The 54,513-nt window shown below is 37.6% G+C and overlaps 3 pseudogenes; 1 reads left to right on the top strand and 2 right to left on the bottom strand.

Annotated features, from left to right (window-relative positions):
* Positions 1-21,327: 21,327 nt before the first annotated feature.
* LOC122351970 lies at positions 21,328-31,128 on the bottom strand (annotated as a pseudogene).
* An 845-nt stretch (positions 31,129-31,973) lies between these two features.
* On the top strand, positions 31,974-41,443 carry LOC122352017 (annotated as a pseudogene).
* Positions 41,444-44,414: 2,971 nt separating this feature from the next.
* Positions 44,415-49,631, bottom strand: LOC122351978 (annotated as a pseudogene).
* Positions 49,632-54,513: the final 4,882 nt, after the last annotated feature.

Here is a 54,513-nt window from a genome sequence, read left to right on the forward strand (position 1 = left end):
ACGCCTGTGCTCGCCTGCATTTGAGTTTTTGAGGCCAAAACACCTTTTAAATATGATCATGAAGTTGTTATTGATTTTAGAACAGTGTATTTGGTGTAAATGATATGGAGAGAATATAATGCTTTCTTACTTTTGAAGCTACTTTTCAAGAAGTTATGCATAAAATAAAAAAAAAAAAATCCGATTAATTGGTATTTTATATAAGTATTCCAAATGTTCTTATAAATAGCTATGATTAAAAATAAATACATATAGCAATTATAATAATATTATAGAATATGGCATTTGTATAGTAGCTGCCTATCATAATAGTTAATATGAACTAACATTTAATCTTTAGGGTATATGTTAATTTCTAACATTTATAATATAGACTGTTAAAATTAAAAGCTGTATCTGTAATGTTTTTGAGGCAAGACTCCAGACAAAACTCCTGTTTTTCTTTATTGTATTTGCATGAAATTGCAGATTGATTGTGGGATATTAGATTTTTTATGAAGTTTCTGTTCAGACTAATAAACTCTTCCTGAAATTTCTTTTGGTTGACTTTAATTTGCTATCTGTAGGTTTCTTCACATTTGTTTTTAATCTATAAAGTAAGAGTAGAGTGGGATTTGTTCTGCATCATTCACCTAATTTTTTATACATTTATTCCTAAAATGCATTTATTTTTCTTGGCTGTTGACAGTATTTTGGGGTTTCATGGATTAAAAAAATTCTATCAAAGTTTGGAATTGTAAATATTTAATCTCAAATTAATCAACTAGTTATAATAACCATTTTTTAAAAACTATATTTCTGAAATAATAATAAAAAGATAATTAAAATCTGTAATGAAATATACTGTTAATTGTTAATGAATTAGCCCATACAACTAATGTGACTTTTTGAAAAGTCTTAATCATTTTTCCGCTAAATTGTTATATTTATTTAATGTACAGTGCTAAGAAATTAATTTTTATGTTTCTAAAAATGTTATTTCTAGCGCTTTCATCGGGCGTTTAATCCAATGCACTCGCCGCTTTGTAATTACTTAGCTAAATTAATAGCTACTCGAGTGAATTGTTTCAAAGTGGATTTTTTCTTTTCTCGTACTGTCTATAAAGGAGGCATCTAGTCCTGAAGGGTTTGATGTGAAATGTTAGAGCATATACAGCAGCATTGTGAGGATTTACTTCTCCGTGAAGATTTTCAATCTTCAGTGTCTACCCTCACATTTGCCAAGATATTGCTTAATGCCTTGAACAATGTGCCCATAGAACAATGCCCTAAGACCACAATATAGCCATTTTTCTCTTTCTCCGTGAGGAAGCCAGCTACCGGTTTCCATGAATTTCAAATTCAATGAAGGGAGGAAACTAATGCCAGTACGCTGGTCGGTGGGTGCCATTTGGAAAATCCTCGATTTGAATGAATCTTACATGAAATAAATGTTAGCGGTCAGACAGGTCATGATGCTTGTGTTGTGGATTTAATGAGGAAGCGCTGAAATGTACACTGGAGATTACAAAGTACAGAGAATTTTATTTCTGGTTGCTACCGTATTCTTCCCATTGTGTTTTCAGTGTCTCTAACTATCAGTAAAGTATACCAATAGTTGCAAGATTAACCAACAAAGATTACGCTTCGATGCGTTGTTGTGAAAGAAGTACACGTGGCGGAAAACATGCACAGCTCGTTAAAACAGTTGCACGCTTTAAAACCGCTTTTTTCTCTCTCTCGTATTTAAGCGCTTTGAGCGTTTCACGCAACTGGCCAGCAAGGGAATAACAAGAAGTTTCAAGAGCACCTTACGCTCACGCGCAGAAGCAACACAAGCCGCTTTCTCAGCCTAGAAATGTTTTCAAACACAAGGTCAGATGTTATTTTGTATATAATAGAAATATAATAGGTGTGGATTTAATGCATTTTTGAAAGTAACTTCATAACCATGATTGCATTTCATTTGATCAGTAAAAACGTGAATACATTGTGAAACATTATTATTATTATTATTGGCGTTAAAAGCTAATAATATTACTATTTGAACATATGCATTTTGTCAAAAGTATCGTTAAAATGACAGATATCAGAAATATTTTTTCTTCATTCAAATAATCAGATTAATATATATTAAATTTGATGTAATTGATGCAAAAGCTACTTCTAGAATACTAATTCAATATTTAGTGTCAGAAATCATTGTAATATGCAGAAATCATTTGCCGTTATTTTAATAACGTTAAAAACTTTTGAGAAAAGTTTGAGGAGTGTGATTTATGATATAGGCTATTCGCAGAATATAATCTTATAACATTAAAATTTGCGCCATGTTTATACATCGTAATAATGGGTTTTTTTAGCTTTGGCCTTCGAATCCATTCAGAATAGAATGATAACTTTGTTTTGAGTTCGCTAGCATCCTGTTTGGTGGCGCTGAGATTAAAGTAATGAGTAGCTCTTTAGCCTCTTTAATGGAGGTGATGTTCCAGTCACTTCTAGTCTTGGAAAGCAATTTGTTCAGAGCTGGTTAGAGCAAATCCATCACACACACTTACGTTAAAGCATCCACTCACTTCTTTTGAAAGCAAAGCAATGTTCAATTATTCGTGATCTCCAATCAGCGCTATTTCAAAATAAATGCTTCTTTGAGTCTATTCATTCTCTCTTTTTTTTTTGGTGGTATATGACTTATCCTTCAAGTGGTCCTTGCAAATGGCGCACAATTAACTGTTTAGCTAGCTATTTCTGAATCGCTGGTTTCTGCTCTTTTGTCTGATTGCGCTTGAAAAAGGGTCCACGCATAACGCCAGATGTTGTTCACGCGACCTTGCCCTCTCGGTTCGTTGCTCCTTTCATTATTACTTCCTGAAATGAAGAAACACTCAGACATAACTGATAGCAGAACCGTAGATCGCGCTGCATCTTCTTTTGCTATTTTAACATCATGACCCTCTCAAATTTTTTTTTCGGAAAAGTTGTTGGATAAATATCTATTGTGAATAGAAATGACAGCAATATTTCGCATCAGCTGCACCAAAGTAAGCCATAAAACGCAGTTTTAACTTTGCTATCTGGTAATTCAATGCTACGTAATAGCATGGGTATAAAAATTAAAAATATAAAATTAGCTAATTCAATGTTTATCGTGGTAAAGTAGATAGAAGCGTTGTTGTCTGATTTCTATATAGTTTTTTTTCACTTTGTTTATTTTGACTTTTATTTGAAAGTATAAATAAGTATCACAATTCACAAAATGCAAGAAAGTTTATTTATTGTATTGCCGGTTTTGTATCTCTTATTATCATTGTGGATTCAGTTAATTAATAACTCCTGAACTAAATGTTTCGGAAAAAATGGTGCAAACTTTTATTTTGTCTTCTTGACAATTGGTTTTTATATAACGTTATGATTTTTGAAGAAAATGGAGTTTAATCACAAATGCAAGATTGACTTGAAGACACGAATCACACTTTTATGGGGCTTTGGCACTTTTTCGCAGTGTGACACCAAGGAATTGTCAAAGATTGGTTGGTACAAATAAAACATAATACAAAGCTGGTAATATCTAGTTATGGAGAAAATAAAGGGTACATGGTAATAATCATTCGACTTCATATGCATCATTATCCCAGTTCGGTCTAGTCAGTTCTTCCGCCTGATCAGAAGGAGCATCAATCCTGATATCCCAACTGCTCATAACTCTGTGTTTATAAAGCTTCTCATCCTCACGTTGATATTCATCCGTTTTGAGCCACGATTCATGTTTAAGCAGTATTATTTAATGTAATATATTTTGAAATCAAAATGGATTGCCATAGTAGCAGTCCTGCCTGGCTTTTTAGTTTGTAATATACTTCCAGTATTGATGTTGTACTTATTATACATTTCAAAGAGCACACTTGATATATTGAAAGCTTTACTATCATCACTCTCTGAACTTTATTAGACTGATTTTCCGTATAGTAGTCTAGCTACCGATATTTGTGTTTGCAGATTGGGCTGGATTTATTGGTGGTCGAATATATGGAATGACATCCAGATAATGAAGCTGCATGCGTATTTAAGTGCTGCTCGTTAAATATATGTATGTGTTGGGAACAGAGCGTGAGGTCTTTAGTCTATATAATATATTATGATCATTATGAAAGCCACAGAACGTTGTAAGACTGGTTTACTTGTGGCACTTGAGATGGGCTATTCTTGGGCTTATGGGATTTCTTAAATCAAAGCCCAAACTCTTGATCTTATGGTTGGGTCTACTTGCCTGGTGTTTCCATTACTTTTTTGGTCCTAGTCAAATATAATGCATAACCACAGGCATCTTGACAGGCCGTAAAGACACTGTGTTAAGTATAACAGCAGTGTGCTTCTCGAACTTCTTCCAGTTTCTGCTTTACCTGTCTCTCAGTTTATATTCCATTGAGACTCAAAACTGAGTCCAGTGGAAGCAATTTACACTCATTCATTAATGGGTTTTTTATTATGTATCATTATAAAGCCACAGTATCAAAGTTGCATAGATTGGAAGTTGATTAGGTATTGAGATGGCTTTCAGTATGATTTCTTAATCAAAGCTCAACTTGATTCATGGTTAGGTCTGTTACCTGAGTCGCATTGCTTTTTGTTCTCAGTTCAAATATTAATGTGCATTTTCAATAGTATTTGACAGTTATCAGGTAGTGTGCAGGTGCTTCTTTAATCTCTCTTCTAGAGCTTGCCTGTCTTCATATTTCGAGTTGAGATCAATCATTCAGTGGAGTATCGAGATATCACATGGCTTTGATTTCCAGACTTGTAATATCTTTTCTGTTTAGCTTCAATATATAAACTAGACAACATATATATATATATATAATTTTTTTTTTTTTTTTTGGGGAAGCAAAACAGGAAAGATTATTACAAGTGTACAGGTCAAAAAAACCCCATTAATGAATGGAGGTCATGCCATTCACTTCCACTGAATGAGGTTGAGTCTCAAGCTCAGGAATAAACTGAGAGACAGATAAACAGAAACTGGAAGAGAGTTAAAGGAAGCACACTATGTTATACTGCCTGATGTCTTTACGGCCTGTCAAGATGCCTATTGGTTATGCATTATGTTTGAACTGGGGACCAAAAAAGTAATGGAAACACCAGGCAAGCCAGACCCCAACCATGAATCAAGAGTTTGAGCTTTGATTTAAGAAATCCCATGCCTGAAGCCCAAGAACAGCCCATCTCCGATGCCACAAATCAAGCCAGTCTGTGTACAGCTTTGAATTACTGTGGCTTTGTAATGATGCATAATATATTATATAGACTGAACCTCACGCTATATTCCCATGCATACATATATTTATGAGAACGCACTTAAATACTGTGCAACTACATTATCCGGATGTCATTCCATATATAAATATGACAAAATCCCAGTAATCTGCAACACAAATGTCGGCGCTAGACTGCACAACGCCAGCGGAAAATCAGTCTAATAAAGTTCAGAGGTGATGATGATGGCTTTCAGCTCTCCGTGTGCTGCTGGAAATATAATAAGTACAACATCAATACTGGAGCGTATTACAAATAAAGCCGAGCGGGACTGCTACTATGTGGAAAATCAGTACAGTTTCAAAATATATTGGTAAATAATACTGCTTCAAAGGCCTTTGTGAATGCAGTGACTCAAGACGGATGAATATCAACGTGAGGATGAGAAGCTTTAACAAACACAGAGTTATGAGGCCGTTGAGATGTCAGGGATTGATGCTCCTTCTGATCAGGCGGAAGAACATTGGACCGAACTGGGATAATGATGCATGCTTTTACAGAAGTCGAATGGGATTATTTTAATGTGCCCTTTATTTTCTCTCATAACTGAATATTACCAGCTTTGTATTGTCATTTTTATTTATTACAACAATCTTTGACAATTCATGGTGTCACACTGCCGAAAAAATTGCAGAAGCCCCATAAAAGTGTGATTAATGTCTTCTGAAGTCAATCATTTATGATTAGGCCTACATTTTCAAAAAAAAATCATTGGTACCCTTAAAAACCAATTGTCAAGGAGGCAAAATAAAAGTTTGCACCATTTTTCAGAAACATTTGGTTCAGGGTTATTAGAATTAACTGAATCCACAGTGATAATAAGAGATACAAGGCAACCGAAATACAATAAAATACAAACTTATTTGCATTTTATTAATTGTAGTGCTTATTTCCTTTTCAAGTAAAAAGTCAAATAAACAAAAGTGAAAAAAAAAAAAAACTATATAGAAATCGACAACAAAAAAAAACTACTAATACTTTAAAATGAAACATTTAGATTAACTTCAATTTTATATTTTAATTTTATATTGTGTCTTATTACCTTGGCATTGAATTACAGATAACTAAAGTTGGCGCTTCATTTTATGACTTCTTTTTTTTTTTAATTGTAGCACAAATATGATATTTGCTGTCATTTCTATTCACCAATAGATATTTATCCAACAACTTTTGAAAAAAATTTGAAAGGGGTCCATGATGTTAAAATAGCAAAGAGATACACCAACTTTTGATCTACAGTTCTGCATTATCAGATTATGTCAGAGTGTTTCTTCATTTAGAGAGAAGTGACAATGAAAGAGGGCAACGAGCAAAGGAGAACGAGGTCGGCGTGGACAACATCTGACGTTGTAACGTAGATGCCTCCAATGCAATCAGACAAAGAGCAAAAGCTTTCAAACGATTCAGAAATATTCCTTGAAAACAGTTAATTGGCCCATGTTTACAGGACCACTTGAAAGGATAAGTGCCATACCCACCAACAAAAAAAGAGAGAATGAATAGACTCAAAGAGAAGCATTTATTTTGAAATAGCTAACAGTTGGGATACACGAATAATTGGTTTCATGCTTTAACTCAAAGAGCAGTGGATGCTTTTAGCAACAGTGTGTGCTTGATGGTTTGCTCTAAACAGCTCTGAACAATTGCTTTCCAGGAACTAGAAGTGACCTAGACATCACCTCCATTAAAGAGACTCGAGAGCTACTCATTACTTTAGAAAATATCGGCATCGTAAACAGGATGTATAGCATTCAAAACAAATTGTCATTCTATTATAAGATGGATTCAGAAGGCTTGAAGCTAAAAAAATACATTCTGGTCATGCATAAACATGACCGCAATTTGTGTTATGAAGATTATCAATACACGAACCCTTTATATCATAAATCCTTTTTTCCTAAACTTTTCCTCAAAGTTTTTAACATTGGTAAAAATAACCGACAAATGATTTCTGCATATTACAATGATTTCTGACACTAAATATTGAATTAATGATGCTTAGAAATCCAGCTTTTACATCAATTACATCAATTTTAATATATATTTAAAATACAAGTTATTTTGAATGAGAAAAAATATTTCACAGTATCATCATTTTAACGTGCTTTTGACAAATGCATATGTTCAAATAGTAATGTTATTTTAAAACGCTAATAATAATAATAGTAATAATGTTTCACAATATTACGTTTTTACTTTTGATCAAGTAAATGCAATCATGGTTAGCAGAGGAGATTACTTTCAAAAATGCATTAAATCACACCTATTATATTTCTATTATCATACAAATAACATGCAGCGCTATTGTTTACAGAAAACATTTCTGGGCACAGAAACGGCTTGTGTTGCTTCACGTGAACGTAAGATGCTCTTGAACTTCTTGTGCTTCTCCATATGACGGTTCGTGAACGCTCAAACGCTTCAAATACAGAGAGAGAGAAAAAAGAAACGGTTTCGCGTGCAACTGTTTTAACGAAACTGTGCATGTTTTCCGCCCGCATACGCTACTTTCCACAACAACGCATCGGAAACGTAATCTTTGTTGGTTAATCTTGCAGCTGTGGGTATGCTATGATGGTTGAGAGACACTGAGAAAACACAATGGGAAGAACACGGCGCTTAACCAGAAATAAAAATTCTCTCGTAGCACCGCCGTCTCCTCGTGGCATTTCAGCGCTTCCTCATTAAATCACAACACAGCGCCATATTAATGACCTGTCACGACCGCTAACATTTATTTCATGTGAATTCATTCAAATCGAGGATTTTTACAAATGGCACCCACCGACCAGCGACCACTGGCTCGCTTTTTCTCCCTTCATTGAATTTAAGTCAGCAGAGCCCCGGCGCTTTGGCTTCACGGAGAAAGAAGAAAATGGCTATATTTATGGTCTTCGGGAACGTTGTTCTCGCAGGCACATTGTTCAAGGCATTAAGCAATATCTTGGCAAATGTGAGGGTAGACACTGAAGATTAATCTTCACGGAGAGTAAATCCTCACAATGCTACTGTATATGTGCTCTAACATTTCACATCAAACCCTTCAGGACTGAATTATCTAAGCTATAGACAGTACACGAGAAAAGAAAAAATCCCTTTGAAACAATTCACTGAAATCGCTATTAAATTTACGCTAAATAATTACAAAAGAAACGGCCGGTGCGCATTGGATTAAACATGATGAAACGCTGAAAATAACATTTTTAGAAACATAAAAAATTAATTTCATAGCACTGTACATTACGTAAATATGTTTTAATTTAGCGGAAAAATAGTTAGACTTTTCAAAAAGTCCCTATTGGTTAGCCTTAGATAATTCATTAACAATTAACAGTATGTTCATTACAGATTTTAATTATCTTTTTTATTATTATTCAGGAAATATAGTTTTTAAAAAATGGATTCATTATACTTCTCTAGTTGATTAATTTAGAGATGCAAATATTTTACAGTACCAGAAACTTTGATAGAATTTTTTTTAATCACTAAAACCCCAAAATACTGTCAACAGCAAGAAAAATAAATGCATTTTAGGAATAAATGTATAAAATTAGGTGAATGATGCATGAACAAATCCCTCTATAAACACTTTTATAGGATTAAAAAACAAATGCGAAGAAACCTACAGATAGCAAGAGATAAAGTCAACCAAAAGAAGTCAGGAAGAGTTTAGTAGTCTGAACGAAACTTCATAAAAAAAATCTAATATCCCACAATCAATCTGCAATTTCATGCAAATACAATAAAGAAAAAACAGGGTTTTGTCTGTAAGGTCTTGCCTCAAAAAACATTAACAGATACAGCTTTTAATTTTAACAATCTATTATAAATGTTGAAATTAACATATACTAAGATTAAATGTTAGTTCATATTAACTATTGTATTGGAACTATTGCTACTATACAAATACTGTATTATATAATATTATAATTATATATGTGTTATTTTTTTTTAATCATAGCTATTTATAAGAACATTTGAATACTTATATAAAATACCAATTAATCGGATTTATTTTATGCATAACTGTGAAAAAGTAGCTTCAAAGAAACGCTATATTCTCTCCATATCATTTACCAAATACACTGTTCTAAAATCAGCAAACAACTTCATATATGATCATATTTCACCAAAAAAAGGTGTTTGGCCTCAAAACTCAAATGCAGACGAGCACAGAGCGTCAAAGAGAATGATTTACAGCGAATAACGGCTTGGGTTTTGGGACGTTTGTCATTTAAAGCCATCGAATGACTTCATAAGACTTAAAATATACCTCACAAGTCTTTAACAATGTGGATAAAAGTATACCAAAAAGAGCAGATTTCGTCTTAGTCTGCTATAACTGAGGAATTACGAGGCAGTACAAGACACAGATAGCACCATACGGTTTATCCTTCTGTCCTCTAATCATCCAAATGAGCCATGGAGAAAATGACAGAGAGTAGAAGGAAGGAGCTCAAGGCAGACAGTAACACTAGCAGGATGACAAATGACAGGATAAAGAGTAATGAGAATGCTCCGTCCAAGTTGTCTCAATACGGTGTTTAATCTCTCCTGCTCTTCGAGGAGGACACGTTTTCCTCGAACGGTGCTTGTACTAGCTCCTGCAGGAGCTAAAAAAATAAAAATATCACACCGAGTACTTACACAGCGCCTTCGGAGGATTCAATGGTGCATTTGGTGTTTGGAGGATCCAACATCTGCTCTGTTGTTCCCCATGAGCTCCTACGACGCGGAGCTGAAGAAACAGACAAACAAAGACATTTCTATCGAGAAGACAGCTCTTTCAGTTCAAACACAGCAAGTGGGAGGCTGCTGGGCTTTTCACACTGGAAACTGATAATGCTGCCTGAACCTAATAACCCTGGGCTATCTTGGCCCTGTTTACATCTGGTATTAAGATGCATTTCTGTCAAGGCTAAATGCTGAAAGGTTCTGAGCTTTTCTACTTTTCACCGCTTCCAGACGCATTCGATTGGATTGCTTTTGTCGATGCCCATGCGGTCGAACAGCTACTAACGACCTGCTCATCTCTGCCTACTGACCTCATTCATAAACAGTATGGGACGTGCTGTTGAAGAAATGTAAACTTTCCCATAAGGATATTGTAGCGCACCTGCCAAAAATCGATGAAAAAATGTGATGATTCAAGCAGACTGACATTTAAAATGAAGTGAGATGGGCTATAAGTTTATATGAATTATCTCTGAGGGGAACTGACTTTCTTTAGAAAGGTGTAGATGGTATTATCTTTCAACCTTACCTCTGTACAATTTATATTTTATAGTTTTTATCCACCTTATTATTCAACAGGTCAAATCGGTGTGTATATAATTAAAATAACACATTAAAATATCTGCATTTTATAATATCAAGCAGCAAACTGAGCAGATTTGTACAGCTAAAAATAATGTAGATGAGACCAGAATAGATCATTTAGCAATAGCTATGGCTGCTATTATGGAAAAGAGGTGGATAAACTCTGCGCTTTTTTGTTTACAGCAGCGCTAACCAAGAAAATGCTCTTCCATAAGCGCCACCTACTGCCAGAAAGTGAATTTGCGCTCTCATTCAGCCCATCTGCTTTTATGTAGGTTTATGTGGCAAAACTTCACAATGCTGAAGTCTGTTTAGTTTAGTAATGTTGAAAAAACATTGCTTTTAAGGTATTCTTTTTACGCAGTCTTTCAGAGATCGGAGAGACGCTGCCTCTCTAAGACATCCGTTTTATGCTAATTATGCTACAGACCTTAATTAACTTAATTATTTGCTAGATGTTAGCAGCTGAATCTTTTTAAAATTTCTTGCATTTTAAAACCGTTGTTAGCCTCTGTACAACTGTTTTGAGACCTGTAGCAAGGCATCAAATTTGAAATTTTTTAGTTTTAAGTTTATTTACATTTAAAAAAATGTCCCAACATTTCAGGAATTTGGGTGGTATAAAATGGGAACGTCTCCGATCCAATCAAGCCTTTGAGTGGTCATGATTTAGGCTTTCAACCTGCACTTTTACATAACTGTTTCAGTTTGAATATTTATGAGGTTAAATGCATAGATTTTTGCTCCACCATCTGATCTGGATACGAACTGAAAATAACAGAATGAGAAAGAAACAGACTAATATTAGCATAGATGCCATTCTTTTTACGATGTAACGAGTGCATTGTGTGTTTTGGGGAGTGTTCCCGTTTCGGGCTGATCTAATTAATGTAGATTAACAATCCTTTACGCAGTGGTCGGCAACAGGCCCGCCAGCAATAATATTTGGCCCAGGCCTGCAGATCATTTTGATAATGGTTGGTTCTAAAATGGTTGGTATACAAAATTTTCCATGTTCAGTTCAGTCTCACGACGCGACCGCGTTAGCAAAGCTTTTAAAGTAGCTATACTCCAGCGTGGATGAGTGCTGACGAACAAGCTCGCTCATCATGCGCAGTACCACTACTATTTTTGTTGTTCTACAGCGACTATTTTTGGCCAGGGACAAGAGGTTGCCGTCCGGTCCAATGTTTCCTGGGATGCCCTGAATAGGCTTAGTCAAGTCCTCTATTATTATTATTGGGGGGATTTGCAGATACTTGCCAGATTACGTGTCACTTCTCTGCTTTATTCATTTAAATCCTGGACAGCACCACACAAATGTGGCTTTTTGTTAATGACTGTCCTGCTGCAGGATTTATGGATGGATGGATGGATTTCTTAAACTATCCTTTGACTATGTTCTGGCCTGCCATCTAGCAGGGAAACGTTTTTTTGTACGATGCTAAACTTACTTGCCGACCCCTGCTTTAACGGATTTGAATAATAGAAGCTTATTAGTGTGTTGTGTGTAAGACAGGTTAAAGAGATGGGTCTTTAATCTAGATTTAACAGTGTTTCTGCCTCCCGAACAGTGTTAGGAGATTGTTCCAGAGTTTGGGTGCTAAATAGAAAAGGATCTGCCGCCTGCATTTGATTTTGATATTCCATGTATTATCAAACAACTAGTTTTGAGAATGCAGCAGACATGGAGGTCTATAATGTAATAAGAGCCTGCTCAAGTATTGAGGAGCTAAACCATTCAGGGCTTTACAAGTACTTAACAAGATCTTAAAATCTATCTGATGTTTGATAGGGAGCCAATGCAGTATTGACAGAACCGGGCTAATATGGATCCTGGTTCTACTAAGGACTCTAGCTGCTGCATTTTGGACTAGCTGAAGTTTGTTTATCAAGCGTGCAGAAAAAACACCCAATAAAGCATTAAAGTAATCTAACCTTAAGATCATAAACGCAAGTATTAACAATTCTGCAATTGATGTTGAGGGCAAATGTTGAATTTATTTTGTTTTTTTTGATGGAAAAACACAGTTTTACAGATGTTAGAAACATGGCTTTCGAAGGAAAGACTGCTATCAAACAGCACACCTAGCTTCCTAACTGATGAAGAAGAATTAACAGAGCAGCCCTCAAGTGTTAGACACTTCTAGGTTATTACATGATGATGAGGGTTACATTGCACAATAAAGCCAAGAATACTTTCATTTCTTCAGGGGAAGGAAGGTTAAGGAACACAAAAGGAATAAGGGTCTATTAGTGCACTTGATGAGCAGTTGTATAACTTTTTTGGATGCTAATGAGAAACGTTGGATTACATTAGAAAATAATGCAAAAGAGAAGCATTTGGTGTCTGTAATGACACTCTCAGTCTCTATAAATAGATGTAATTTCACACACACACACACACACACACATTTGCAGAGCGTTTCAATTAATCACTGAACAAACTGTGGGCCGCTTAAATTAAGAGCAGCGCTGTTAAGACACGAACAAGAACAGGGAGCGCATCGTTTATCAGCCAATGGCTGTATGAGAAAGCCGAGAGCTCATTAAAAAGTTTATTCATTTAGCGGACTATATTCACTCTTTGACTGTTGCGGCGAGCGCTGCGCTGGAGTGCTGCTTAACAGGGCATTTAATTATAGACGCGCCAGTGAGCTGTGAAATACTGTCACATCCGCAGGAGTCATGTCAGGGTCCACCGGCAGAGGTCTCTATCATCAGAGCGCACTCGACCGGCCGCCCCATCACTGTCACTGGTGCGCTACTGCACTTTATGCATCTCTAGGCCCCAATTACAATCTTGTCATCGCTTTTTCTCAGTAATTCTGGCCGCTCACCCTCTGTGTGTTTATTCCAAATTGGTAATTTTTCTACCAATTACGCTTCAACGCTAACTGGATATCTTAAAAAAAAACTCGAGAGTTTGGGCGGTTTGAGCTAAATCTTGAGTTGTCTATGGTAGTTACACACTGTTATCAATGAGTTTTAATAAAACAATGTGCAAGTTAAACAAAAAAAACGACTTTTTGGAGTATGTGATACTTTTAAGTGTGTTACTTGTCATTTCACTTTTTGTGATATTAACAAGCAATTTCTGAGTGAAAGTTTTTCTACAGCCAATTGTTTCAGCACACTTCAAAACGCATCTGTAAACTCTGGATTCATTTAGCATATTTCGTTATTATTTTTACATATTAGATTATGATGGACAATGATTTACTTGAATCAATACATATTTATCTTTAATAAATGAATATTGTATGTAATAAATAAATATATGACAAGTATTTGCAACAAATAAATAAAATATTAAATAAATATTCATATTTATACAGTTCACCTTCTTCTTGATGAAACAAGATTTTTAAAGTTATTGTCCATAAAATAAGAATTTTGCTATTTTAATTGCATTAACAACGGTTTAATTAATGTTTACATTCGTCTACACGATGATTTCATTTCTAAACCAAATACATAAAAGCACTTAAAGCATCTGTCATGATACAAAGCACATGAATATTTAATAATGTAAGCATTGAATAGTGTACTAGAAATGCATTACTTCACATTGCATAACCAATGTAGTTTTTTCTCAAACCCGTTATTAATTTCCCTAAATAAATGAACTACAGCACATCTGTTTACAAAAGATGTCGTTTTCTTTAGGAGTTTTAGGAATGAGTGACGAGGATCTCATAAATAATTAAAAACAGGAGACACGGAAAGTGTAAGTAGTACGCAGGGCGAAATGTAAAGTAATATTAATGAGGTGGCATGCAAATATGGCCATTTATCTCGGCTGGGGGAACTAATTGGGGTTTATCTGATGTCTGTAGAGCAGTCCATCTCCAGAGACAGCCGTTTAGATGATCTCAGCCTTTAACGAGCTTGCAGTAAATCCCATGAAACTTCCAGCCCATTAACCAGGAGACGCCAGTCATTGAGGAATAACATCACAGAATAACAGCGCTCCTCAACATGGACATAATCTGAAATCATTCAATATTACATCACCACCACTATGACTACAAGCTCACGTCATCCGTCCCATTTACAAATAAAGGAATCACAAAATGGATTGGTTCAATTACAAACACTAATTGCTTTTAGTCTGCACGGGGATCACCAGTAATGCATGTCTATGTACAAAACTCATTATGATTCCCTTGGGACGAAGTGAAGAACGGGGTGTGAAATTATGCATTCCGCACATATTCTTTGTTATTTTTTTGCCTGCCATAGTCTAGATTTTATCACGTAGTCAAACCCATCCGAGTGTTTGAATACCGGTACATAGTCATTTTTGCTGATGGGAAATTTTCTTTTTCTTCCAAGCGAACGGCCTGAAGAGCGTGAAGCTTATTAGATTTATATAAAAAAAAATGATTAACATAAAAATTCACCGTGTTAAATGCATAATTTGACTCACATATTGACTTTAAGAACATTAAAACGCAATAGCTTTTACTTTTTACTGCTTATGTATGTTTTATTCTACACAGTTCTCGGCTTAACGAGTAATGGTTGGATAACATCCAAGAAACTCTCCCTTCAGTCATGCATTGCATTCATGTTTCATCAAAATTTCCACTTTAAGTTATATCTATCAGTCTATTCTCCCGCAATTTCGCGTCGCAGGCTATTACAGATCATTTCGCCATTCAGCACACGGTCTCTTTACCTTCAGGACCCTGTGGTCACTTGATAAACGCAGGGATGTGAATACGCTGCATTCCATTTCACGCTGCCATAAGACATACGCTGCTGGTTTTATAATGACCGGCATTACATTAGGATGGTTTGCAGAAAGGCGTAAGGAATCCTGAACGCATCCTTTGAACATCTGTTATCATCAAAAGCACTTGTAAAAGCAGCAGTAATGTTAAGCACCTCACAAAATGCCTGGGCCCTGGAGATTTGAGAGTATTGAAAAAACTGAATGAATCACTGCGTTCTGCACAACTGATAATGGATGAGGACTTACGATAAGGCATGTCAACGATCACTATACAATCAGTTTATAGTTTGTAGAAGAATTGGTTTGTTCGCTGAAAATCTAAATGATCAATAAGTCATCTATGTGCTAGCATAGGCCTAAACGTTTAATATTTGGTGCATAGCAAATCTAAAAAAAGCAAAAAAACAAAACAAAAGACTTTCAGGAAAAAAGTGTACTGCAAAAAAATATATATATAAAATATAAAATATAAAATATAAATATATAAAAAAATTAATAAAAATAAAACAATAAAAAAAATATTTGTATTAAATAACTACTACTAAATAATGAATATTAAATACGCACGTATTAAATAAATACTCATAATGCATACATTCATATGAATAAATCTGTATTAGTAATCATATGACAAATTTGTATTAAAATCTGTATTAAGTATTCACATTACATAAATTCATAGGAAATGTATTTGTATTAATTAGATTTTCTTGTTGGATACATTTGCACTAATTAGATATTTATTTTGCATAGTCGTATTAAATAAATTAAAACGTATGTTAAATGCATATGAAATAAATGCAGATGAATATTTATATTACGCCGAATGAACGGTGTGATTGTCAAATATTTGCCTGCGCGTGCTGCTTTGTCTCATGTTAAGCGGTTGCACGATGAATAAACTTCAAAGCTCATCATCTGAAGGCGGAGATCACACATGACCAACACCAAAAGCTCAGGCCAAAACCGCTGCCGTTAAAACTCACCGGGTTCAACCTGCAACAGCAAATCTGACATCAGAGGCTCATGGCTGAACACCTCGGGGCTTCAGCTCCTCGCCTCCAGCCAGATTGGGATTAAAAATAGAAAGTGGCCAGAGAGGATGCCAGAGGGTCCAACAGGGGAGTCAAAAGCCTTTTTGCAGTTTGTTTTTAAAAGGCACAGCTAAATGGACCATGTGCTCCACAAAGATTCAGGGACGCTGTTGGCAAATAAGCTTTCAAAGCGAAGCACGCAACGGAGACGCTGCATTATTCACAAGCGCAGGTGACTGCAAACAAGACAGCGAAGAGAAGAGGAAGAAGCGTGTCGGCCGGGGCGAGGAGGATGAGGGGGAAACCAGGGAGAAAGATGCTGCGGGGAAGTTTTTTTAAACACTGTTCAACACAACAGCATTTAGCGGCCTGCCGGTATCCCCTGAACCTGTTACTGAAGACCACTCGAATACAGACAGGAAAATAATTCTGTAAAAGAAAATGAATGCTCTTTGCTAAAAAGACCGGCTTAGTTTTCCAAGCTGGTCCAAGGCTTATAGATAACAAAAATCGAGACTGGTGTCTCCTGCCTGCCAGATGTTTCTAATGAGAAAAGACTCTCACAATTAAAAATCGGATTATGCATAATTTAATGACATTTGTCATTAGGTTATTCTAAACTAGTTTAATTTTGGGAGAATTTTCAATCAAAGTTTTTTTTCCTATTTAACATATTAAATTAAATGAAAAATTATCCATAATAAATAAATAAAACACAAATATCAGCTAAATAAATAATAAATACACTAAATGAATAAATCCATATTTAATAAATATTCATAATAATAATTTAAATGCACATTTATCCATAAATGTTCATATTTTAAGTTAATTATTATTAAGAAAATATATTTTAAATAACTAAACAAAATAAGATAAAACAAAACCAGAAACACAGTTACTTGCAAAGCCCATGTGCAATAAAAATATTATTTTAATAAATTAAAATGTGATACATTTAATTATTAACTATCTATATTATTATCTATAATACATAAAATCAAAAATTATTTGTAATATTTTATTTAATAAATATTGTATGATATTTATTAAAATTGTATAATATTTTATTTTAAAAAATAATATTTCATCTATGCATTTATTTATTTACTTGCATGGCCATCCCAAAACATTTCAATGCTTGCATTAATAGTCAAATACTTGTGTGTATGTTTCTGAATGAGCAGTCTTAGCTGGGAACTTTTGTCAAAACCCAGACTGAGATTTTCATCTTTTTTCTAAATTCATCCCTGGACTTCCTGGCACCAGCCTTTCCACTCTGATTTCCCAACAGCAACAATATAACAGACAGCAGAACCAAACTGATTATTATTACCGCTGTTGTCTTTTGCGAAATTGCGATTCCCGCTGGTTTCTTCTCCAGCCTGTTATTGCACTGAGAGGAACAGACAAACGGTCGGTGATACATTGCAGGGGTGTGTTTGATCAATACTTCCTCCTCTTACCATTCACCGGGAGTTCTGTGCAGCATCTTTAATCTCATTCACATCCTCGATGAGGAACGACTGAAGAGCTGCGGCCATTCACCTCCGATGCAATGAGGGGCAGCGATGCACCACGGGCTTATCTGCCTCAAAAGTCCAATCAATTCCTCGCACTTGCCATTTGTGTGATTAACAAGGATCCCAAAAAACGGAAGAGCTTGGGTAGAAAAACCATGATATGATCATTCGGAAAAATTTACGGAAACAGAAATGAACTACCGATTACAGCGGGATGGGTGATGAAAACCTCAAAGCTCACACAGAAAGGCACAAAAGGGAAGCTATTCTGCTTATTTTAAGAGCTGATGCAGCTAATGTAAAATCAATCATGTTAGGTATTTTAATTGTTACTTAAAAAGAGTTTTGTGTTGCCAAGGGCGCACACAGACATTCGTATTGATTCGGCAAGCAAACACAATAAAAAGCCCTATTACTCCAACAAGATTAGTTTTGGCTACAAGATTATTCATGGATGGAGACGTTTATGAGGTTATCATTTCTGCTTAATGTTATGCTTTTTACTCAGGAGCGGGCCATTTTAAGTGAAACCATTGTGCTGCTGCAGTCTTTCCATGAGAACAGAGCGATAGCACCACCTTGTGCATCAACTGCATTCCCATTATACATCATTTGCAATGTAATATATAGACTTTTATAGAGAAACAAACTGCAAATACAAAAAAATGTATGTAAATAGCTTTTTTTTCCTGACTGGTTAAATGAATGAATGTGTGTGTGTGTGTGTGTGTGTGTGTGTGTGTGTACCTGGTATTTATCACGTTAATGTCTCCACAAGGATAGGAATACCAGTAAATTTTGACCTTGTGGGGACATTTTTTAGGTCCCCGTGAGAAAACAAGCTTATAAAACATACATAATTTATTTTTTGAAAACCTAAAAATGTCAGTAGGGTAGGTTTAGGTGTAGGATAGTTATACAGTCTGTACAGTATAAAACCATTGTGAGTCCCCATAAAACATGGAAACACAGCATGCAGTGTGTGTGTGTGTGTGTGTGTCTCTGTGTCTGTGTGTGTGTCTGTGTGTGTGTGTCTGTGTGTCTCTGTGTGTGTCTGTCTGTCTGTGTGTCTGTCTGTCTGTGTGTGTGTCTGTCTGTCTGTGTGTCTGTCTGTCTGTGTGTGTGTGTGTGTCTGTGTGTGTGTGTGTGTGTGTCTGTCTGTCTATGAGTGTGTCTGTGTGTGTGTGTCTGTCTGTCTATGAGTATGTCTGTGTGTGTGTGTCTGTGTGTGTGTGTGTGTGTGTGTGTGTGTGTGTGTGTGTGTGTGTGTGTGTGTGTGTGTGTGTGTGTCTGTCTATGAGTGTGTCTGTGTGTGTGTCTGTCTGTCTGTCTGTGTGTCTGTCTGTCTGTCTGTCTGTCTGTGTGTGTGTGTGTCTGTCTGTGTGTGTGTGTGTGTGTGTGTGTGTGTGTGTGTGTGTGTGTGTGTGTGTGTGTGTGTGTGTATGTGTGTACTCACAGGTGCTGTGATCTAGAAAACGCCCATAAACTATCCTGGGACTCCACACTACTGCTGGCACCTGTCAAAAAGAGATTAACTGTTAACATTAGAGATTTATATTGCAATTTCTTGCTCAACAGTCCCATAGGCTTATATGCTTTAGTTAAATTGCTAGTCAGATGCACATGCTATTACAAACAAATAACCATTTCATACAACATTTGATTGGACAAAATATATTTTTGTCCAATCAAAAAAAATGTAATAAAATTATACATATAAAAACATCTAGAATGGACATGGAGTTTTAAAAACAGTGAACAATAGGCTAAATATAGACAATACACTAATATTAGTATAGGTTTAATAGTGCTGTATATCGTGGCGTGTGTTTGTGTTTAATCCGAGTTAAACCGGAAAACCTACAAACTTACCAAGTAAAAATATCCAAACGTTTTTTTCGGAAACGCGACCGTTAAACGACTGTCTTGAGTGGAAGTTCGCTTAATTGACGACAATTTTTATATCATTTCCCGGTTTAAATATTATCACGATACCGTTATTCTTAGCATTCAAAATCGCCTCAGAAAGCACCTGCAGAGCGCGAGCCTCTCGATTCACCGCGCATGCGCGTTCTCCATTTCTAATTTACAAAAATATCAATAGAGTCCGGAGAAAACTGATTCCTTGTGTGTCATTAACGGCGTATAAGCAAGACACGAGGTTTACGATATCCTGCTGAGAGACTCACGGGACCATCTTCTGTACTTTTTTATAACCGGAGAAATACATTCAGCTTTTTATAGACACAACTTGACAAAAAAAAAAAAAATTACATGCACTTTACATGCATCAAAAGCTTAGGCTATTAAATATAAGAATTTATAAGGCGCCATAATTAATAAAATAGCCTATGGCGTTTAATATAATAGTTTTTTCGTTGTGTTTTGCGTGATTAGAAACGACAAGCACATCAGTGCAGTGAATAAGAGCTGTGATGCAGCAGGACTGCGCTTTAAAATGACAGTGATTAACTCTCTGCATTACAGTGACCTCTTTTATATTCATATTACAGGCACAATATGACATGCACCCTTTGTTGTTGCCTGGGTTCAATCGATCATGTTATCCTGCAGAAGAAAGATTAATACAGATCTTCTTCTAAAGCTCTGTGGCTTGGACTTTAAGGCCGTGATAATCACTTTATAGTGGCTGGTGCTGTTTCTGATTATGGTAAAGGTCAATAGAACACTTCATTTGTCCTTTGTAGAGGCCAATTATTCCATTCTCGGGGAGAAAATAAACCATGTGCAAAAGAAAATAGGCAGCGGACGTAAATGTATCGGTTCGATTCGTAAGGTGCAGCCAGGGCCGCCCTTATGGAGGTGCAGCGGTGGAGCTGGGGTCCCACGCCTGAGGGAGGCCCTCAAGGGCCAAGTGTGTGTATAAAACGCTTGTAAAATTGTGCAGCCAAAAATAGCAATGTTAGCATTTTAACAATCACACACACATATCTCACTTCTCATATTATGGAGATGTTTAATTTGAGCTGGAAAACTTATATTTCCATTAGACGTTAGCATTATTTTTATATAAATGCCACTATTTAAATCAATATAACCCTCCACATATGGCAAATACAATTAAATTGCAGGGGATTTTAAAAGTCAAAAAGTTTTTTGACATTGTCATCTGAATAGAAGCGATTGAAGAGTTTAAGAAAAAAAATAAAAATAAGGGAAGACAGAACTAAATAGAAGCACGAGGTGAACCATTAAGTTTCAATGAACACTAAAGAGCCTCTTTTCTATTTCCAACCCTGTCAGCGCAACCTTAAGTACAAAAACGTAATTTAATTCCACTTTATAACCTTTTTCTTTTTCTTCCCTACCAAAGCTCTGTGCAGTTGCTGAATGTGTACATCAATATGTTAAGATGAGCTGAAGATACTACCTTTATTTGGAGGAATCACACTGAGCAGCGTTTATAAAAAACAACATTTATTAGTCACGTTCCAATTGAATATTCAACTGAGGGTACGGAGACAATACTGAAGACTAATAATGAGGGAAAGATGGCAAATCAAATCGATACAAGCAAATGGAATGTGGTACAAAAACCCCAAAACAAAACAAAAAGTAGGCATAAATACAAAACATCCGACAGCACAGCCGTAGCACTTTATATAGCTAAAAGAGAGATCTAATTTACAACTCTACACCTTGTTAAAAGGTCAAGCTACTTGGAGGCGAGGTTCAGCGCTGCAAATCCATACAGTACATGAGTGGGACCCGTAACAACAAAACGCAAGAACTGCTGTACTGAAGGCCCTCGCCGAGTGAGCCGCGACGCCCATCACAACTTCAGCTTCTTCTTGCGGCGCGCCCATCCCGGGTCCCGCCCTGCTTATGCTTCTGGGCCTACGGGAAAGAGGAAGAAGTCATTAAATAAGCTTAACGTTTGGTTTCGCCAGCGGCGGCGGCGGTCGTGATGAAGACTCACCGAAGACGTGCGAGGGCCCCTCTTCTTCTTCTCTGCTTTCTCTCGCTCCTCCAGCTCCATGTTCTCCCGCTCGATGAGCGTGATCAGTGTGTTGCACCTCCTCTGAAGCTCCTGCGGTTACGGAACAGCGTCAAGACGTTCACGGGTGAGCACCGTATGGTTGCTCGTGACACGACACGTAAATCTCACCATGGCAGTGCGGGACTTGAGGAACCAGTCGAAGCGGAACTGGGGCGAGTTGCGTGATGCACTGGCGCAGCCTCGTCGAAACGCTCTCCTTGTCAAAGCCCAGTTTGTGCAGCATGCAGATGAGAAATCGATCCTCCTCCTCCGTGTAGTTCTTGCCTTTGTTGGTGCCGTGAGATCCTGAGCTGATGGAACGGTGCCTTATAACGCCAATCTGAAGAACAAAACATTACTCCAGTCAATTAGTCTAATTCTAGTATCATTTTAAAATATTGCTAAACTTTTCTGTATTTAAAAGGTGTGAGATATATATATATATATATATATATATATATATATATATAAAATTATTGCTATTGAAATGCTATGTAATGTCTATATAGCATTTATAAGTTATTTTTAGTTTGTTCAGTTGTTTTTGTAACTCAACAAAATTTCTACATTCATTTAAATTTTAATAAATAAAAATACTTATGGTTTTAGTTAACATTCCACCTCTGAACTATAAATCCCAATACCATAATAATAATAATAATAATAATAAATAAATAAATAAATGCTAAGCGCGATATAATTAGAATAATTTGATGCTTTAGAATATTTCAGTATGATTGTTATACTAAAATTTAATCAAAATATTAATACTATTTTTTACATTTAATTTTCACTTTGAATTGTTAAGTTTCAGTAATTTTGTTGGGTGCTTTCATTGTTATCAGTTATTATCTATAGGGTCTACAGCATCAATTTGTATTCATTAGTTTTAGTTTGTTCATATAGTACTTAATCTAAATGAAACTTTAACTACCTGAAATTAATTTAAAAGTTCACATTTTTAAACAAGTTTGTTTTAGTTGAGTATAAACATCCCTGCTCTTAACTATAAATCCTGTTAACACTATTTCAGTGGCCTTGTGATATATCTCACTGTAACAGTAAAGTATAAACCTCAAACACTTTACTGAGAACCCCATGACAGAAGTGCTGCTCACTTTAGAGTCCAATGCTTTCTTGATGCTGATCCTCCTCTGATTCGGGCCTCCTCTCTCGATCTGAGCCATGATCTTCTCAATGTCCTGCAGCTCATTGCATCTCTCCCAAAACACAGCTGCGCACACACACACACACACACACACACACCTCCATCACACCTCTCCTGCATACGGATGAAAAGCACGGTGCTGGACGGTGTTTTGACATACCAGAATACTCCATGACCTCCTCCGGGGTTTTGCCCTCTACCTCACGGGCGATGTTTTGGATGTCGCCTCTTCCCCACTTCTCATTGGCCTTGATGAACTGATTGAAGTCACGCTTGGTCCAGATAGTAAAGCCCTGAGTACAGAACACACGTCGACGTGAGCTGCTACGCAAACATCACCTCCTGCTTTCTAGAAGGCCAAACCATGTAAAAGCACAACTGAGGCTAGAATAAAGGAGTTTAATGTTATTAATACACTGAGATGCTACGTAAATATGACAAGATATGGAAGTGAACTCCAGATGATCTTCCTGCTGGGATTTACCTGTGAGAGCAGGTTCTCCTTCTCTTCCAGCTCTTCCTCATTTAGTGGTTCTGCTTCATCGATTTTGGCCTGCTCCTCTTTCTGCATTTGGGCCGAGTTGGGCAGATCAGGGTTTCTTGGCACCTATTAGTGCAGTGACGATGCAATAGAAAAGTTAGTAGGGATAATTGCTTCTTAAGAGTTTTTACAACGTTATTCACCACTTCATTGAACTGCATGTTAAAATATAATACCAAAAGTTAAAGTCGCCATAAAACTTAATTTGCAATCCTTTCTACTAACCTTTCAATTTTTTTTTTTTTGCAGTATATTGATACTTTAGAGCAAATATGTATTAAACTGATCAACGGTGACAGTAAAAACATGTCGCAAAAGATTTATTTCAAAAGATTTTGAATGTCCTGTTCAAAGAATCAGCATATTAGACCGATTTCTAAAAGGATCCTGCAACGCTGAAGAAATTATGCTGAAAATTCAGCTTTGCAAGACGGCTATAATACGTAAACCTTTTAAAAACACGAAAATATAAACGTTTCACTTGCATTCAATTCACAGTATTACTGTAGTTTTGATCAAATGAATGCAACCATGGTACGAAAGTGAGGAATAAAGAGTGGACCCAGACCTGAAGCTCAAAATATACACGCACCTTGTAGCCGATAGTCTTTCTGTAATACAGGATCTCTTTCTCCAGCAGCTCAAAGAGCCGAGGGGGGAAGAACTGGAAGTCTTGAACATTGGGTTGTTTGGGAGGACGGGGAGCCTGAGGGAACAGGAGAAAGTCCAATAAAACAGCTATTCAAATGCTGCTTCCGATCAAGAGTATGGGAGCTAATTATACCTTTGGTGCTTTGGGTTCGCTGACACGCAGGGCCTCTCTGAAGTAAGCATCCACAGCGTAGTTGGCCTTACGCTCTCTCTTGGGTGGCTCAATCCAGTTAGTGATGACCTGAGGAGGAGAGGAGTTCAGATCATTTTCAACCCAACACGATAATAACAAGCATTTGTTGTGATTTGTAATGCATTACCTTTTTCTTTTCTCTGTAATCTTCACCCTCAAAGTTGTACACGCTGTTCTCCGTGTCCATGGTGAAGTTCCTCAGCGAGCTTTCTCCAAGATTGGCCAGCTTCTCCTTCATCTCCATCGCCTAAAACAACCGTTAGAAATCTCCAAATTAACGGATATTCTTTTTACACCTCAGTTCAGCTTTGTGAGGTAATTTCCTAGATCAGGTCCTACCTTCTTCTCTCCTCTCTCCAAGATGGCATCAATGTCTTCGTCTGTAATCTCACTCTCCTTTGAAGCGAACACATGAGTGGCACCATGTCGAATGATGGACAACATCTCATCTTTGCCAAGTTTGCTCGTGTTTGGATCAACCAGCCTGCCTGTTGGGAAGCAAAAATATTAACTATACTGATAAAAAGTAAAAAAGAAAAAAGTATTAGTTAATATTAAATTAGCTTTTTTTTTTTTTTTTTTTTTTACAAATAATGAAAATAACTTACATTTTATGTAGAAATTATTTACAGTATTTACAGTTATAGTTTTTAGGAATATTTTAAAAATATTGTAAGATTTTATTACATACACATGTATACAAATAAATAAATATACACATACACACAAAATTATAAAAGGAATTTATAAAATATTTCAACTTTATAAAAATATTCTAGTTAATTCAAATTAATAGATACAGTGACTAAGCATTTTATACAATGTAATTATATTTGTGAAATAAAAACGTAATTTTTGTGTTTTTACAAATATTATTTTTTAAGTAGCTTGCATTTGTTTTACTTCCTACCTTGTTGAATAACAATAGAGTCCAAGCGGAGCTTCATTTCTGCCCGTTCCACAATCCTCTCCTCCACGGTATTTTCCGTGATGAAACGAAACACTCGCACCTGCTTCTTTTGACCAATTCTATGGGCACGATCCTGAACAAAGAAAATCCAATAAAAATAAATTAATGCTCCATTCCACAAAAGGTCTGATGCTGCTGTGGAGAGAATGACTTTTTAAATCAGAGTTCTGGCAGAGGGAGAAAAGCAATATGGTACGCATAAGCCAAAACATCAAAGCAACAACATATAATAGACTAAAAAATAATGATTGTGCATAGTGACCATAGCCTGCAGATCCACTTGAGGATTCCAGTCAGAGTCATAGATGATGACGACGTCAGCAGTGGCCAGATTAATACCGAGACCCCCTGCTCTGGTGCTCAGCATGAACAGAAACTTTGAGCTGTTGGGCTCGTTGAAGACGTTGATGGAGATCTGAGGAGATGAGAACAACATTATTAGTTTGTGCTTATTACCGAGCTGTTCATAATCATGATTGATATAGTCACACCTGTCGCTCCTCATGAGGAGTCTGTCCATCCAGACGGCAGTAACCATAGTTACGCCACATACAATAATCCTCCAGAATGTCCAGCATCCTGGTCATCTGACTGAAGATCAGCACACGGGAACCTGTAGGAAGAAAACAATGAGGCATGTTCAAAACAACTTTCCATATATGTATGTGTGTGTGTGTGTGTGTGTGTGTGTGTGTGTGTTACGTCGAGCAGTGAAGCGGTCACCTTGCTCTTTGAGCTTCGGCAGCAGCTTGTCCAGCACTACCATCTTTCCGCTGTTGACCACCAGGTGGAGGTCAGTGGTGTAGGGCGGGCCAGGCTCCGCTCCATCAAACAAGTAGGGGTGGTTGCAGCACTTTCTCAGCTGCATCAACACGTTCAGCAAACGCATTTTATCCATCTTACCAGCAGAGTTCAGGATGTCAATGTCCTTCATCAAAATCTTGGTATACCTAAAGGGAATTAAGAACAGATTATTTGTCTGTAGACACCGATACTTTGAGCCAAGCATTGAACAAAAAGCCTGGTAAGTCAACTTAGAAGCACATTCAGACATGCATCAGTATTAATAATATTTACCATTCTCTCTGCATCTTGCTGAGCCCAATATACATCTTGATTTCCTTTTTGGGGAGGAGAGACTTCTCTACATCAGCTTTGATACGTCTCAGCAGGAATGGACGGAGTACCTATACCATTAAGAGATTTGGCAGTCGTTTAATTTATTTTATAGCTAGATCAATCTTTATAAATCATGTTTTCATTATGTTATGTTTTTATTGTTAGTTAGCTGTATTTACTATTTTTATTATTCTCACTTTAAATATTTTACAAATATTCTGAATATTTAAAATAACATTATGTACATTCATTAAAAAAAAATTATAATAATTTTGCATTAATATTGCATTCAAATTAAGCCTGTTAAGGACCATATGCTTTCATTTTTAAATTTTTAAAATATACTGCACATTTCCTAAATATTAGTATTTCCTTTTGACCCAAGTGTCCATTGTAACAAACAAGCTTTCGTGACATTCACCCATTGATTTAAGATACAGAAATGTCTACATAGTCGTCAAAGGAAAACGCGCTCACAGTATGTAGACGTTCCACCAGTTTTGTGTCTCCCAGACAGTTATTGGTGTCAAACCAGGAATCAAAATCCTGCACAAAAGAAAAAGACGAAAGGCTTTCACAACAGGTTCGGCTGCCAAAAGGGAACTTCAAAAGCTTATTCACCCTTCACAACATGTGCTTATGCCAGACTTCTTGTGGCTGAATGCGAGAAAGAAGCAGCACCTCTGAGGAGTTGAAGACGTCAGGCAGCAGGAAGTTCAGCAGCGCCCAAAGCTCGTGAAGGTTGTTCTGTAGTGGGGTTCCAGTCAGCAGCAGTCGATTCGTGGTCTTGAACTCTCTCACGATCTCTGAAAGCTGAGAGAACAAACTTCACTTACAGACTAGAGGTCGAACGTGCTGCAGATGGTAAAACGGATGCAACTGCAAACCTTTGATTTCTCATTCTTGATACGGTGAGCCTCGTCAATGACCAGGTATCTCCAGTTGAACTTTTTGAAGACGGCCCTCTCGATAATAACCATCTCATAGGAAGTCACGCACACATCCCACTCGCCTGGCAGCAGGGTATCACGCACAAAAGCCATCTGCAACCACAATTGAGCCATTAGATGAGCAGATAGCTTAAACTATTTCTTAAAGCCCTAATTCCCAATTAGGAGATCCCTGCTTACTCTTTCGTCCCTGTCACCGATGAGGCAGACGGCTCGTAGAGAGGGAACCCAGCGCTTGAACTCATTCATCCAGTTATACAGGGTGGATTTGGGGACCAAAACCATGTGAGGTCCAGGAATGTTTCTATAATGCTTCATGTAGCCCAGCAGAGAGATGGTCTGTAGAGTCTTACCAAGACCCTGACGGGACAAGAGAAGACAAAAAGAGCCATTTATAATATGAGATATTTTAGAAGCAAAGAAAAAAGGACAACGGAAGTTTCCATAACGTCATTAACTACTGAAAGGACAATGAATAAGTGGGCGGAGTCATACCATTTCATCAGCAAGGATCCCGTTGATTCCGTTCTCATAGAGGGAAATGAGCCAGTTCAGTCCACGGACTTGGTAGTCCCTCAGTTTGCCAGTTTTAACATCTGTTAATAAACGTTCATTGCCCACAATGAGTTTCCTTAAAACGTCCAAGTGGCCTCAGACTGATTTTTTTTTATAAACACTGCTCTAAGCGTTTGTCAAAGAGACTTTAATGAACGCTTTGACTCACAGGAAGGTGAATCATCGAAGCGCAGTAAACGCTGGTGGCCTTGCTGCTTTCATTCAGCAGCTCCTCATCCTCCTCCTGCTCAGTCCGACGGTGGCGGTTACTAAAAGAAACAGTACAAAATCAGTAAGCAGGGGGGCCATTAACTAATAAACACATTACTAACACAAGGAGTTACAAATTAAATCGATAACAAGCATAACACTTAGGGCTGCGTGATGTATGGGGAATGAAATCTAATTGCAAAGACAATTAAATCAGTGATTTAAAACAGAATAACTCCAAGTTTAGCTCTCCTCGTGTATAATTTGGACACAAATTTGGAAATTTATATATAAATATGAGAGTGAGAGAGAGACAGAAAGAGAGACAGAGAGAATATTAGAAGTTAATAATTTCATGTTTTGGGTTTTATCATGGTTTTATTTTCTTAGCAGTATTTTTAGCCTTAACCTTATTAAAATAACCAAAGTGTAGTTTGACAGATTATTTGGAATGCACATATATTAAAATAAAATAAATAATAATAATTATTAAATAAATAATAATAATAATAATACTACATACATACATATACATATATATACATATATATATATATATATATATATATATATATATATATATATATATATATATATATATATAAAAAAAACAAAGCATAAGAAAAATATGCATTCAAATTTAAAAGACAGTCACTCAAATTTAAATGACAGAAACAAGCGTGTTCCCTCAACTAAATTTCCCTTTTTTTTTCTCCATGGAAAACTGACTTTTAATAACATTGGCACGTGTGATCTTTATGGAAAGAACAGATGGGAGAAATCCTTGTGAAACCAATTCTGCAGGAACGGCGTGGGCAAACTCACTCTCCAGCTGAGAGCAGGTTCTGCTTTTCGTCTTTTTTTATGCGAGGGCGGCCGGGCTTCATCTTTAGAGGTGAAGTTGGGGTCTTCTGGGCAGCTGGTTGGATGAAATGAGCAAACAATTCGGTTTGCTTCAGGAGGTACTCGAATCTGTTGGTCCGGTCTGTTTTCTGTAGAAACAAGGCAACAGACGTCAACAACACACATCTACTTCGACTACTAGCATTCTTGCATAGCTCTAATATACGTTTATACCCCAACTAACTTTTATTTTTGATATGGAAGGCTAAACGCATTACCACTTTTTCTTCATATCCACCCGGCTGGTCCTTTTCCTTGGCCAAGGGAGGTGACGACGACTGCGCCTCACTATCCATCGCTGTATCCGATGCTTCATCTTGACCATTTTCTCCAAGCATCATCCTTAAAAGACAGTGGTACATTTTCATATAATGCCACGTTTAAGGTACTTTCATGCCAAAAACAAACAGTAAATGAACAGACACTAGTTATATTGCACAAGATTGAAATTGAGAAATAACAATACATGCTTTTCTTATTTTTCGATTTCCCAACGAGACCGGTTTGGATGGGGCAAAATGATGGAAACTTGGCAATGAAGTAAAAGTAAATATCTGTCTCTAGTTATGCACCTACACTTTGAAAAATTAGCAGATTAAAACAAATATTTATTGCATGCCGACTTTAAAGGTTAGGGATTATTCCACTCGTTTAATTTGAGATTTTTTTGGATTTTACCTCAACGCTTTTAACCCGCTTTCAAAAGATAAACATTTTAAATGTGTGCATTTCATTTTAACGATACACAAACGACCTCAACATATCGACATGCGTTGGGTGACAGCAAACATATCGTGTTGTGAAAGCATAACTTGATCACTGCGTCGTTTTTTAAAGGTGGTCGCTACCGTTCGATAGGAACTAAACGTTCACACTAGCTCTTTTTAATAACGCTGTTGCTAAAGCAGCACATTGGTTAAAAGCACAAACAACAACGTAGCGTGGATTAAAAAAGCGCGTCTGATAAACGTCGTGTAGTGACTTGTGGCGTCGCTCAGATGGCGGGTAATTCCCCGTACAGGAACTTCACATGAAAACCCACAGAACGGAACTTTTATTTTGAATGAAGTCTACGATAAAAGAAGAAGAGTGTAACTGCAACTCATAAAGAAGTATCCACCTGTCCTTGTATAGCGAACGCGATTCGTTTAAAGCAACGTACCGCTCTTAAAGCAGAATAGTTGATTGTCGGTTTAAGTTTATTTATTTGACGACAGCAACACGTATAACCGTCCGTCTACAAATTCGCTCAATTACCGGAGTAGAAAGTGATCGGACGTTGTCATGGGTGTAAAAAAATGGACGCCGATCTGCTCGTGTATTCATCGGAGCCGGAACAATAACGTACATGCTAACAAAAACTTTCAGCTGCGCTCTCGAGAGCCGCGCGCGGACGGTTCGCCGGAGCCTCGTTTTCCAGCTCCGTCGGCCCGCGTTTTCGAAGTCCCGGATAAAGCGGGATGTAATCGGGAGCGGAAACGACGGGAAAGAAGCGCTCACCTCCGCCGGACCGGCCGAGTCGAGTTGGCTCGGCTCTTCCCGCTGCTGCTGCTGCTGCTCCACGCTGCTTTCTGTTTGGGACATGATGGGCTGGCTAATTCCGTTATTTCGCTACGGAGGCGAGTTGTTCCGTTCGAAACGGGCCCGAAAAGCCGAACAAGTGTGTAGGTTTGATTGGGAAGTTTCAAAATATTGCCCGAATAGAGCGAGCACACCACGCGTCATTCACGGCCCCCGGCTTTTCTGTTGACACTGTTCCCGCAAAACGGGCCCAAAGTATCGCGAGGTTTCAGAGGAGCGTGACGTCATGCGCACGCCAAAAGGGAAATGCAAATCAATTAGAGCTCATGATACTGTAAGCGGCCAAGAATTGATTTATTGATTTATTGATTTATTTCATTGATTGTTTTTTTTGTCTATTATATTTTTTTACTGACCTCTGGAACTGTTTTCATTATACTAATGTCGGTCATCTTTTTAAAAAGTTCCTTTATGTGTGAATGTTGCATTGTTCTGATGTATAGCATGATAATAATAATAATAATAATAATTATATATATACAAAAAATATTGGGTTTGTCCACTGTTTTTAGAAATATTCATTTTGGTAAGAAGAAATATATTGTACTGTTGCCAAAATGACATACTGAACCTGATTCAGAAACAAAATTCATAATAACATTATTTTAGTAGTGTGCTTATACAATATATTTACATTGTTATACATTTTGTCTTGATATACATAACTGCTTAAAAATGTGACAGCATGCCCCAATAGCACTGTTGAGTCACAATTAGATGATTCTCATCTGAATGCATGCACGTGTGGTTACTTGCACTTGTTTTACATCTGCCACAAAACAGTAATATTAAAATCAATAAATAAATACAAATATGTTATTAGATCAAAGTGAATCACAACTGGTTTTTGTGTTGTAAACCATTGACAACCAGCATTTTTAACTAAAAAAGGTTGTGATAACTTTTCCTGATGTCCCATTATGATAACATTATTATATTAAATTACCACAGTATTCCCATGGCTGTGTAAGTACTTTGAAGCGTGCTGTAATAATACCATTAGGCTCTATGGTTTAATTATTTTCCTCATTCTCCCATCATAATGTTATATAACTTATTTTTACCAGTCAAAAAAAAAAACCCAGTGGAATGTGAACAGATCTCTTTTCCTAAGGGGATTTTTAAATCGATTTACTATATCGCATTTTTTTTTGTTCAACTGCATTCCAAAACAAACCACTTAATCTTTTACGACACGTGAATTATGTTCACAACTCCTGTAGTGTTTTTCTTTTTTAATAAACGCCGCACTCGCGCCGTGTGCGTGTCTTTAAGCTCGCGCGCGAGCGATCTCGTGCCGTGTCAAGCGCGCGCGGCGTCTCGCGCAGCAGAATCAAACGAGATCGTTTCAACACAGACACATGTTCCATTTCCAGGTAAGCGCTGCCTTTCTTCGCGAAGTGCGCGTCGAAATGGCTCTTTTCGGAGAAATTGAATCTACCGGGTGCTGTTTAGGACGCCGACCCTCGTGTTTTGATGGGAAAAATCTCTGCTTTGTTGTGCGACACCACAGTTAGCGAGCTAAAATTGTTTGTGAGGCCTAACCGTCAGTCTCCTCTGATGCTGGCGTCGGACAAGACGTTAAAGCGTCGCGAAATCTATAACAGCCAAATGCCCTTAGCGGATACCCCCCTGTTTTGAGCTTAGCGTGGCCCAGATGTGTGATATATTAAAGCTTTGGCCTTGTTAGCATGCTAGCGAGGCCGTGCTAGTACGTCAACTAACCTGGGCAATGTAAACGCGCTCTGATCACTTTCCTTTCCCGAGCTTTTAATTTATTTCGTCGCTTACGAGAAGGGTGTTTTCAGGGCGAAAGGGTTTTATGAAAGGTTTATTTTGTCTGCAGCTTTCTGTACGCGGTGTACTCCGTTATGGGAATGTGTATAAACTCTAAGGAGCGATGCATCTGTTGTAAGACTTAAATAATTCAAATGAACGTCCTCTACCACAGATCATTAGTTTTTGGTGAGCAGCGTATTTAAATCGCATCCACTGCTTTCCACCTGCTTAAATTAGTTCCCCCTCACTTTTTATCGCATGTTGAAAACCCATATATTTGATCAGTATTGCTTCTGTGTTACTTTGTAGGGTTTTGACGATGACTGCACCCTGGAGGAGGAAGGGTTGGTAGAGGAAGAAGATGAAATTGACCAGTTCAATGATGACACTTTTGGTGCAGGGGCCATCGGTAAGTTATTTTTCGGTCACCCTTACATCTGGATATATGAATTTACCCAACAAAGCATTTATATACACACACATTGTGTGAGAACTGAATAAATGAGCTTTCTATTCATGTACCGTTTGTTAGGATGGTTTAAATTCTGCCTAGTGCGCCAAAATTGCATATTTTCTGAATATCCTCTAGTGTGAGTTTCATATTCTTACTCATAGTAAATGAGCCATAAAAGTAAAAGGTAATGTTAAATAAATTCACGTCACAGGCAAGCTATTTTGTCGTATCAGGTTGTAACATCAGCCGTTTTCCTCCGTAGATGATGATTGGCAGGAGGAGCATGCCCGCCTCGCAGAGCTTGACGAGCGGGTCCGAGACGTTGTGCATGGAGCGGGAGACGCCTCCTCCTCCTCCTCCTCCGTTGACCTCCCTCCCGCTGGCAGCAATGCCCACTCTTCGGCCCTCCCTCGACCCTCCTCTTCCTCCCGGCTTTACCCTGGCATGGACGAACGGGGAGGCGGTGACCTGGCGGAGTCGCTGACTCGGCTCATCTTGGGCTCGGATCCTGCTATCGCCGGAGTGGGCACCGCCAGGTCAGACAGATCCCGGCTTCCTCCGATGCTGTCCGGTCCGCCTCCTAAGCCCTCAGCATTGGCTGAACAGTCTTCTCTGCTGCTGAGCTACCAACAGCAGCAGCAGCTCATGCACAGAGGGCCGGCTCCTCTTCCACAGGTTTGTGAGATTGTCTCTATCGCGTTGAGACGTTATTGACGTGATCAGTTTGCAAATCTGTTTGCGACCACGAAAATGCAATCGTAAGGGTGTGGACCGCAGCAGGTGATTTTAACAAACAGGTATTTTAAGGGTGTGGCGATGGTGTTACCTGTTCGTAAAAATAGGCTGCACAATTAATTCAAATAGAGCAAAAATAGTCAAGTTATTAAATTAAATTAAAGACTGTGTTGTGAGTAAAACAATATATTCACTATATATCACGCAGTACTGTTCTTTACATAAGTAGAATGTGAAATACAATTTCAATATAGTTTTCATACGTTTTTAAAAAAATTAGAATTACAATAGTAATATTATAATAATATAATTGTTTATTTATAGTATAATTTTTTTTAAATGTTAATTGTTAAATTAATTCATTTGACCATTTTTTTATCAGGAAAAAAAAATATTTTTAATACAAATTTTAAACATGCCTTTTAATTTAAATCAATTATATAAAAGCATTTACTATGTGTGCATAGAATCGCAACGGATAGACAACAGGGCCTGAAGCCAGGATTTAGTAAACTACTGTGCCATAGATTTAACTTGCATTGCAGAGAATCAACTCAATTCCTCTGGGATAGCTTTAAAATTTGTCATGCATTAAGCTGAAAGACTATAATTGTTCTTATCACTTTTTTATTACATTGTTTTTGTTTGTACTTGTTTTATATATACATATCATTCAAAATGGTTCTGTAGTTTTGAAATGAGAGAGATTATTGTAATTTGTGAAATTTAAATGTTTCGTCTTTCCATGAATATAGCCGCTGTTGCTGTCGTGGCATTAACTCGTAAATAGATAAAGAGAACCCTCTGTTGGAACTTGATTCATGTTTTATATTGTTTGGATTCAGTTTTAAGGAAAGTATGACCTCTTTGATATACAGTGCAGTCAGCATTTGGGAATTGCACTTGCTTACCTTGTTTTGTTTAATCAGCACTATATGACATATACATCTAGTGTGCACTAAGGTGGATTAAATAATGTTTAAACATGAAGGAACCTTAGCAGTATACTGTATGCTTTATTTTGAAACGTCAATGGAAAAAAAAATGTCTTTGTGATATATCTTACTACTTTAAATACAAAGTATATATTCAACTGAATATTCTTTTCCCCCCATTAGATAAACTCTCACAGTATTTGGGAGAACAATATGGGCTTCAGTCCTGTTAGTTCTGGACTAGTCACTCAAAAAGAGGTAAAGCACTTGTTTACATAAAAGCTTTCTAAAGTTTGGTTGTCTTTCTTTGGTACTCTTCTAAACTACTTTATTAAACTGTTCAGGACAAAACGCTTATGTCCATTATCAAAGAGGTGGGGCTTCCTAATCGGCCTCCTGCACTCAGCAGAGAAGAAGGGCGAGATTTGTCAGAAAGGGTTCCGCCTCCTCGCTCCTGCTCACCTGTGATTGGAAGTCCACCTGTAAGGGCTGTACCTATCGGAACGCCTCCGAAACAGCCCATGAGTCAGGTTCACAGTCAGCAGGTGAGATATCGTCCTAAATATATTTACATTTAGTCGTTTAGCTGATACTTTTATCCAAAGCGACTTAGGACAATTAGGAACTAACGAGAGCAATAATATGAAAGTGCTGTCTTGTCATTTTTTTATTTTAATTCTGGGTTGATGCAATGATTCATGTTGAATTGAAGCAGTTAATTGACTGGTTGCTTCTTTTTTCTTCTTCTTCAGAATAATCACCCTTCAGCCATTCACGTGAGAGCCTCTGTGCCACTGCGCTACCCCCTCCCTTCCCCGAGCGCCTGTCCCCCAACAACCTCCTCAGCATCACTGTGAGTCCCAGATCAGTCCACTCAACTTCAGCAGCCTGACGGTGGTGCTGTAACACAGGGGGAAAAAAGAGTATAGAATTTTCCACACTTTGACGCCTGTTTGATATAATTGTTTTGAATGATATACAACTGAATTGTGAAATTTGACCTCTTGTCATGAATATAGCCACTGTTGCAGACATGGTGTTAAATCTTGAAAAAAATTAATTGATTTGCTAATGAACTAGGAGGCTCTCTTTAAGAGTCACCTAATGTCTGACTTGCTTTTGGGAGGAAAACAATCTGGTTTTTAATACATTTTATTTACGCTCTCAGAATTCACCGTTGTCTCATCCTCCGTTCCCTGCTGGTGTTGGTCCTGTTCTGTCTCAGTTACAGAGAGCCCAACTTCTCAACTCTCAGGTGAGTTAATGATACCTTAGCGATAATAAGTCTTTATATTCTAGAGCTTCCACCATGTCCTAACCATAGAAACGTGACAAACTTTCTATCTGGTGCCGCACTCTTCAGGTTGGTCAGTTCTCACGTGGTCCAGCTCCCCCATTATTACAGGGAAGTCTCGGGGGTTTCAGGCCGTTCTTCGGGCAGTCTGGTCCTAGAATGGGTCCCCATGGGCCACCTCTCGGCCACGCACCCATCCGTCACAACACCACCCACCTCCACCCACAGCATCGCAGAATGCTCAACCAGAGGATGCAGAACAGAGGCTTGGGGTGTGTACCATCTGTCCCCTCTCTGAATGACGCTTCACTTTGAAGTGCCCCGTGTTAATGTTTCTGCGTCTCGTGCTCTCAGCGATCACGTCGGAGGGAGAGGTGTTGGAGAAAGGAAAAACAGAGATCCTTACAGCAATCTGATGACGCAAAGAGAGAAGGAATGGGTAGCGAGAATCCAAATGATGCAGCTTCAAAGCACCGATCCATATCTGGATGACTACTATTACCAGGTGATCACTCTTTTTACCCAAACTCGTCCCAGGACTGAAACATTGCTACGTTTGTTAAAGCTTTGGGGGTAGATGATGTTAATGATGGCGTTTCATTCGTGTTTTGCAGAATTACTATGAAAAAATGGAGAAGCGTCAAGAGCGGGACAGAGACAACAGGAAGGAGCACACCACCAAACTCATCACTCCTCAAGTGGCTAAACTGGAGCACACCTATCGGCCAGGTAAAAAGAAAAATGCATGGGATACCAAACCAAATGTCTTGGCATACCATACCAAAATTTTATATTTTGCTGCCAAAACTTTTGGTTGATGGCTATTTAATTGTGCATTTCTGTCAGGTCTGTTATTTCTGTCTGTTTCAATGGACTAATACTTTGTTTGTTTCACAGTGCAGTTTGCCGGCTCGTTAGGAAAGCTCACCGTCTCCAGTGTGAACAATCCAAGGAAAATGATTGATGCCGTGGTGACAACTCGTAGTGATGATGAGGTCAGCACACCGTTCACTCACTCTTTTACATAGAAGTTTGTTGAAGTTATTTTTTGGTGCGTTATGAGTAGACCCATGCAAGCATATTCTTTCTGGTTCTAGTAATGCATTTTTCTTAATAAAGAGTTTATCCAAAAGATGCTTATTACGGTACCTTTTAATACCTTACCAATGTTCTTTTTGTCATCTTGCAGGAAAAAGAGAAAAGCAAGTGTGGAACAAAGACGGCAAATCCTTTACACTGTGGAGAAGGTAAGTATTTTTATTCTGATTATTTATATATATTTGAATGATTACAACTTCATAAACAGTTTAGAGAAATTTACGGTTAAATCCTGTAATTAAGTGTTCTAATAAATACACTAGTAAGTAATGCAGTTATAACCTATATATTTTGTTATGCAGATGTACAGTCTATTATTAGAAGTGCAGGACTTTGAGAAGAAGTTCTTGCAGACCCTGAGCACCAAAGAGATGCCCTGCTAGAACAGCATAAAACTCACACGCTGCAGCTCTACAACTCCCTCCGAGAAAAAGAGTGGGACGATCGGTGAGTGGGACTGAAAGAGCCACGAGTACTGGCACATGAACTAGCCTGGTTGAGAAAGTTTTGTGATCATGTTTTTAACGCGTTTATATAATTTAACGGATGCGACTTCAAAATGGGAACAATAGCAGCAATCAAAATTTAACAAAAGAGCAATAATAATCCAAGTTCAGTTCATCTCTCTCTATCTCTCTATCTCTCTATCTATCTCTCTATCTATCTCTTGAAGAGCCACAAAGGTAACAGACCGGTTCATCACTATGCTGAGAGAGCTGTGAACCAAATAATAAACCCAAAGTAAACAGAATGATGGTGTGCTGAACAAGAATGCTTCTCTTCCTATCACCGGATCATCAGCATAGCAGTGATCTGAAACGTTTCTGAATGACCGAATCTAGTGATGCCATGTAGACCGAGAAGAGAAGTAGGGCTGATAATCACACTTCCCGTTCTGTCTAATGTCCTTCAAACGAACATGCAAGCTGAACGCTATGAAAAGAATTAGATCGCCTGTCATAATAAAGGAAAATACAAATATGTATAGTAAACATGGCTTAAATCTTCTACATGGAAAAATTACTTGGTGTTAAGCAACAGGTGAGAGTAATGTTTACTTTGATCGCAGTCGTATCTTGCTTTGATTTCACTGTGGGCAAACCAGACTAATTGATGAGGAGAATCATTACAATTATTTTCATTATATAGAAAGTGATTATTGGTTGTTGCTGGCCTAAAGAGAAGTGGTCCAAGAACTGAGCCATGAGGCACCTCAGTAGCTAGATGTTGCTTCTTGGACACCTTACTCCTCCAAGATACCTTGAAGGACCTATCTGATTATTATTTTATTTAAATATACTGCATAATTTTGTGCTGTGGTGAAGAACTGTGAGTAATTACTCATTGGTATGAACTACTAGAAGCTTTGTGACTGTAACGGACCTATTTTACACCTTTCTGCAGAATGAGCGATGAGCAGTGCTTGATGATCATGTCTGTGCGTAAGAAAAACGCCTCATCTCCAGACTCCTCCCCTTCCTGCCGCAGACACAGGCTGCCGCTGTTGTCATGGGAATAGCCAGGAACCTTCCAGCTCTGGCCAAGAAAGACAAACAAGACCAGGTACAGTCACGGAATTGAGGCTCTCCGTACGCTTTCAGTGAAGATGCCGAGACGTTTTGTAGTTTGGTCAGCAGTAGGAGAAAGGAGTCCTTTGAGCCAGAGCTTTCTCTCACAGGTACTGTGTTGGTTGGTAGAGCCAGTGACGGCAGTAATCCAGTCCATGTCGAGTACCTCCTCACTGATCTTCTTCAGGAGCTGCAGGGCAGTGAAGGACAGCTTCCTTGTGCTGCAAAATAAGGTATCGCTGTCAAATTATTAATTTTTTAATGGCAAACATGCACGGTCTCCTCTAGCTTTTTGTGGAGCTAAACCGATAATAATTCGGTGATGTATGTGTTGTGTTTGTCAGTTTGGCGTGACGCTGCTCTATCTGATTCTGAGCGAAGGAGAGAGGATGCAGAGCTCCGATCCCAACTGTCAGCTCATGGATGATAACCGCTGGTGAGCACGTTTTATTTCCCCTGCAGCCATGCTTGTGTGAAAGTGGTGGAGTGTTTCATCATGATTCGCAGGCTGGTTTTCGACACAAATGTAATCATTTTATTTCATTCAATTCTCATTCACAAGCTTTTAATTAATTAAATACTGATTATTTATCTATATCGGGTTTACATATGCTAAAAATGTCTCTGAACTAATGGTGTAAATAGTCAGTTGGTACTACATTACTATAATATTGAAGGTTAACGCTGACTTTATTAAATTTTTTAGTAGGCTATACAACTGCCTATTTATACATAATGAAGTTTTTATTAAAAAACTTTACAATTACCAGAGCTTAAAGTTTATGTTTGTCTGGGAAAACTGTCGTCTCACTTAGATTTGTAACCTAAATTGTTTCTAAACCTTATAAATATTTTTAATTACGTGATCGATTGTACATCGCAATTGTAAATAAGTTTCTGACTTTGCATGTGACCAAACATTAAAATTAAATGGATTTAAATGTTGTTGAATCACATATAACATCACCATGTTGTCTTCAGCTGGCTTTTCTCTTTTTTTTTTTTTTTTTTTTTAATAATACAGGCACATTAGATTTATTTTAAGTGAAATCATGTAATTAACAATAAACCATGTTGGTCTTAATATTTTATTTGGGACTGCGATCATCACATTATTATATAAATATATCTAAATAAAGTCTTGTTAAATAAATGTTTGTCACCTCAAAATTTTCCAAGTACAACTTCCTTCAGGTCTATCATATATCCATGGAAAAAACGTTTTTGTTTTGCCAGATCACCCTGTGTGTGTTTTGTTTGCTTTAACCCCTGATTTAATATCTATTTCAGTAAAAAAAAAATCAATATAGAAATTTGAGTGGTTATTACAAAAATACATAAAAAATGATTGAACACAAAGAGATTTTGAAGAAAGTTTTTGTCAGGTCACCATTGACTTCAATAGTAGGAGAAGAAATACTATGGAAGTCAGTGGTGACCCAAAACAGCCTGGTTACAAACTTTCTTCAAAATATCTTCCTTTTGTGTTCGGCAGAACAAAGAAACTCATACAGATTTGGATCCACTCTACAGTGGGTTTTTGGGTGAACTATTCCTTTAAAAATCTATGTTGTTTCATAAAAATGAGTCGAATTAAAGATACCAATATATTTATAACCAGCCCTAATGATCCAATTTGTCCTGTTCATCATACCAGTGTTTGTTTCGTTCTGTTTTCCCAGGACTGAGTTAGTGTTCTCTGTGTGCGCGGGAGCTGTTGAAAGTCCGTCCTCTGCTCTTTCATCGCCTCTGTTTACTCCTCCAAACCTAGTGTCCCTGTTCTCTCGATACGTGGACCGCCAGAGACTCGAGCTCCTGCAGGAGAAGCTACAGTGAGTGTGTCCTCTAAAACTATAGACGATAGAGCCCATCCGTATTTATGAACTGTTCGGGATTTGAGATATACAGTAGGCAACATGTGAAGTGGATCAAAAGAAAGTTTCAACACCTGAAACCAAAATGCTTTCCTGCCTTAGAACAACTTTTATTAATTTTTCAAATGTTGACTCCTATATTTACATGTGTATATTTGTGTAAAAATCGATCGCCTCTCATAAGTATATAATATATACATGCATGCGTGTATTTATATATGCATAATATACATATATATTATCTAAAAAGAAACTTTTTTATTTTGGATGAAATTGTTTGACAGCACTACTTATTTTATGTAAAAAAAAAAAAAAAAACTTTGTCTTTATTTTTTTAGATAAATCACAATTATTATTATTATTATTATTAATAAAATAAAAATAATAAAAATAATAAAAGTACAAAAAGCAGTTTAATATTTTTTTTTTATTTATACACATTTATACATATGCAAAAATTATACTCTTATTTTAGATCAAGCAACATATTGTGCATATCCAGTGTTAGTTATTCATTTGTATATTATAATATACTTAAAGTAATCAGTTTTGCAAACGTAGAATCTCAAATGCATGACGAGTATTCAGTATCGACCAGGTCTGGAATGATTTGGACAAATTGTTTGATTTGTTTTTAGTATAAAATAGATATGAGCAAGTAACGCAAATAAAGGAAGAGATCCAGCTATTTAGGCCTTTTACTGAGATTGTCTTGTTTTAATTTTCTTTTCAGGATCACAGCCCTGTCCAGGTAGAAGTGACTTCAAATATGGCAGTTGTTGAGAGACTGACTGTTAATGTATTTGTGAATGAGCAGTTTTACGTGATATGTATTGGGAGGGTGAGGCCCGGTCACTTTTCCTTTCTCGTTATAAGAATCACAATAGATAAGAATAATGTTTAAATGGTAATAAACTGTTGTCCATAGGTTTGTCAATAAAGGCAATCAGGTATATGTATTTTAGCTTCCATTAGGGTCAGCTCCGAGCAAAAGAGCCAGGAAGGGGAGCGCGGCATGTGGCGAGTTTCCTGTGAAACGGCTCCATCATGACAACATCCGACCTTATTTATAGACGCATAGATTTGAGGAGAATTTTGCTGTACATTAATATCTTAATTTTCTTATACACTGCAGCTTGTTGTATGTTTGCAAAAGAGTGACTGTGCAAGTGTGTCTGTGAGTTTAAATGAAGGGTTAAACAAAGGTATTCTTCATTTTTAAATATCTTGACATGATGCCTGTGATACACATGAAATTAAAACTTTCTATTATACAAAGATTGGTGTGTTAGTGTTTTTGATCTTAGCTGGGTTTCTTACCTGGAAAACCTGATCTTGAAGTTTTACCTCTAAACAGTCATTTATTATTTTTATATTTTTCAATATATACTCTTCAAAAGAAATTTAATGCATAACATGTAAATATGTAAGGTCAATCGTTTATATGCATTGTCGAAATGGGTTGTCCTTATTCTCTTAATAAGAAATAGGGGTTTATTTTGGCATAACGTGCAATTAATCAAACAGTCTCATTTCACATTCCCTTTATGAGCGACATGAGAATATATTGCTTAATACCTTGAATTAGTCATGAATCATACAAATTATAGTTATTAACGTTTCTGTTTGTTGCTTTCATTAGACACATGGCAAATAGAAGTACACGTATGAACAAAATCAGGAAAAAGTCTTTTATGATGGTCGTGGTCGGGTTACCATTTCACCAAAAATACTTGAACGTGAAGATTGAGCCAAGCAACCCGTTCTTCCAACCTGTTTTCGAGGGCCTCTATAATAGTGCACGAAAGAGAAGATTTCAAAGCGCGAGTTTGCAAAGTGAATTTATTTCAAAGATGGATTCAGATCCAAACCGCGTCCACAAAACAAACTAAAAATGTGATCCTAATAGGAGACAGAACATGAATTATGGTGTTGGGAAAACTGAGACCGGATCACTTGCAGTGCAAACGCTGGTTAAAGTCATTTAAATGCATTTTGATGAACATATAATCCATAGTCAAACTGATACAAATGATTATTCAAAGTTTTGAGGCTCACCCACCAATAACGGATGCTTTAGTAAGCTATACATCTATAGACAGAAAGAGAGATTGTTAATGGTAAGCAGCTTTATATCTAAAGGATAGTACACCCCCAGGAGTTTTCTTCAGGCGCTGTCACTACATGTCTCTGCTCTGTAAACATGACGTCCTTCTCTTGAGTGTTGGCTGTCTTTTCGAGATACTGCTTTTGATTGCTCATGTTCCTGATGATCTGGAGGAGGCCCAGGCTCACTCGGTGCGTTCTGCTGCTGTCAAATTGTTTCTGATCGCTGTGTTCAGTCACGTACACCCTGCTGAAGCCCTGACACACAATAATGCGATCCTTGTTGCTGTCAGGATCGCCGGGGCTGTAACTCGCCCTCACATAACCCGGGAGCTTGTCTGCTCCTCGAGCGTTCAGGTTGCCCACCTCGTAGTACAGGAGATTCCTACTGGGCAAGAGTCGGTCATCATCATCTTCAATTCTGTTATAATACCTGTGGAAGCCAAAGTCTCCATCTTCAGGACTGTAGGAGGAAACAACCTTTCCGTTACTCACGCTGATATATTCCTGAGCGAACCAGTACAGCAGGTTCAGGCCGTGTCTTGGCTGTGGCTGACCGAAGCCTGATTGTTTGAGCTGGGACAGTTCGTTCAGAGTCGACACCATGATGGACGGCTGTGTGGGCGATAAATAAAAATACAGGAATAGACTTGATCTGCACTGAAACGAATAAAGCATTCAATAAAACAGTTTGACAAAGCTAAAAATCTCAAAACGTTACCTTCAAAACTGAATTTTCTCCAAGCCAATGACTCGCGCAGATGAGAAAATGTTTACGCTAACACATTAACACACAATATAAACAAACAACCCAAATGCGTTTTTCAAATGAAGCAATCGGTTTAGCAAAGGAAAGTGGAGAAACAAAAGCTATTACTCTTTTTGCAGTGACGTTGTGTGGTTTGAAGATGAGGCAAATGGAAACAGACTGAACCAGATCGACGATACTGTGGGTGTGTCCTTCAAAAACAATTAATGTCCATGTGCTAGCCGGCAACTAGCTGAAGTTTAGCTAAAAACATCATCAAATATATACAAAAGTAATACTAAAGTATTTAACAGTATACAGAGAGTGTTATAAGCGATGTTCTTCATCCATGAGAATTTATCTTTCTTCTAATGCTTCATATATGTATTTGGCTTTGAAAACAACAGGACTATTCTGTAGTAACGCCTTATAATTACACTTCTACCATTGAACTTACTGTACTATGAATAGATTATGCCATATTTTTGTAGACTTACTCAGTGGTTAGCATCACCCTGGTTACATCAACATTGGATTGTTCCATTAGATTACTGCAGAAAATAAGATCTGTGACTTACAAAGGTTTGAGATTCCCTTTGCTGCATGAAAGCTAATAGTGAGTAGAATAGTCTAACGTGGATCATATAATTACAGAGAACTTACTAAAAAAATAGATTTTAGAAAAATAAAACATGGTATAATGCATCTGAGGTTCGTCCTTGACAGCTCTCATGCTCTTGTTTTCACTAACAGAGCCAAGAAGAGTAAGTCAAACCTGCTTTTGTGTTCGGAAACTGAAACTGGACTTGTTTTGTACTCCGAGGAAGAATCAGTGAAATGTTTCTTTGCATCTAAACTAGTCAAGACTCATGAATGTCAACGTAAGGCTGAGTAACAGGCTATTGGTTTAATAGGATAAATTACTGCAAAATGATAAATCACATTTTAGCCTTTAAAATTAATTTTAAAGCGTATTATCGGGAATTTGTATTCATCTCACAAACAGCTGCAGTTCTTGAGCTTTTATACTAATTCTGTGTTTGAAATATGACAATTAATGACCAACATCACAATGTCGTCGTGACTTTAATATCAAATCTCGAAGGTTTGCATTTGGTACATCCAAACATTCATTCATCGTTATTTTTTTATATGATTACAGTGACTGTTCAAAAACAAAAATATGTGATTCTTAACGTCAGAAATATACAAAGTCAAGCATTTACATGCATTCAAAGTCGCGAATCCAAAATTCGCAAGAAAAATCAATAGCGTTTAGCTACACTTAGTTCGCCATTTTTAAGAGAAAGATGCAAACCACACACAAAAAAAGCAAACAAATGCAGATCATTCCAGTGCTGCGATCCCCAAATCCCCTGTGGATTGGTGTGACCTTTGACCCTGCAGTGACTGAAGTGACGTGGAGCGTGAATGTATGTTGGAATTTTGAAGAAAATTCATCTCGGCAGGATCTATCTGACATTGATGCATTTGATTATTTAGCATTTCTCTGCAGAAGTTTTCAAGGTTCAGCCTTTTAATGTCCTTCAGGAGATCGATGCTAATGTAATAGGTGTGATTCTGGTCGAAGTGCACCTGATCCGAGTGCTGCGTCACGTAACGTTCTCGAACCTTCTCCACACTGGGTTAAAGGAGACAATGATGCGATCTGTGTTGCTGTCGCCTCTGAATATCCGTGTGATGCTCGTCACATAACCAGGCAGTGAGCCAGAGGGGCTCAGGTTGCCCACTTCATAGTATTGTTCACTGTAAGGAAGAAGTCCATCACCATTATAGAATCGGTGGAAACCAAAATCTCCATATTCAGGGTCGCACAGTGCAGTCATACGACCGTTAGAGTCAATCTGAACGTATTCATGAGCGAACCACCACAACAGGTTCAGACCGTGTCTGGAGAAGGCCGACCGAAACCGCTCTGTCTCAGATCAGACAGATTCTTCAGGGTTCTCACCATGTTCCTGACAATCCTGTTGACAAAAAGACACATTTTGCTCAATAGTACACTTTATATAAAGTGTCCTAATACCTACATAGTGATTAGATGTGTACACAATATATAACCATAGTGTAAGTACACATTGAAACATACGCTAATATTTGTGTAACTGCACGTATGTAGCAACCCACTATATGTGGAAGTAACATTGGTAACAAAATACAAATGCTGGTCCCACTTCATATTAGCTGGCCTCACCTACTATGTACTTACTTTCAAATTAATCATTTGATACAATGCTCTTGTTGTGCACATGTTTTTACATTGCACTTTAATAATATCTATATGTAATTACATCTGTAACTAGTTACACTGCTGACTTATCCCTTACACTTTAACCTACCCATACCACCAAACCCGTCCCTAACCTCACCCGTATCCCACCTCAAGTGCTTATTTTTTGATGTAAGAACGTAGTATTTGAGGCCACTTAATATAAAGTGCAGCCAAATAGGTAACAATTCCTGTTACAGTACTTACAGTGTTGTTAGCAAAGCCCTGTAACACATTTGTTTCCATTCTGAGGATTGTTAAATATGTGTACTTGCTATAGACACTATATACTGATGTTTACTTACACACTACGCATGCATCTAGTCACTATGCACACAGGTATTAGGACCACTTAATATAAATGGGACCCAATGATCGTCTTGGTATGAAATATACAATAACAAAAACACATCAAAACAAAAAGAACCGCATTTTAAAAGTTCAGTTTTTCTTATTCTGATCTTATTCACTTACTTGGATGTCTGCAGCAGAAAGACTGGCGCTCTGAGTGTCCCGGGTGAGACAAGCTTAAAATCCCAAAATGTGGCTCGCGTAAAGAGAGCTTCACTGAAAAGTGTGCGGAAGAGAAATGCTAGATGGGAAACACACATTTGCAAAGCCGTAAATGGCAAAAGCGCAAGTTCACAAACAACAGAAAACAACCGAATGTGTCTTTTGTAAAATGACCGGCGACAGAGAGACGAAACCAAACTGTACCTTTATTTTTTCTTCGACAATTGTAAAGCTGTTACTCGCGCTTATTGCAGGAATGTACTTCGTTCTGGCGTCGGGAAGAATGAGAAGCTCATTTCAGCTGAAACCACCAACGTTGACTTCCTTGTCGTGCAAAGCAGGGCTGTTGATCAGTAGATACAGAGATAGACAGATATGCTAGATGCAACAAAGTGTATTTTGTCCAAAATGTGCCATTGATAACGATGCATACGTCACTGAACTATACGAAATATGCTACAGAAACGATCGTTAGTTGATCTACAGGTTGTACGTGTGTGTGTGTGTGTGTGTGTGTGTGTGTTTCTGTTTCCGATGAACGATGGTTTGGAAACAGAAACTTATGCAGAAACGTTAGCAGGCAAATAATGAGATTTATATTAAAGCTGCTTTATACTGTATAATGGGTCTGTATTACATTCTCACTAATAATGCAATGTGTTTATGCGTTTCAAGGTTCAAAAACCACATTTTTTTTCCAAAAACTTCCACATTACTTTCTCCTCTAAGCCCCTTTTCAGCCTTTTGCATTATGGGGGCACTGTCCTCATAAACCAACTTCAAATTGTAACACAAAAACTAGCGCACACACACACACACACACACACAGTGCTGAACATTTATTTTTCATAATAGCAGTGACCACTGAAAGAAATCACGTGCTCAACATTGTAAAAACGTAATGTCACGCATTTACTTGTATTCAAATTGTTCTATCTGGAACGTGGTAGAAAAACATACAGTTTGCATTTATTGAAAGCCAGAATTTTAAAACAACCAAGCAAAATAAGAGCAGCAGTGTAAAAAACAGTGCAGCACGCGCAAAAATCCCAGCTAGATTGGTGTGACCTTTGACCCTGTATAGTGACGTGAAGATATAAACTGTGATCTTATAGAAGTTTGATGGAAATACGTCTGATACTGTCATTCATATTTTCCTCCGAGCTGTAAAAAATCCAACTTGCAAATTGTTAAATTGTTAACTGTTTAAAATAATAAGTTAGGTGGACATGTTTTTGAGCACAGCGCTGGGTTTATTATGTTCATGTTCACTACTATTTTGTCCAATGGAAATAAACCGTTAAGTTGGGAAAATGTAGTATTTTGATGTCTTCATCCGAGTATTTCACTTCCTGTCCCTGCGCATGAACAGCCTGTTTCCCGCAGCACTGTGCACGGGGTTTCCCCTCATTGACTGCACTTCAGAAGGGGCTAGATGTTCTCAGGTTCAGGTAAGCTTTCTTTCAGTTTTATTATGGAAAATCATTAACTAAATCACACAGATGCTTAAATTGAAAGACTATGAGGGAGTTTGCACTGTTCAACCTTTTAATGTCCTTCAGGAGATCGATGCTAATGTAATAGGTGTGATTCTGGTGCAAGTTAAGCCTGATCCGAGTGCTGCGTCACGTAAACGTTCTCAAATCTTCTCCACACCGAGTCGATGATGCCGTCTGAATATCCAGTGTAATTCTCAGTCACATAACCAGGCAGTGAGCCAGAGGGGCTCAGGTTGCCCACTTCATAGTATTGTTCACTGTAAGGAAAGAAGTCTATCACCATTATAGAATCGGTGGAAACCAAAATCTCCCTTTGTAGGGTCGCACAGTGCAATCATACGACCATTGAAATCAATCTGAACGTATTCATGAGCGAACCACCACAACAGGTTCAGGCCGTGTCTCGGAGGAGGCCGACCGAAACCGGTCTGTCTCAGATCAGTCAGATTCTTCAGGGGTTCTCACCATGTTCCTGACAATGACGTTGAAGAAGAAAAGTAAGAAACAGGACTGGAATTACTGTGACCCAAAGATTTTGAATTAAATATACAAAAATGTGGGATATGACAATTAACAGCGAGCCAGTTGTGACAATTTATTCAAATATGTCAAGTTCAAATCTCGATATAATTGTAGTAGATTTGATATGAATGTACACTACCTTGCCAGATATACTGCCTCAGCCCCTTTTAATGAACACGTTTAACTACTTCAGTAATATCCAGTACAAATCCTACATGATATTCTAGGGACTCGTGTGTGCTTCTAATTTCATAGCAACAGTTTGGAAGGACTCTTTTCTATTATAACTTCACAATGCCTCTGTGTATAAGCGCGGTTAAAAAAAAAAAAGATTGATTGAGTGGTAGAACTTGACTTGTCTGCGTAAAGCCAACTCCTAACCCCAGCTGAACACCTGACTTTAAACTCAATCCTTGAGTCAAAAACTCATCGCTAAACATCAGTGACTTGTACATATGGGTTCAGTCATTTCAGACACTTCAAAACAGAGATGAAAATACATTTTTAAGCATGTGAATTATGTTTCCGTCTTTGTTGCCACAGTTTTGGACATTCAGGATATGCAGGTTCTGGGCATATAATTAGAATAGCATCAAAAGTTGATTTATTTCACTAACGCCATTCAACAAGTATATTATATTCATTAGATTACACACAGACGACATTAAAAAGGCGTCTTTGGGACGCGTCGCCATCTTGGATCGTAATATAAACGTAACTGGGACAATTCAGTGTCCCCACCACATTTCTGGTAAGTATGTTCTTTAACAAAAAAAATTGTTTATACATTAATAAGTTTGCACGTACATATAATTTGTTATATTAAAAGGAAGCTTGCTTGGCGGGCTGTCCAGGAAGAGACTCCCAGCCCAGGGTTTTTCCCTCTTCACCGCAGAGATCCCCAAGCGCTTCTCCAGAAATTAGTTTACAGCTAAACATCAAATAGTGAAGTGATCAGTTACATAAACACATGATGAAATGAATCAAACTTACCTTACTAACGTGATGGGAGAATTTACACACTGACCCTCCTCGTGCGAGTCAGGCGATGTTTTGCAAACAGAAACTAACGTTGTTCCGTCTCCTGTTTCTGGAGAGAAGCGGCGAGATATTTGTTTGGCAAACAGAGTTCAACCCAATCAAAGACTCGACCCATATTTACTCGCACGCGTTCACTTATAATTAGCCACTTCTCAATTTCAAGAGCAAGGAAAATCTACAGTCTATAGATGAATTGATTTTAAAAGCATGAGAAAAGCTTGCTATTAGTTATGCCGCGTGAATCATAAAAGCAGTAGTTATTAACGTTTCTGTTTGTTGCTTTCATTAGACGCGTAACATGCGCTTTGAAAAAATAAAAGAAGTAAGTGTGTGTGTGTGTGTGTGTGTGTGTGTATAGATTAGATTACATTACAAAACCAGTTTATCACGTAACATCATTAAAATTAGATAACCATAATATACTTGTGAATGTCACAGCAATGTTCTTTAAATGAAGGGTTGGGTCTCTTGTAATGCATTACATACATATTTGGCCCCTTAAAACATTGATGACAACGCAGAGAGCTATTCTGTAGTGACACCCCGTAATTACATGTCTATTATGCTTGAAATAATTGCACTATAAATAGATTGATATATATTGGCCAAGTTAGCGTCGTTGGATTATTCCATAAGCTCCGTGACCAACAGAAGTTTATGTTTATTATGTATGTATGTATGAACACGGCTTTTGAGGTAGAATCGCTCAGAAAGAGCTCAATTATAAACACGAGGCTGTGAAAAGCGACTAGCGAGAAGATTAGTTAGTTGACCCGCTCTATTATTCTCTCTGTAGTCTATTTAGTCACAAGTAAAAAGATTCACATGGGAGTACTGCTGACGTATTTTACATTTCACAATTAAGATAAAAACAGCATGAGCTCGTGTTCACCACAGACTTTATTCGTTTAGGGTTTCGACCTTCAGAAATGCATCACCCGGCTGCTTTACAAGAAATAACCAACATGCATATTTATAAACCCACGTTACGTTATGTGCTGTGAAATAGACAATTAATAATAAGAATAATAAACGTAAAAGTAAAAGACAGAACACAATGCATTATACATTAACCCCGATTGCCTGGTCCTAGACTGAATGTACATGTAAATCTATCAGTGCCTTTGTTTTCCAGGAAGACACTTGCTTTTATTTCGTAAGAACAGGAACGTTTGATCTGAAGCGTGATGAGGAGCACACGTAACACGAGCTCAACGGACCTTCACCTCTCTGATGAAGTCCGACCAGGCCTTGTTCTGAATGATCCTAACCAGGCCTTGACTGATCCGGAAGGTGGCGTCCTCGTCGGAAGCGGCCCTGACCTAAATGATGCGTCACGTAAATATCTGAAAAAGAGGTTTTATTCCGTCTTGATTTGACCGAAACAACGACGCGTCTGCGTTGCTCTCACGTACATCAGGGTTGTAATTCTTGGTAACATAATCGGGCATCGCTCCAGGTCGGTGCAGGTTACCGATTTCATAATACTGGCCAGTTGTAGGAAGAATTTCTTCTGAGTTATGGAACGGATGGAAACCAAAAGCTTTGTTTTTGGGTCGCACAGTGCGATCATATTGCCGTCGTCGTCGATCTCAATGCATTCATCAGCAAACCACCAGAGCAGAATCAGACCCGTGTCTGAAGTACGGCTGACCGAACCCGGTCTCTCTCAGATGGGCCAGTTCGTTCAGAGTTCTCGGTCGGGCATTCTGCGTCTGAGAAAACAAAAAAATCATAAATAAATAAGACTTGGATTGCAGGATAGCACTCAAATAGAATGGATATATGTCGGGCCATTCTGCGTTCTGGGGCAAGCAATAAGAATGAGTAGCATAAGTATGATGGCATAATATGTACAATTTATTAAAACATAATAAATATTCTAACCTAAAAATATTGCATTATTTTTATATGTGATGTATTATATGTGTAGCATTTTTTTTTTTTTAATAAATACAGGAAGTATCACGACAGAGCACTGAAATAATCAGCCTTGCATTAGTTTCTTCCAGTAATTCTAGTTAAATAAATTCTAGGTAAATTCTAAACTAAATAAATTAGACTAACAAGTGGACTTGCTGTAGGTTTCTGTTTCTCTCTAAACGCACAGACTACAGACACAGAATGTCAACGAGGCTAAACTATTAACAGCATTTGCTTTAAACACCGCTATTAAGTTCAAAGTTGATGTTAATCTTAAAACTCTCTTATAATCAGTTGTTTTAATACCGTACCTTATTCACGCGCGTGAAGGATCTGCGCCTGTGCGGCGCGCGCGCTCGGTTATTATTCACGTGGGCGGAGACAAACACGAGCCTGAATCTCCACATTTTATCAAGACTACACCAGGCTTCTTTTTTTTTTTTTTAGCTGCGGAAAAGGGACTGACCAGGAAAGCGAAAGTAAAGCAGACGAGGAAAACACACAGGCAAATAGTTGCTGTGAAATTGAACAGAAACTCATCCGCGTGGAAAGCGAAACACATTATTGCGGGAATTTTATAATGCCTCATATTAAAATTTCAGATATTTAAAATGTCAAAATGTAATATTAAGTATGTTTCTTATTGAAATGCATTATAATTTATAAAGATGAATTGAATTAATAATGATATTGAAAATATTTATAAATATTAAACATTGCAGTTAAATAAAAAAATCACACACACACAATTTTTTTTCTATAGTAATACAAAGAATATATTTTGAAGAATAAGCACAAAAGGTAGGATACAGAAATTCTTATAAATCAAGACAATGGCTATGGGATGTGCGACCCAAAATCTTAAAAAGAGCTGTGAGAAACACGCACACGGTTGATTTGAATCATCTTCATTTGTGTTTCTACAGACCAGCAAAGGTTTTAGTTTGGAATGGCAAGAAGGTGATCGCACTTTAGCACGATTTTCGCAACGAGCTGGAACAACAAACAGCGATAGATTAGGTCTATTTTGTTTTGGACCAAACGTAGACAGCGACGCCAGCGATGAGCAGCACCATCAGACCGCAGCCAATCAGAGCGCAGCGGCATTTCCAGCTCTGACAGGGGTTTGTCCGGCTGTGCTGCACCGACCGAGGTCTGCTTATAGGTAACTGTTGGGAGCCTCCGCTGTCAGATGCGTTTAGTTCATTGCTAACGTTCGGGCTGGTGTTTGTCCACACTGTCTGAGGCATGTTGATGGAAACTTGTCCAGAACGCCTCGTGAGTCTTCTGAGGAAATCCTCACGGCTCAGATCTTTAATGTCCTTGATGAGATCAGGACTGATGCGGTAGGTGTGATTCTGGTCGAAGTGCACCTGATCCGAGTGCTGCGTCACGTAAACGCCTCTCGAACCTTCTCCACACGAGTCAAAGGAAACGATGATTCGATCTGTGTTGCTGCCGTCTAAATCTCCAGTGTAACGTCTTTTACATAACCAGGCAGTGAATCAGCTTTGTGAGGTTCCCACCTCGTAGTACAGCAGGTCACTGTAAGGAAGAAGTCCTCTCTCTTATGGAACCAACGAAAAGCCAAACTCTCCATTTTAGGGTCGTGAATTTTTAGTCATGCGACCGCTAGAGTCAATCTGAACACAATCATGAGCGAACCACCACAACAGGTTCAGACCGTGTCTCGAGAAGGCCGACCGAAACCGCTCTGTCTCAGATCAGACAGATTATTAAGCATTTTTCTCACCATGTTCCTGACAATCCTGTTGACAAAAATGCACAGTTAATGCGATAACGTTACAAATGTACAAAATACCAAGAAACGTGAATCAGTTCTTCATCAGGACTTCATGTAAATCAGAACATTTCATCATTAAATCTGCGGAAATGGGACATTTATTGATAAAATTGATTCTGTTAAGCCCTGCCGCTTACATGTTGCATTAAATATAATTTGCTAATTTGATGTTGTTTTCAGTTGCTGATTACAAAATCTCAGCTCATCTATTAATCTGAATATTACACACACACTCCAGACACATGCTGGGGTTTCCATGTTTTATGGGGACTTTCCATAGGCGCAATGGTTTTTGTTCTGGTACAGACTGTATGTTATTGTCCTACACTCAACCCTACACCTAAACCTAACCCCTTTACAGGAAACTATTGGCAAATTTAGATTAAAAAATAATCTTGATTAATCTAATCTAAGTATAAACTTACTATAAATTTACTGGTATATTTACTGGCGATAACGTGACTGTTATATATTTATATATATTTGTATGTATATATATATATATATATATATATATATATATATATATATATATATATATATATATGTGTGTGTGTGTGTGTGTGTGTGTGTGTGTGTGTATATATATATATATATATATATATATATATATATATATATATATATATATATATATATATATATATATATATGTGTGTGTTTTCGTATTTGTGTGTGCATCTGTCTGTGTATATATGCATAAAAAAGCATTACAAAATGATATGTCTTACCTTGTGGAAGATATGTAGGTCTTTGTTCACCGACTGCTTCACTTGTGTGACACAGCAGCACGCCAACTCAACAGTAACACACACTATCTGTCCGACAGACTAAAGCGAAACTTGCAGAAACAAATTAGAGCAGACGGGACAGACAGCGAGGAGATTCACACGAAAGCCACTTCATCTCAAACGCTACATCTCACTCGTATTTGGGATCATATGAAGTATTTATACAGCACCCGTGTTGTGAGATGCGATTTATAGTTAATGTTCTAGTTTTTGGGGGTTTTTTTGACCGCTTTTCCATTGTTGGAACTGTTACTGTATCCCTTTATGGTTTTGTTTTCCACCAGCGGCTGATAAAAGACTGATTCAAATCAAACACGTCAGCGTTGCCGTGGTTACGCACGTTCGCGTACGGATTCACGAAACATTCTTAAGAAGAAAATTCTTTAACGGCCATTTTCTTCTTATTATTTAAAAAGATGGTTCTTTTTAAGAATATTGTAATCTTTTTTTTTCTTCTTTTTCATCAGATTGTCCTTACTATGAGGCTAAGAGGAATTCTAATTCTTGATAAGAAGCTTCTGAAAAATCTTGAAGTTAACGGGGAAACTAGACGTAGATTCATCAAGGGTAAGATTTTTAATTCAATTTAATTTAATTTTTAATTTTAATCTTCAGAATCTTTCTGTCTGCTGCTTTAAAACATTATAATAAAGCCATAGTGTAATTAAAATGTAGCGGTAATCAATTCGTTCATGCTTTTTTTTTAAGAAAATGAAGCAATTATGTCTTAAATGGAGCAACACTTTACAATAAGAGTGCTTAAATAAGCATTAAATAATGCACAGATAATGA

The sequence above is a fragment of the Puntigrus tetrazona genome, chromosome 1, assembly GCF_018831695.1.
Source record: "Puntigrus tetrazona isolate hp1 chromosome 1, ASM1883169v1, whole genome shotgun sequence".
NCBI classification, from domain to species: Eukaryota; Metazoa; Chordata; class Actinopteri; order Cypriniformes; family Cyprinidae; genus Puntigrus; species Puntigrus tetrazona.